Source organism: Anas platyrhynchos, chromosome 1 (assembly GCF_047663525.1).
Source record: "Anas platyrhynchos isolate ZD024472 breed Pekin duck chromosome 1, IASCAAS_PekinDuck_T2T, whole genome shotgun sequence".
Lineage (NCBI taxonomy): Eukaryota > Metazoa > Chordata > Aves > Anseriformes > Anatidae > Anas > Anas platyrhynchos.
Genome location: NC_092587.1, coordinates 195,983,138 through 196,052,453, shown reverse-complemented (window position 1 = coordinate 196,052,453; position 69,316 = coordinate 195,983,138). Strand labels below are relative to the sequence as shown.

The following is a 69,316-nucleotide window of genomic DNA, read 5'->3' as shown; positions in this document are numbered from 1 at the left end:
CCACCCTCTGGGCTGGACAGGGCTGGATCATCTGAGGCTGATGATCAGGAGAGATCACCCCAAGGTTCGCCATATACTCTTTGGTCTTGTCCGTAAAAAAAAAAAAAAAAAAGTACCTTCTCTGAACCCAAGGTATCCTCACCTGTAGCTGCATATAGCACAGATCTCAAATGAACCTTCCAAAGACCACTGGAACCAGCATTAGGTAATATTGTTCACTTCCAGCATCAAAGGAAATCTTGGTGTACAAGCTGATGTCTTTGAGAGTGGGGCCAGAGAATGCCTTCAGCTCCACCATTTTTGCCAGTGTTGCCAGTCACCCACAATCTCTTGTTGGATGAGAGCTCGATCACCACAAAACTAGAGGGAATGAGCAGAAATCTTGCTTTCTTAGATAATCGGGCTTTATTGAATCTCAGCGTCATCTCAGGTCTCTATGCTTTTCTGCAGTGTTGCCTGAAAGGAAAAACAAACAAACAAACAAAGAACAACAACAAAACACAGAAAGTTCACATCGACCTGTATGCACACATCTAGGTCTCTTAGGTGACCACCTTCTCGCTGAGCTGCCAGAGAGAGAAACTTTTCATACAAGAGAGGAACTTTTAAAGACATTTTGCCAAAGAAAAGCTCCATGTCTTCTTGAATTCAAAGAAGACAAGGTTACCTGGGTCATGCTCACGTCCCTTGAAGTTAATGTTACTGAGCTGCTGATGTACAAAAGAGGAGATGATAGCCAGATGGAGAACAATAAAGGAGGCAGGGGAGGTATTCTGGCACACTTCTACTTGAAAAGCTTAAATTATTCTCCCTATTACTTCAAAGGTGAAATTTGGTATAGATTCAGGAATGGGCTTAGTGTAACAGCTGTGTTTTTAAGTCCTTTAAAAAGATCATACTTTTCTTGTGCTCGGGGGAGTATGGGAAGAAAACCATGAAAATCTACGGGGGGAAAAAAATCCTTTGCTGGGTTTGGGCAAAGTGACTGTAATAGAGACAGAGGAATGGAGAATTGGCTTGGAATGAAAACCCTGAACTGTTGCTGGTCACACTCTCGGTTCCAGGTATCCTAAATGCAAGATGCACTTGCCCTTTTCTCCCTGTCCCAGATTCAGTGAATGAATTCCTTGGTTTGCTGTGCTTGCATGCATGGCTTTTGCTTTACCTAGTAAGCTGTCTATATCTCAACCCATGAGTGCTTTTTACCTTCCCGATTCTCTCCCCCATCCCACCTGGGGAGTGTGAGAGAGTGCTGTGTGGTAAATTAATTGCTTTTGAACACTGACCTTCTGCGAATCAGATAGAGCAGAACAGAAAAAATTACCCTGTAGTCCCACACATGAATGTTGTGTCATACTGGGAAAGCGAAAGTAAGAGCAAACAGGTAGTTTTACTTTGTTATATTACTGTTCTTTTAAAAGATCTGTGTTTGTTATAATGCTGCATAGAGTTAATTTTCTGACAGTGTGAGAGACATATTTACTCCAGGGAAACATAGTAGGAAAAAAAATATGTTCATTTTCCGGCCTTGTGTTGAAGTAATGGAGAATTGAAGTTCAGTCAAGCTACACTTGCCCAAAATGTATTTGAATTTTAAGATGAGGTGTAAATTCCTATATGAAAATTTTCCGAAGACTTTAATCCATGAGTTTTTACTTAAAACACATCAGGATTTTTATAGATTCAGCCAGCTTAGGTATGTTTCAATAATGAAACAAAACACCTTGGTTTTAAAATTCCACATATTTAAGACATTTTCAAAATTATGTAAAAACAGGAAACAGAAAGTGAAAGGTGATTTTTATTTTTTATGAGACAAATTAGCTGGTGATTAACTGATGATCTGCTGAAACAAGTCCAGAGAGCTCCAAGGCTGACTGGTCTGGAGAAGCATGACTTCTGGTTATGAGGTTCTACAAGGGGGGAGAAGCTTACTGGGAGGAAAGGCAAGGTTTGTATGCAGAGCATTCAAAAAATACTTCATGCCTTTGGATTTGCTTTCCTTCCAGCAGCTAGATGCTTCTGGTGACTGTTGGCCCTCTCCAAGAGAAAATGCTGCTTAAAGTAACATAGTACAAAATAAAACTCATCTGCCGGTGGTTTGGGATGGATGGCAGCTGAGCCTGCAGAGTCTTTACAGGCAGTGCATGCAAACACTGTGCCTTTGACTGAAAAACCCCACAGCACTACTTCAGTGGTGCAGAAGAACTGGAAGGTGATTTTTTTCTCTTAAAGGATATCAACAGTATCTTTGACTTCATAGCGTGATACAAAAGCTAAAAACTCTTCTTTGAACATCTGCACCATCATGGCTTTTATACAATGTACAATTTTTATGCAATTGTACAATTTTTATATGATCTTGACATTAATGTAGCTGTTATTTCCTAACGGGTTTCTTTGAGTGTCTCAAGGGTTGCTATCCTCCCACTCAAATGTTTTTTTTTTCTATTATTCTAACATTGCCCTGGGAAGTGACTAATTGTTACTCACTTCTCAGCAAATTATCTGGTTTGGCAAGTGTGTTGCTGGTGGAGTTACTTGATCTAGCTCGTGCAGTGATGAGACACCAAGACTAATATCTGCAAGCTCAATTGCTGGTGTTAAGGCTGTCCAAAATCCTGCCCTCCCTTTAGTCATTTCTCTCTGATTTCCTCTAGAGGGAGATGCTCTTTGGGGAAGAACTGAGCAGGTTTCTATGTGAGTCAGAATTTGGGAAGAGAAGTCTGCTTTTTAGAGGAACATAATGGCAAAGATGATGTTATATAGTTTGAGGAGGCAGATTTTCTGGACATCATTGCGTGTGTAAGGCAGTCACATCATAGCCAACTGGATGGCAGACAGAAAAGTTACCAAAGCATTAGAATGGATTTTGGCTGTTTTTTCCTCATAATGAGATACTTGATTGAATGTACTAAAATACAAGTACAGTAGGATGTAAACTCTAGCAGTAGTAACTGCTCCAATGGGCTTTCTCCAAGGTAAGTTCTGGGCAAGTTTCCTCACTTGAGGAATGACTCCCGAAAGACGGTGTGGATGAGATGACACCAACTTGGTTCCCACCGGCTCTGCACCCCTCCAACATACCCCATCAGTTTTCCATCTTCAGAGGCTCTGCTGGCAGGCTTCAAGGACATCCAGTTCCTGTCCTTAGCTTCATGTTATGGAGAACTACTCTGGCAACCTCCTCACATTATAGTATTTTGAACTGAAAAGCATACAAAAATATAAATTATGTTTTAGGGTCATGGAGATATCCTCAGAGGTCCTGAGTCAAGTGCTATGTACCATCACACATCTAGATGGAGCTAGCCCTACACACTGTGGAAAGGAGGGAGTTCACTCCTCAGAGCCAGGAGCTGTTTGTAGGCCTTCAGCTACTGAGCTGGATGGATAAACCTATGTCATCCTGAATGGCCTTGCATGCGAAATACAACCTGCAGAAAAGAGACACCTAAGAGATGATCTGGAGGAAGTAAAAATGTCAGTGTGTGTGTTTGATAGATAAAACAGAACTGGTGTGGCCAGCAGGACAGGGCGGTGATCGTCCCTCTCTACTCTGCTCTGGTGAGGCCGCACCTCGAGTCCTGTGTTCGGTTTTGGGCCCCTCACCACAAGAAGGACATCGAGGCCCTGGAGCATGTCCAGAGAAGGGCTACGAAGCTGGTGAAGGGCCTGGAGCACAAGTCCTGTGAGGAGCAGTTGTGGGAACTGGGGTTGTTCATTCTGGAGAAGAGGAGGCTGAGAAGAGACCTTATTGCTCTCTACCAACTCCCTGAAAGGAGGTCGCAGTGAGGACGGTGTTGGTTTCTTCTCTCAGGTAACAAGTGATAGAAAGTGAGGAAACAGCCTCAAGTTGCACCAGGGGAGGCTGACTGGATGTCAGGAGGAAATTCTTCATAGAAAGCGTGGTCAGGCATTGGAACAGGCTGCCCAGGAAGGTGGTGGAGTTCCCATCCCTGGAGGTATTTAGCAGACTTGTGGAGGTGGCACTAAGGGACACGGTTTAGCAGTGGACTTGATATTAGAGGTCTTTTCCAACCTTAATGATTCTATTACTCTATTCTATGATACTATAAAGACAGTTTTTCTTCTGGTCAGGACATTGTGGTGATGACCAGATTCATTCTGGCCTCTCTAAAGATCACCAAAATGCTTTGAGCCTCAGGCAGAAGCTGGGAGGTTTACTCTAGCTGTGACTCACAGAAAGACCTTCAAGCCTGCAAACCAAAAGGAAAGCTGTGGAGGAAACATTTCCCAGGAGAATAAATGTTGGACCAAGGAATCTTCCTGGTTCGGTTTCTCTAGAGACAGCCCAAAGCTGCTCTCTCTAAAACCAAAGGCTTCAGAGCAGCTGGCTCAGGCTCAAGGATCTGACAGTGAAGTGACTGGCATACATGAGTGAGCTAAACATGGGGCTGCTGCAATGCAGACTGAAATCCAAACACTACAGCCCTGTTGGTTTAGCTTAGAGACATTTTGCAGTCTTTGCATAAAAAACAGCCTAGAGGTCAGCAGGGTCTAAGTGTGGGCATCTGGAGGAGCAGAGCCAAAGTCTCACCTCCCCCTGTCATCCTATGTCCTTCATCTCAGGGACACTCTGCCTGTGCCCCTGCAAGGAGGAGGAGCTGCCCTTCTGCTGGGCAATGGGGGACAGAGAATGTGGGGCAGAACCTTGTCTTCACCCTGAATCGGTGTTAAAAGGAAGATGGGGAAATAAGAGAGCAAGCTCTGAGTTGTCTAGGACCATGTCCAGACAGCTTTTGAAGGTCTCACTCTTTGGAGGTCTTCCAAAGCCATCTGGACATGGTCCTGGACAATCTGTTCTGGGTGGCCCTGTGTGAGCAGGGGTTGGACCAGATGGACCCAGAGGTCCCTTCTGACCTCAACCATCCTGTGATGCTGTGAGTCATGATGTACCAGGCACAGGGGCTTTGGGAAGGTACCAGCTGTCCCAGGCTGTGACAAGTTCTCCCAGCCAGGCCTCTGAGAGCTGTTACAGCGTGGCTGTGCCTTGGCTGGCACAAACCACCGCAGCTTGGTGGCTTTGCTACAAGGCTGGCAGACTGCGTCAGCAGCGGAGCTGGCTGCGCTCACCGGCACTCAAGAGGTTTATGAATAAGTCAGCCCTGAATAACAGGCAGTCTCCTGGGGAACTGCTCTTCTAAGGCTTTATCTGCATGTCCAGAGACAGTTTCTAGGTTGGTCTAATTAGAGTTATCAGACATTTCTGAGGCTCTGGGAACACATTTCTTCTAGCCAACAGCTTGCAGTAGGAGCTCGTTGCTTCTTCTAAGCCCACTGCAGTCTAATGGCAGTGGGAATACCTGTCCACAGCTGTGTCGTTGCTGTGCTTGAAGCACACAAATGAGTACGGAAAGCAGAGCTGAAACTCTTCTGTAAAGTCCACGCGTGGGTTGTGTCTCAGTGCCATGCAGATGTATCTACTCACGTCTGTACAGCTTCGTTCAGCTGATGCTGAGCTCAGCGTGAGCCCCTGTCTCAATAACTTTACTGCACAAAGGCAGCCTGCAACTTGGAGTGAGCTGGGGAGTCTCTGCTTTCACAAAATGCCAGTTCTTAGCTGGCAAAGATGTCAGGCTATCAAACTGTGGTCTGTTGATGACATTTGTGCAGGACATAGCCAGACTGTTTTAATTGTGGTCTATCCAAACTACATCAAAAACATCTTGGAGTTTCAGTATGCAAATGTTGAAGACCCTTGACAATCATAGAATCATAAAAACATTAAGCTTGGAAAAGACCTCCAAGATCATCTGGTCCAACCATCATCCTACTACCAACGTCACCCACTAAACCATGCTCCTATGCACCAGGTCCAACCTTTCCTTGGCTACTAAGATGGTGAAATGCCTAGAGGGGAAGACGGATGAGGAGTTGCTCAGGTCACTGGGCGTATTCAGCCTGGAGAAGAGGAGGCTGAGCACAGACCTCATCGCAGTGAGTCTAGATTCATCAGGTGGTCTTGAACCTGCTCTTCACTTACGGCAGGTGGGACAGTGATGCCCCAGCCTCCATCTACAGGTTCAGGGAAATCAAAGACTTGGGAAGCCTGTCTACCACTGCAGATGGAGGCAAAGAAGTTGCTGAGTACCTCAGCATTCTCCATGTCTGTCGTTGCCAATTGCTCAGATACAGAAACTCACTCCTTGGATAAGAAATTAGCCACCTATAATCGCTTACACACTACTATTTTCACCCCTCAGTCTATTTTCACAGATGTTAAAGGTGTGTGGTGGCCCCTGGGGACTCCTCCTCTCACCCCAGCACAGCAGCCTGAAGGGAGCTGGGTTCTCTCTTGTGCTGTTCCTCGAGGCTTTGTGCGGAAGGACTGCCACCTCTCACACAAGGGCTGGGGGATGGGAAAGAAGCACTCACACAAACCCTGAGAATTGGCAACAGAGTTCTTTATTGCCAGGACATCTTGCAGATAAGCCTGCAGGATGTCCATGGTGTTTGGCAGCTCTAAACTAATGCTTGGGATGGAGCCTGAGTGACAAATCGGGAGCTGGCTGGGCTCCACCACACGAGTTGGCTGTCAGAGTGCCCAGAAGCTCAGCGAGTGGTGGGCCAGCTGCAGGGGGCCTGTTTCATAGGGTCCAGAACAGCGTTGGGGCAGTGGTGGCCACTGTGAGCTCAGGCAGCATCTGTGATGGAGCGGCCCACACGTGGCCAAAGGCAGCTGTGTTGGGAGCAGCCTGGAAGATTCCCTCACGTGGAAGGAGGAGGAGGGTTGGGGGGCTGAGGGCCCCTTTTCTGGGGCTGGCTCCCCCAGGCCATTTAGTTTGCCAGAGAGAAAGGCTGCTCCTTGGCCATGGGGACTGCCCTCCACCTCCCATCCTGTGCCCTGGGTTTATTTTTAACACTGGTTTTTAGGTAATTTCATTCTATTCCTTATGGAAAAGAACAGAAGCAAGGCGTATCTTCAGCCCTAATTCCCATGTGCGCTTTGTGCTCTGAGTGAAGAATTTCTTCCTCGCATCTCATCTAATCTAAATCTCCCCTCCATTTGTTCAAAGCCATTATTCCTGGTTCCATGGCTACTCTCCCTGATAGGGTCCCTCTCCAGCTTTCTTTTAGGCCACTTTTATGAGTTAGGTTAGGTGGCAAAACTGCAGGACCTTGCAAATTGCAGCCTTATCTACCCTGTTCCCCATGATCCACTTGACCTTTCCCAGCTCTAGCCTCTGATCAGTGTAACATGAATCACAGAAATATTAAGGTTGGAGGAGACCTTCAAGATCATCTGGTCCAGCCACCCAACTCCCACCAATGTCACCCACTAAACCATGTCCCCAAGCACCACGTCCAACCTCTCTTTGAACACCCCCAGGGACGGTGACTCCACCACCTCCCTGGGCAATTGGATGATGGGGGTGAGTAGCTGCGCTCCCTGTGGTACAGAAATGTGAACAGGAAGATCAACCTTTGTGAAGTGCTTGGAGATCCAGACATAAAAGTCTTGTTTTTATTAGCTAGCAGTAGCTGGCTAAATACACTCACTAAGGAAATCAGGGGGCTTCTAGTCATCAGAAACGGTGATTTTAAGGTCTCAGGAAGCTCCTGCTATTTTTTCCTGTAAGAGCAGTGGAACTGGGGATGGCACTCGATACCCTTATAAAATGCCCATGAGATAATAGCATCAATGTTCCTGAAGTTCCAGGAAATTACTATATTTTTAGCTGTCCTCTTCTCATTCCCATCAATGGAGAAGGGAACATATTCATCCCATGGTGACAGGAGAATGGGTGGGCTGCCCTGCAATCAGAGAGGATGCCAGCAGAAGCTGAGATTCATGGCATGCAGGAGAAATGTGCAATCTTTTCCTTAGCTGATGTTCTCAGGGTGCTTCAAGAAGTCTTGGTGTCCTTGTGTGTATTAGAGTGAGGTCTTTGTATGCTCTGCACTGTCAGTTTTGCCTGTACTCCCAAAATATCCCTGTCTCTGGCAGATGCAGCTACATTGCTTCAGTCACCTGTTGCTTTGCTTTGGATAAGACTTGGCTTTTGGCTATGAAGTATTAATATTACCACTTAAGCATCATGAGATGTAATACACTAGTGTTGGAAAACAGTAGACGGTAGTTTTATGTTTAGTTTCTCCTCTGTTACTGAGCCCATAGCTGATTTTTGAAATAAAAAAAGATCTGAATCTGTGTTGCAATTTCTCCAGGCCTCCAACACTCCAGCATGGTTGTACCATAGTTTCTCATCCTGTTTCATTGCTAATTATGGCCAGAATAGCAAAGCATATGTGAAGCAAACCCCTTCCATTTATATCCAGTGAGGAGCTGGTCCTTGTCATTAATTTGTCTGCAAAGAACTTTCTCTGTCACAAAGAAACCCACAGAGTGGGATAAAACAAGCTGTGAATTCTCCCTGCTGAGCACGGCAATGCCAGGTTGCAGCTTGTGCTCTGCTGCTGAAGACTTTGAAGATGAACTGGCCTGCTTCCCATGGGACTATTGTAAGTGCATGCCAAATACTGTGATGAAGAGTCTGGAGAAGGTCTGAATTCATGTATTTGATAGAAAGACACTGCAAGTGGAGCCCTGCAGGCTTCTTCTGTTCAGTACTGAAGCGGATGGCGGCGTCCTACTGAGCGCTACCCATTTGAGAAGTGACCTGAACCCAACTAGGTGAAATTAAATAAAGCTGAATTCAAAACAACGACTCTTATGAGGGAAAAATCAAACAGGGAATGATCAGCTAGGCATTAGGAGTTTAAGAAAAAAAATACTGAGATTTAAACTCACCAAATTGTCACTGTGATGCTTTTGCAGGAACAAAAACCCAACTCCCCCATCCCTCTAGAATGTTATAATAGGAACGCCAGATGTAAGGCATGGGAGATGGCCTTCCTGTCCCACTTGGAAGGGGCTGTGGAGTACCTGGAATGGTCTGTTTCAGGCATCAGTTTTCAGGAAAAATGTGTGCACAAAGTGAGAGGCTTGGAAAATGGCACCTGTGAGGGAAAGATGGAAGAAGTCTGATTTTTGTAGGAGAGGGGAAGGATTAAGAAAAACGTTCTCTAAACCTTCTCCAAATAAAACTAGTGAGACTACTCTTCTAAAAGGACATGAAAAAGAAGACATCAAATTCATGTGCAAAAGCATCAAGTTGGCTTAAGTGCCTAGAAAAAGCTTAACCACAAATCTGGAAAGCCCTGGCGTGAGGGATGTGCTACCTTCACAGTGCTGATGCTGGCTTTAGGTGGAGGCAGGGATGGAGCAGGGGAGCACTAATGGGCCACAGGCACTTCTCAGATGCCATGGTTTCAGCAGTGGCATAGCCCTTCAGTTATTTTTCTGTCTTCTGGAGTCGTGACACCCTGGTGCTGACGCACCTCTCACCTGTACCAGGATGGATGTGGAACTCCTCTCAGCAGATTTCTTTAAAATGAGGCTGGACAAGCAGCAACCCAAGACATGCTCTGTCTTTTCTCAATGCAAAAGAGTCGGGTAGATTTTGCCCCAAAGTCCCTTTCCATCCCGCAGACATTCCTCTTAATTGCCTTAAGGAAGGAAGGACAAAGAGAGAGGGACAGGGGGAGGAAGAGAATGAAAGCTGAAAGGGAAAAACCTCATCTGACATCAACAAGTGCAAGAAAGGCTTTGAGGATTTGTTCTCCCCTGAGTGCCGCTCAGAATAGCACCAGCTGCCAGACACAGCCTGGCATCATCTTTGTTCCCTTTCAAGGTCTCTGTCTAATTCTTTGTGGAGGAAATTAATAGAATGTTGTTAGAAACATAGAATTAAAATTCATGAATTCATAGAACTTGGAAGTTAATTTTCATAGGCCAGCTGTCCTACAATATTTTTCAATGAAAGCGAAAAAAGATTAAAAGAGTATTGTTAATAAAAATAATTTCATTTTTGAATACAAATATCACAGCACTCTGCTAAAACTGTGAAAACTGCAAAGCCAACCACTCAAAGTTTTGGAGATACCAGCATTAACGTGACCTTAATCGAGCTCCCTTATTGATATGCCAGACAACGCATTCTCTAATTACAAGATCGTGTTTTGTTTTTTCACAGAACTCCTGCAGTTGGGCTGGGTGGTCTTTCTGCGATCAGCTCCATGCCTTGGGTGCACCTTACCTGGTAGATGCCCCTCTGCTGTGAGCACTGTGTGTGCCAGGGGCAGAGGGGCTTCCTTGGGGACTTTTGCAAGGCTTGGTTGATGTGGTCGGCCACGCACATGGCCTGGGTGCTGGCACTGTGCAGCTTAAAGCAACTTTGGCGATGAGAGGCTGTAGAGATTTGTAATGCAAATATTGGGATGGAGATGGATGGTGTGGGAATGGAAACACACGTGTGGAAGGTCCAGAGGAAAGGACAGAGCCAGGGTTAAAAGAAAGACCTCTATCGATAACCAAGGACAGGACTGACAGCGGTCAGACTGGTGAGCTCTGGGGAGCCCATGGTTTACCTCAGGGCCAGAGGGCCGTGCTCTGATGTGGCCCCAGCTCAGATGAGCTGGCAGCAGATGATCTGATGTCTGATGGCCACAAGAGGACAGCCACAGGGTGACAGCTCATCCCATCTACCTTTCCTGTGCCTTCACCCCGGCAGCAGTGCAGCCTGCAACTATAAAGAAATGAAAATGAGGGAACAACGCCAGCAGGCAGTGACCTTGCCTAAGATTTACGGAAGCAGAAGTAGGCAGGGTACCTAGGGAAAAGGTAGCAATAATAAATGCTGATTCCTAAAGATGAAAAAACGCCTGTCTGAAGTCTACTTCATTGCCAACCAAAAGGAACCAAAGAGGTGTAATGAGGAGTGGGTGGCCAGCATCCCTGGAGCTCTGTGTCACACAGGGGTGAGCCTGGCCAGGACACACAGCTCTTGGTGCTGCTGAGCATGTGGATATGTCTGTGGGGCTGGGAAAAAGCAATCTTCAAGCCAGATAAAGTGAAATGACCTCACTCTAAGCTCTGATGTTTTACATTCCCCTGGGGAAAAGAAGAGCTTCCTGAGAGCGTGATTCTCACCGTGCTCCAGAGCAACCAGCCCTTTCTCACACCAAAATCTCCTCCCAGACTTGTCCTTGGCCATCTTGCAAAAGGCAGCAACCAAAACACCTCCGTGATGAATTCCAAGCACTGCATGCTAACAAAAATCAAAATGTAGCAGAAGTATAGCAGCAGCAGGCAAACATAAACGAAGGAGAAAACGAAAGACTCTTCACCCTGTGCATGCACACACATCTCCTCATCCCTCACACTGTCCCTTCACACTCACCCAGAGGGCACCTGAATGCTGTGTAAGCACCAGTGACTTTTGTCACCTTAGATCTGCAACACAGCTGAGGCAGGGTGAAAAAATACCCCCGAAGCCTGGATGCCCGATTTAAATTGCCCGGGACATGACATTTTTCGAATACTTTACATCCTGCTGCACTTTGCCTGCTCAGAACACAACCCATGCTGTTTTCAGCAGCACCAGTGAATGCAAAACGTTCATCCAAGATCCCAAATCAAATATGAAGGAAATGAAGAAGAGCTGATTAGGAAACGCTAGTCAGAAATTACCCCATGGCATGCAGGGCACGTTGTAGCACCAGGTATTACGGACAGTTTTGAAGGGCACCATTTCCAGTGCTTTAGCTGTGAGGTTGTTGTCCTCCTGCCTGCTTCTGTCCTGTTCTCCCAAAAACTCATTCCTCTGCTGGATGCTGAGCACCAGTTCAGGCCTAGATCAGGCTCTTCAGGTTCACTGGTGGTTGATGCTCATTGCTCCTTTTTACCAGGTCCATCCCTCCAAGCCTTTGTAACTACACCAGCTTCAGCACTTCTTACAGCCCCTCTGATCCCAAACCTGGCAGGGCATGACCAGAGCCTGGAGGAGGAAGGTTTTCCTCTCAGGACCTGAGCTGTAACTGCAGGAGCCCTGCTCAGAGCCTCCTGGAGCTAATGTTGGGCACTGGAGGATGTGGCTGCTGGAGTTACGGCAAGCTTCTACACGTGCAGTTGTTCCAAGGTGTTAACTGCACCTACAGAAGGTGAATCTTAAAATGTTGAAAGGTTACCTTCAGCTTCAGAAAGCACAGGTTACTGAGGTCAGACCCTGAGCCCTTCATCCCACACAAGGCTAAGCTGCAAGGATGTACCTGCAGAATCCGACATGTGGATGTCCTTGAAAACACCACCACCATGTTTACTGACAGGGAAGAAAAGAACTCTGCTATAAATCATAGCTCAGTCCAAACAGTTCAGGTTTGGCAAAGTTGTATTGAAGCACTGGGTTGGCAGAGCACCACTTGAGGCTCACCTCTGCTGCTGGTCTGTTCATCAGCCCTGATCATGGAATCATCGATCATTAAGGCTGGAAGAGACCTCCAAGATCATCTGGTCCAAGCATACCCCTCCTACCGATATCACCCCACTAGACCATGAAGACTATTAACCTGCAACCCCTCTCACAGCAAAAGCTCCCTCAGGAGGAGCTGCCAGCACACCCAGCAAGCCCAGCAGGAGCCAGGCCCACACACTGGGTGCTTGTCTCTCCAGGTGTAGGCTCTGCAGTGTCCCATTGTGGTCTTACACTGAAGAAACGAAGGAAACCCTGAAGAAAACAGGGAGACTGGTAGCCTCTAGCTAGCAGAAGCAAGGGAGATAACGGATGCAAGTTAGAAACAAGGAGGAGAACAGCTGGAGGGAGATTCCAGACTGACCAAGGTAACCTTTTGCTCATTAAGGGTCATTAACCTATTAAAAACACACCCATCAAAATGTAAATGTATGGAAAGGTGAGATTTGGTATCCACACTCCCACTGTCCCTCTGTAATGCACAGGGTCAATAGAGATAAACCGGGCAGCTAAAACAATCAGAAGCAGCCAGAGAGAGTTTCACAAGTTAGCTGTGTATGAAACACGGTGCTCCAAGTCAGAGGTGTGCGTGCTTTGCAAAAGGTCACCCTTGATTCTGTAGAATTTCATAATTCATTATTTAATGAAAAGACCTTTGTGTGGACGCCGTCTCTCGCAGCTGAGGCACTGCGATCAGGGAAGGGGGCAGACTTGCTGAACGTGGCTGAGGTCACACCAGTTTTGAAAATATCTCATCGCTTCTCTCTTTCAAGTGCATAATATCAGGTTTTCAGGCAGCCAGCAATCCAAAAGGTTTGTGTGCTGGGAAACAGAGGGGAGCTGCTGTGTCCGGACCGGAGCATGTGGCCGAGGGGCCCTGCATGGCTGGGACCTCACCTGGCAGGCACTGGGGGAGTGAATGGGACTTGGCTTCAGGGCTCAAAGCAGGCAGGAGAAAACTTTGATTCAGCCCAAGACAAAGTACTCTGATTCATGGAGCTTTGATAAAGAGTAGGAAAATAATGCTGGATTAAAAGGGAGAGACAGATCCCACCTTGTGAAAGCAAAAGCAGGAGGACAAGGTGTGCACGGACAGGCTGGCTGCAAGGAGGGGCAGCCACTGCAGCCTCCTTATGTGCTCAGGTGCAAAAAACCTGCACAAGACTTAAAATGATTTCAGAATAAGTTTATTACAGGACATTAGGAAAAACAGTTTTTTTTTTCTCTCTCTTTTTATTTTTCTTCCCATTTATAAAAAGAAGATTTTCCTCACTTCTCTGCTGGCTGCTGCAAGTCGAATGTGGAATGTGGCACCCTGGTGGGACATTCAAGCTAATTTCCACAGCACAGGAAAAGTTATTGCTTCCCTGTGTAATACAAGGTACATTTTGGAATGCCCCTATATGTTTTTTTCTCATTCAGAACCAGATATTTTTCTGTTAAGAACACTGAGTTCTGCAAAATACTCCAGACAGCTGCAGTCACATCAATTTCTTAACAGCCATCCCACAAAGAACACATCTCACTCATCTTCAAATGCACTAAAATTGTGCATTGACCAGGGGATATCTCGCCAAGAAATGTTCTTCTTTTATTACTTGCTATCACAGATATCATCAAAGCAGTTTATTTATGAACTGATTCCAAAGAGCTAACATCTGAGCTAAGATAAAATGTCCCAAATGTCTGATCTGAGAAGTCCCCAGGTGCTTTACAGGACAAGAGAGCAACATTCAAAGACAAATTAAAAACTCAAACTGTGGGATCCTTTAGCTACCACTTGAGAACAACACAGAGATGCTCTGATCAAAAGGTCCTAATCCCAACTCAGATTAAGCGATTCATCATCGATGCTCTGTGGATGGTAAATCCATGGCTTTCAATAGTTTTTGTTAAGGTTTTAGTTCTCTAGTTGAAGAAAAGCTTTATGCATATTCATGACTATTTTATGAAGGTAAAATTCTGGGTGATTTAGCACTGACAACAGATGCTGAGCCACCAGGTTGGTGTTTGCCATCCACTCACACAAAGAATAAGCAGCGATTTTTCTTCAGTGCTACCTTAGAAAAAGTGCCTGTGATGCGAAAGACCACTTTAATTTTCAGTAGCTGTCTAGCCCTCCACCTCTCGGAAGGTATTAACACACAAAAAAATGGATTTTTAAGATGTATTTTTTTTTTACTCATACTGAGCAGACCTTGACCCTTAACCCTGTAGGAAGAGATGTCTCCCACCCAAGTGCACGGGATTTAAGCCAGAGGCCTGTGGGTCTACATCTGCCATTTCTGCAGTGCTACCGAGAGACTAAGGGGGATGGAGGCTCGATGTGACCAGGCTGTTGCTTTAGCATTTAAATACAAAATACACGCACCACCCCAGCAGCAAAAAGACTCAGTCATGCAGATAACAGCAGTGTACATGCAGAGAATCCCTCCCTGCTGCCAGGTCCGATGTCAACGCGACCAAGACAAAAAGAGAGCTCCTTCCCGGCAAGAGTTTCCTTCCTTCCCTTCCAGGGCTGTGTATTATTACCATCAGCCTGCATCGAAGATGCAGCTCCTTCATGCTGCCTCTCACACAGCCAGGCTTGGAGCTGCCACAGCCACCATGCAGGGCCCCACATCTTCCCCCCTTCCTAGCTCCAGCCAAAATTGAGGTCCTTCTCGACACCCCAGGGCCACCGTTTAGCTCACGGCTACTATCGGCTCCACTGCAGAGATATCTGTCTTTCCTGATGGGATGTTGGAGGCCGAGGGCAGGACGTGAGAGGCCTGCAACCTTCTGAAGGTGCCGTTTTCTGGCCAAGCCAGCCGGTAGGAAGGGAGCGCGGAGGGAAGCCTCTGCTCTGCGGGGCCAGGAGGTTTTCTGCAGATGTGGAGCAAAGCCTTCAGCTCCGATCGGAAACTGTCGTTGAGCCAGCAGTAGATGAAGGGGTTGTAGCAGGTGCTGCTCATCGCAAGCCAGTGAAAGGCGAAGTAGAGGGCGTTGTTGGTGCGGATGGTCTGGCTGGAGAGGAGGACGACGTAGCAGTTTAAGGGAAACCAGCAGACGGCAAAGAGGACGACCACGAGCATCAGCATCTTGATGGTCTTCTTGTTCTTCCTGCGAAGGGCGAAGTACTGCTCGGTGGTGACATCCCCGATGGCGTTGCGCAGCCAGAGCTTCTTGGCCACCGTCACGTAGGCGGCCGAGATGATCACCAGGGGCAGGACGTAGAGCAAAATGAAGGTGGTCAGGTCGAGGTACTTCCAAAAGAGGTCGGCTGGCTCAGGGAAATCCGGGAGACACAGGCACCTGGTAACGTCCTCACTGTAAAGAGGCAAATACAGGGCAAGGGATGAGCGTGTAGAGCCAGGAACAGCAGGAGAGGCACCCCAAAAGCAAGGAGCTAGGAGGGAGAGGGCTCAAGCAGCAGAACCTGTGGGCAAACCCTTCATTCATGCACATTTGTCAGTGCTAAGCAGGGCTCTGTTGTCCGAGGATTTGAGCCATGGTGCAGCCGGTGAGCAGCGCGGTGGTAAATACTCATGGGCATCCGTGACATTATGGTAATTTAATGAACTGCATTAATTACAAGATTTCCAGCTGCACTGAAGCTCTGTCCTGCGGTGAACAGAAACACAGACTCTGCTCATATAAAGGATTTCTTAAAGCACTTTACAAATTCCTCTGCTCACAACTGCATTTTAGGAACAAGCAGCTGAGGCTGTCCCTTTCCCAAGGATCAGGAGTTGATTAAAACCTGTCAAGTTTTCCCCCATTCCTGGGCTGCCCAAACAGATTGGTACATCGTGTAAAATGCCAATGTGGAGAAATAGAATGGGCAGGCCATATCCTCTACCTTTGTACCCTATTTTGTCGGATTAGAGGGACAGAATAAAGATTAAATATATATATAGAAATGAGAAGAGGATGTTAGCCACCGCAAAAGGAAACTGATGTAAATTACAGACTAGATCTGCACCTTGGTGACTTCAACATGAGCTCAGGGCTTTTAGTAGAAGATGCCAGTGGGAACTTTGCATTTAATGAGACCTCAGAGGAAAAGCAAAGAACATCCTTACCTGTATTCAAAAGTAAAGAGTTTTTGGTAGATGGCATGTGGGAGGGAAAAACAAGCCGCCATGACCCAAATTATGGAGATGTAGATAACACCTTTTGCAGTAGATATGCGAGGCTTCAGAGGGTGCATGATAACCTGTTTGAAATACACCAATATTCAGGCTTATGCCATTCCAGGGAATAATTGTATCATTTTTCCATATTAACTTCCAGCCTTATGCCTATTACTAGACACGGAAATCTAGCATGCAAACCGTGCTGTCCTCACCCAGCTCCCACTGACTGCAAGCTGTGCGTGAAAGCCTGAAATAATTTCCACTGAAATGGGTAAAAGCAGAACCTGGTCCCATCCTTTCTGTCCGCCTGCCTCAGCGGGCTCTCACCTGGTGCCTGTCCACGGCGATGGCCGTGAGGGTCAAGGCAGAGACGTGGAGGGAGCAGTACTGGGCAAACCGGCTGACGTGGCACATCCCCTTCCCGAATACCCACGAGCTGTTCACGAAGCGAGCCTGGAACCAGAATGTCATTAGCAGTCATGCACACCCCCACACGCTTATATATCTGTGATATATATCAGATATATGCACATGTATACATCCACCGAGCCACCTCTGGCACAGATGATTTCTGCCGTGCAAAAGATGCTTTAAAGCCAGCAGGTTCTTTCTGTCTCAGGTAATTTTCAGATTATTGAAGCCACCGAAGTGATGACAATCACTCCAGCCACCTCCTGTCCCCACTGCTGCCGCATCCCTCCCCCAGAGAAGGACCGGGGGAAGCCTCTGCCCCCGCCTTACCAGCGTGAAAGGCGTGTTGAGAAGCGTGATCATGATGTCGGCCACGGCCAAGTTGACGATGAACAAGCTGGTGGCGGACCGCAGGCGCCTGCTCTTGACGCCGACGTGGCAGACGAGGACGTTGCCGAAGAGAGAGATGACGATGATGACGGAGTACGCCGCGACCAGCAGGGCTTTGGCCGCCACGTGCTGTGTGTCCACCCTGTGCCGGCTCCTGCCCACGAGGGTCTGCCAGCCCGCCAGCGTCTCGTTATCCCAGGGAAATGAATCCAAAGCGGTCGGGATACCCAAAGACTCCTCCAGGCTTCTGTTGAAGGGCAACTTCCCCGAGGTTGTGAAGGCATTAATGAAGTAGGGGAGGGAGAGAGAGACGAAAAGGGACAACATCCCCGAGGAGATGCTGCGTGCTGCCTGGGATCTGCCCCGTTTGCAGCCCGTGCTGTGGCGGGGAGGCTCGCCATGCACCAGGGCTCCTCTCCTGCTCGGCTCCTCGCCACTTTTGCTGCTCCAGCAGGCTCTGTGCTCTCGCAGAAGCTCACTGCCCGCTTGCCTGCCCACCGGGCTGCGTAGCATCGCCCCGGCTCTGACGCGCTGCTGTGCCGTGCGATTACACCCCCAGCACTCCGCGTGAAAGGCAATGCCAGCCTCTGCGGTCCTCAGCAGCCTTTTTCGCTCCCGGCAGCCCTGCTCGTGCTGCTCCGGTGCTGTTCGTGAGCAGCGGTGCAAGCAGCAGCCCTGCTGCCTTCCAGGACTGGTTTCAAAGTGAAGTTCGGCTTGAAAGGAGCGACAGGCGAGTTGCAGGCTGTGGCACAGCTCAGCAGTCACAAACCAGCACAGAACAGAGGAAATCTGTGTACGTACACTGCTTGCACTGTACTCACGGCATTTTTCCGAAGGGTTTTTTCCCCTCGGAGGGGAATATTTAAATCTGTTGGCTGGGATTTCCTCTTGGCCAAAGGAATAAGCCCTGAGCACCACAGAGAAGCACACGCATCCATGCTGGTGAAAATACACACGTGTGCAAGGTGCTGCCCCACTGATCTAAATTTTCCCTGGCTTAAGGCTTCAGGGATTACAAACCTGCCCTACCAGAGCTGGCACGCTGAAATGGGACAGCTGGGGAAAAATCTGCTGGGATGGTGCCAACTAACCCCAGCCAGAGCAGGTTTTATATGCACGATGCTTTATTTAGCCATTCATTCACAGCCCAGGATCCCACAGCAACCTAATCCAGGTGGTTTTTCTCCTCACCACCCCTCAGGAGGCCAACAGAGCTGGGCAGGTGCCACGTCCCATCCCCAGAGCTCCCCTGCAAGCTGCTGCCAGCATCAGTCACTGCCAAAAAGCTGCCCAGGAGGAGCTCTTTCTGTAATTGTCCCGCTCAGAAATACCCACCCGTAGCAGAGCGCTGAAGGTGGCAGCCAGCTGAATGCCCCTTGATGCTGCCAGGGAAACACAAATCCCCTCACAGTGCGACACGAAGGTCTTGGTCCTTCTGTCTTTTTCTGCAGCCACCTTTCCGATCCCAAAGCGTGCTGTACATGCAAAAGGCGCTGGCTTCCACCTTTGCTCAAAAAGCCTACTCTGCCTTAGATGTTTTTTTTTTCTAGTTCTCAAGCTGATTTTTATTTATTATGTTTTGAAGGCAGGAAATGCAGGTACAGCTGTTCTCTCAGAGATAAGACTCATTTAAGTAATTTGCATATTTGCCAGATGATTAGAGGTTGATAGCATCGCCTGCAATGATTTCCTTTATTAAGCAGAAGGCAGGCTGGAGGTACAGAGCAGCACTGCTCCTGCAGGCTGACAGCCGGGAGCGTTCCTGACAACCTACCTGTCAAGACCTCCTCAGGAGCTCATCTGCTTTGTCTCCAAACTTCACCAGGACAACTGGCTGTCAGTATGTCAAGGGATGTGTTAGGGGAGAACAAAACCTTCATCCCTCCAGAACTTGTGCCTCTGTCTAAAAGGAAAATCTTAACAGAAATTTGTGTTTACGTGTTTGTTTCCTTTTAACAATTTCAGGAGTTAAAAAGCCATATAAAACTTTCAAAGCAAAACATGCTACGGCATGAGCATCCTCAGAACTCTTCTAGCTCAATCCACAAGTAACAAACATTTACTGATGTAGCTACTGCTTTATTTTCTGTCTTTCTGGGAAGGTAAGGAAGGATCACAGCAGGGTGTGGTATTTCCCTTTCGAAGCATTCAGAAGTTTTGAAAGTTCTTACCTGGTCTCTGAGAAACAAACAAAAACCAAAGCTAAAAACAATGAAAACCCCAAAACAACCCACCAGCACCAGACTCATGATCAGACAGATCTAGGACAGAGTGCTGGTTGAAGCTATTAACTGTTTCGAAACAAAGACATGCTACAGAAATTGCAATAGCTTCCATTTCACACAAGATACAATTGGCTAAAAAAAAAAAAGGCAACCCTGTATTATACCACTATTGTTTCCTGATGCGATTGAAATACTTCACCTAGCAAATCAGTCTTGCAGAAAAGTTTTTATAAGCCTACAACAAAAACAAAACATTGGTTATATTTCTTTTTGTAAAAAAAGCAGGATGAAGCGGGCTCAGCCTTCACAAACTACCCGTGTATGAAGATGTGATTAGAGAAATCGGCTCAGCAACAGGCCCACCACAAGCAGCACCTGCTTGTGCAGGAACAGATGCTCCATTAGTTTTGGACATTTGCACACAAGCTGCTCATGGCCTGTGAGAGAAAAGGCTGTAGTAGCTGTGAGGGAAGCAGCAGAACACAGCTCGGCACCTGCTTCTGCTGATTTCACCATGCACTGCCATCCCCAGCTGTCATCCACTGAGGGCAAAAGGAAGTAGCTGTACAGGAACGGCATGATTTAATGATATATAAAAAGATGTATTTATTTTTTGTAGAAGACATCTGTGAAGTGAACTGAAGTACTTTGTAAAATAAAAAGTATTTGGAAAGCACTTGAAATAAAGCTATACAGTTCAAGATTTCAGATAATCCGAGTCATCCTAAGCATCTGTTTGACAGCTCTCTCCACTGAAGCTGTGATTTAGGAAAATAGGCATAGAAAAAACAGCTGTAACAGAAGTATGAAAAAAAAACACCCAAACTACAAAATGCAATTTGGAAACATTCAAGAAAAGGAATATTTAAAAAGCCAAATTGCACACTGTGCACTCTGCACCCCATTTCCAAGGAAACAACCTTTGATTGACCGTAGCTCTGCTAAACATTTGAGCTTTCCTTGGGCAGGCGGATTGGAAGTTTGCATGAGGGAGAAATGACTTCTCAAAGAGTATCCAGTGGGATCTCTGAGAATTAGCAGTATTTTCTGTGCGTCTTATGAAAGAAAATCACATGGATGATTAGGAGTAAGATATTTTTACAGTACAGAAATACTTCTGTATCTTCGAATCTCCTTAAGAATTTTAAACAGGATGATTTATTTTTTTTTCTTTCAGTAACAAAACAACTTTAATTTGGACAGCAACATGAACCAAAACATTTTTAAAAACTCAGTCCCTTAGATTAAAGTACTCCATACAATTGACATTCAGAATTTACTTAACAGAAATAGTTTTATTAAAAAAGAAACAAAACTCACAACCCCCATTCTCGAGGGCACTTACAGCAGCTTTTTTAATTGCATAGGTAATTTTATAAGAGTTTTGATACCCCTCAACGAAGGGTCAAGACACCAAGTTATTTCCAGATGCATTATGCAGCTGTACAGCTTTGGAAGTTGTTACTGAGCTCTACACTAGAAATTTGATGGTCTTGATTATTTTTATGGAAATCTTCAGGAAGCTCAAGGACCTTTTAGGTGCACTGCTATGGCATTTATGCAGACAAGTAACGACAGTCATGCTCAGCAAAAGCCAGAGCAACATAAATGCCCACTGCCATCTCTTTGATGGAGAACATAAAAATGCAGAAGTATGGCTTCAGTTACCCACTGTATTTGGTATTTCTCTGACATGCTGGGGTGTTAAGCTGATGAACACTTTAGCCTTTCCCTCAATTAGCTCTAAAGGCTGTAGCTGCAGAACACCCTTTTTAGGGGAGTGGGAAAAGGGGGAAGGAGAGGTGTGTCTAGGTCTTGGCTCCTTCAAAAGAAGGTGTGGTTCCCCCAGTGTGAGTACAGGATCTTCTCTTAAAAGCCTCATTTGGAGAAACATTTGGAAAAACAGTGATGACATTTTAGGATGGCTAAGGCAAAATACCTGAAAAACATCAGCAAAGAAAACTGTTAAGAGGCAGCAGCTTGCCTGTTACTGGTTCGTTGCTTTATTCAAGCAATATTCCTTGTGAAGCTGTAAGGTTCTAGCTCTTACATCTTATTAAGAGGGTAAACACTAACAAAGCAATTCTATCTGAATTCTTTGGCAGTTCTTGAATTATAGAGCAGAAATCATTCCTGCATGCTATGACGTTTAATAACAGTGTAACAGGAAAACCAAACCCACCATTAAGTTGGAAGCATTAGAACATTTTCCAGCTTTATTACTGGAAACTGTAACTTTGGATTAAAATATTACTCTTCAGAGTTTTCATCTGTAACTGTAGAAAACTGGAATTAAATACAACTTTTGTTTTGCTGGCTGAGTCCATGCCCATATCCGTACTTGTATACTGCTAAAGGTTCACAGCTATGAAAAAAATCAAGTCCAAGGGAGTTTTGTACAAATTATACCATTATGTTATTTACATTTTCCTCACAAAAAGAAAACAAGTTGTTAGAAGTTTTAGAAAAAATTTAGTTTCAGGCAATACTTCAGAATATTAGATGTTCTAGTCTAATGCCCTAAAAGTAACATAACACCCAAATTATACTAAATTTGGTGCCACTGAAACAAAACCAAAACATTTCATACAAGTGAAGATCGAAGGCAGACCATCATTTACAGAGAAATGTCATATGGAGTACACCCTGCATACTACTTTCCATTTTCTTCACTAACTTTCATGGTCTCTCCTCTACACTGAAGCAGCAATCATCTGTTTCTTCGTGATGTCACAGCGCTCTGGAATGGATCATCCTGCAATTTGTAAACAGATTGGCATTACTACAAGTAAGATGGATTCCAAGTCATAAAAAGCAAAGTTACCTTTAGATTAAACTAGAAAGCCAGGTCACTTGATTTTATGTTTTCTGACAAACGTGTTTTTATTGTTTTTGGTATCAAGGAGATGATATCAAGGAGATATCAATTTAAAAGTCTAAGAAACAAACGTGCAGAAAACAGAAATTGAGCTTAGGTCAGAATGGTCAGAATAGTTGCTGTGAAGTGTGAAGCAACCTATACTGCAGGTGTGACCTCGAAAAGTGTTATCATTATGAGGAGCATATACTTCAGTCAAGTTTTATCTATGTACATATAACAGACATCATGGTTCACTGACATTTGCGTGAATCAAAAATAATGTTTCTTCTTGCATGTTCAAGCAAACACAAATTCGTACTCCAGGTACAAGGACAAGAGACAGCACAGCGGGCAGAAGAATAAGAACACATCATCTCTGAAGTGGTCACTGACATCGTTAAGGGTGTGAACCTCACTGTACCTGACAGTCTGCTATGATAGCACACTGCTTGACAACATAATGTGTATTCGGTGCAAAGCTGTGAATAGACGTACTCATTTATTTATGGAAAAAAAAGCTCTTCCTAGCAGTTGAAATATGTACTGCAAGAACAGACTTTTTAAACCTTAAGACAGTAGTGACATTTTTTTATAAAGTGTATTTTCATAACATGCAACAATAAGGCAGTTAAGAGCCCTGAAAAACAGCCATTTTTAAATGCAAAAATCATAAAAGTCTTCCTTTTCAAAAGGGTAAAACAAAATAAATGAAAGGACAAGGTCATGTACTAGAAGAGATTACAACTACTTCTTCCCCAGTCAATCTAACTTACTGAAAACATTTCGGGAATGACAATTAACTGATTAAGAACTGAAGGCAAAAAAGACTAGATATTTTCCTGGGGTCCCTTTTAGCCTTATTTTTGATGATTATGTATAGATTTAATTAAAGCAATCTAGTCCTGATAGGAAAAAATAAATATAATAATTTTACTTGGAAATGTTTTGTTTAAATGGCTTCAAAAAAATAAGCTATAGAAATTCAGATATACACGCATGAAAAAAGGCTACTGTATACCATACCTCATCAGACTCAAAATCAACTCCTCTTGATGTTGTTTGGCTTTGTGAACCCCTTTTACTAAATGAAGATGTAGTTGAGAACCTTGAAACATAAAGACAAAAAAAAATATCAGCATGTTCTCAAATACCAGACATTTTAAATAAATTTCCCTTCGACTTAGATTTGGACCATCAATATGGAGTTTGATACTAAAAAAAAAAATAAAGGGGTTAACGATTCAAATTCTCAAACTACCATACAAATCCTGATACTTTTACCTAGCTTACCTCTGTCACTAGACCAACTTACTGTTATATGAAGATTACTCACAGGCAAAAAAAATTACATAAATTCTGTAAGTAATGTTAAGAATTAAAATAATATGTATCTATTTCTTTAGGCAGTATATCAGATCTCTAAATTCTGTCAATTACCAATTAGAAATAAGGCAGTTGTGATAGCACGGACCAAATAAACATACAAACCTTTGATTTACTTTGGAAGAAGGAGTGATACAAATGTCTTCCAGATCTGAGTCATCATCTATAATATCCTGAAAAACAGATACCATTTTTAAAGCTTTTTCACAGAACTTTTTCAAAAACACAGTTACATAATTCTGTAGTACTATCATGTAGCTATACAGTTCATTTTTATTTTTTTTTTAAAGTTACTACTTAATTATAATATACACTTGAGAGGGCTTCAGAATATAACTATAATGTGCAAACAAACATTTGATATTGTAAAAACCCCAAAACCACTCATGTATATTCTCTTTGTACCTTAGGCTATGGTCAGAAGTAGAGTATGGTCTTTGTATTTCTCAAATAGGCCCTGCACCAAAAGAAGGGTCTACAAATTAGCATGCAGAACTTCACTGCTGGAACCGATAGCTTGGGAACTTCTACTGGGCTGGGCTAACATTTTGTCCATGCATTTATTTTTCAAATGAGAAGAGAGCAGAAGGCAGTAGTTGTGTAGCTTCACTCCTGCCGAGACACTTCTTACCTCAGAGAAAGATTTAGATGAATTCTGGAAGGGCTCTGTTTTCAAAGGCTTAAAGGCTACAATAAAATAAATGTAGTATTTACAAAGTGCTTACATAATAAAATGCAACATGTTACATCATCATCTTCATTAAAGAAAATCTGCTTAGCATTTGTTTCCTCTGGAGGAAAAAAAAAAAAAAAAAAAGTAAAACAAGCAAACAATCCCCAAACCAAGACAAGCAAAGGTCCTTGGCAGATAAAGTGTAAGTTAGGTCCTGGCTAGAGTCTGACAACCCAGATCTAACCCTCTGTGCAGCTCCAGGTGCTTCCCAGTCTGGCTGAAAAAGTATCAGCAGCATTCATTACAACAAAGAAAATAGATTACTGTTACTGGGATTCCTCTTTGTCTAACATTTAGTTCACACATTAACACACCTGCTAAAGCTGATTTATGTGCAGGTCATTTGCTGAGAGTCTGATTAATTTAAACATAACTTTTGGGTATACCTTTAGGTATTCTGTGTGGGATTCATGTATGAATATATGAGCAGTATGTATTTTTTCCCTGTAACACTCAGATTAGGTGTTTCCTCAGAGCCTGTCCTCTGTAGCAAGGAAGGGCTGCTCTCACATACCTGGCTTAAATTGCAGATATGTTATTCTTCCCTACTACAAGCTGGTGTTTCTAAAACCTGCTACAATAGAAGACTAAATGCATTTTTCTTAAAGCTTACTAAATGTGTAAACATCAGGCAAGTTTAAGCTTTTTAACCACTGAAAATATTCTGCATAGAAAGGATGATTTAAGTCACATTCCTTCCATGTTCATTTAAAAAAAATATATGCATATAGTACACAGAAATATGTTGTCTATTCCCAAATGCAGTCAGATATTCCCAGCACATTTCATTTTACCGCCAGTGACAGCAGGACCTAACTACTCTTTTCTTTCTCTCACCACTGTTAGTTAATTTTGTTTCTAATGAAATAAGGTAATCTCTCCCAGTTGAATTGGACTAAGAGAAATAAAGACAATTACAGCACTTCACCTTTAAACACCTTCATTACAATATGAGAGCAGATTAGAGTAATGGGCAGAACACAGGCCTACCATCCAGGATCGACTTGTTCTTGGCAGGGACAGACTTGTAGGTTCTGCTGCTAGTAGCTGACTCTTGGCTAGTGTTTCCTGTAGGAACAATAAACACCATGCAAATCTACTCAGTGCTCTTTTTTTTTTTCCCCTGTAAAGTTTCTTCCCCCTTCCTGTGTGATGTAATATTTATATTAAATTTTTATATTTAATAGGCTGCCATAACCGAAGTACTGCTATCACCATAACATACACAATCACACATAGCCAAGGAGCATTTTAATTCGTTTAGCTTAAGAAACACACCCCATTTTTTCAATCACCAGCAATAATAAAGTCTCTTGTAAGCTGTATTAAGACAGAGACAATCTGTACATCACATCCCCTCTAATTGACAAGATACATTATGTTGCATATTATTAGCAGCAACAAAGATCTATCCACGCACTTCATAGCACAGACCTCCCAATAATAGATCTCTTATGAGCCTACTATGTTTCCACAGCTGTAAAGAAAGATAATTTTAGTTCAGTCACACTGTGAAAATGTCACAACTTAGGCCTTGGAAGGCAGTCAACTGTATATCATACAGTACCAAAAATATTTGAGAATTTTGTTTTTCCAAGAGGAGTTCTTAAGCAACAGACGAGTTCCCTTTTAAGGGGAAAAAAAAGTTAGCAACTACAATGCAAATAATTTCATTTTTTTCTTACCTCTTCCCCTTCGAGACGACCCTCTTACTGTTGAATTTTGTCCTCTTGCACCTCTTGCCCTACCTCTCCCCCGACCCCTCCCTCGAGTCGCTGTTGCAGGAAGGTCATCATCTGAATCACCATAGGCCTTCGCTCCTGTATCCATGAGCTCTTCATCGCTGGAGGCTGACACAAGAACTGCGTCTTCAGATCTGTGAGCTCTAGCCCTGGTCATTGCCTGAAATGCAACAATAAGTGCTGGAGAACTCTTTGCAAAGGCATATGACATCTAGATACAAATCTCAGGGATATCTACAATCTGGCTTGCTGATAAGGACGACAGCACCACCAGGTTCACCAATAGTACCAATTTCTTCCATTAACATCACTCCCATCCTGGTCATGGGCTCACAGTTTAGGCCGACAGAGCTCAGAAGGCCAGCCACCTGGTTCAAAGCAAGGGCAACTGAGCCTTCAGGTTCACAAATTTCTACGGGAAAAGAGATTTCAAAGGCCAAATCGAGCAGTAGCTTAAGCACACATTACACAAAATCATAAAAATGATTTTGAGAAAAATTCTAATCTGCCCCAATCAGACAGACAATTTTGGGCATGGATGATGTTGTCAGTCATTTCATTCATATGTAAAAGTCACTACTCTGTTCTTCAATCTATGTCCAAAACCCAAAGGAGTTACCTCACGAACTTCCTCGTCCTCCTCTTCGGCATTTTTTCTTCTACACTCCCTAAATTTTCTCACCTGAGTAAAGAAAAGTTCCCATCAAAATAACAGTTCATTTCACATAATAACCAAAACACTAAGCCTTGATCTCTGAATTAAAGTCAATCTCGTGTGAGAGAGCAAGAGTTCAAGAACAACTGAAGTTTGTTTACAGCCTTTTCACGCTAACCACCTTATGGGTGATGCTACAGTTTCAGAATCTCACATTCTGTTAGTAAGTCTCCTGTAACTACACCACTGGAAAGAAGGAAGTTGGCACATGAAATACCACGTTCAGGGGAAACAGAGTAACTAGACAGTAAGGGACAGTGAAACACGAGTAACTGTAAAGACAGGGTAGGGATGAAGAAGCAAGTTAGAAAGCAATGATATCAAGAGAAACACTGCCATGTATGTACAACTAAGACAGCTTGACTTGCCAAGTACAGAAAAGATACAATGGGTGAGATTGTATACTGTTTTTTGCTGGGGTAGAGTTAATTTTATTTAGATTATGGTGCTATGTTTTTGATTTCTGATGAAAACAGTGTTGATAACACACCTATGTTTTAGTTATTGCAGAACAGTGCTTACACACAATCAAGGTATTTTCTGCTTCTGCTGCTTTCCAGTTCTCTTCCCATCCCAGAGAAGGGAAAAGTGAGCAGCTGTGTGGTTGCCTAACTGCCTGCCGGAGATAACTCACAGCAGAGGGAAAGAAGATATTAGATCAGAAGAAAAATAAATAAATAAGTAAGTAAGTAAGTAAATAAATAAATAAATAAATAAATAAAAAACCAACACAAAAGTGGCACCAAAAACCTACAGGTGCTGACTATTGTCTCTAGACCCCTCATGAATTAGAGCAACCAGTTAGAAAACAGATGGGCAGAACATTCCTCCTCTCAGTTCCCCACCAAATTATTGGTGCAAAACCATTGCAGTTACACTGCAGACTGCCCTGTCCTACCCCACTTGAATATTAGCCTACAAGGAAATTCCACAAGTTGTCAGAGAAGTTTATTAGGGGCTACTAGCTACACAAACACCAGGCCTGGCTCTGAGAGACCACAAGCTGCAAGCAGTTATAAAGCAGCAAAGCACCTGAAGTATGTTTCCTTTATGGTTGTGCTGTTTGTGTACTTTCTCCCAGACAATATGAAAAACAGATTAAATCTTCTCTCTTTCCTCACACTAGAGATAAGTGGTCAGTGTAGTCCCAGCCCTTCAAGAAATGAAGGGATTGATTTATGTTTTCCTTTTTCATCTACCATTACTTACTGCAGCAGTGAAATAGCACATATGAGTACGTGCTTGCACACAGCCAGAGAGCAAGTTCTATGTACATTAGCAACATGTTTTTTGATTTATGCATGCACAAATAAAGCGAGACTCACTATAAGGATACCATAAAACACACTTCTAACACAAGCTTTTAAAATATGCATCTGTAATTTTACCATACTCATTCCAGAAAATGACGAGAGGCAAGTGTCACGTGCCCTTCACGCAGGCAAAGCTATTAAACCAGCTTTGTGCACCAACTTCTCTACCATCTGTCTTTTCTGAAGAGTTAAAAGTAACAGAACATTACCTCCTCATCTATTTTTTCTTCCACTGCATCGATGTGACGCTCCTTAAGATACCTTTGTGTTTTTTCTAGTTGAAATTTCACAAGCTCTTCTATAGCATCTTTCTCCTCTTTGTCCACAAACTCCTGCACTGCTTCTCCCATTCCTCTTTCCGTCAGAAGTGAAAGCTGTACTTTCTTTATAAAAGGGGAAAACAGTTTGTTAACAAGCATCTGCCATCAAAGCATGTGAGAAACATTCCTGCTTTTCTAGCTAAATAGTACATTTGGTTGGTTTCAAAACAAGTAACCTGCATTTAAGATTTCAATCAGAAAATAGCACAGCAATAAGCAAATGTTACTCCTCATAATAGAGTTACAACTCTCTTGTTACTCGTGTGCTACACCTAACTTAGCAGAGCATTTTCAGATTAGTCAAAGAAAAAACATTTCATAAACAGTAAAGAAACGATGGATGATGATGCTAGTCATACCTAAATTAATTTGTCTGAAACATATTACCGAGAGAGAAGGCAATCTATTTTTTCTTAGTCCAACCTCCTTTTATAAACTAAACTAGGACAGACTTGCAAAGACGTAACAAGCTATTAAAAACAGGCACTGAATTATTACAAATGCAAAATTATTTATTTTTACTATAACATGCTAAGAATAAAAATTGGCAGTTACAGAGCTGGACAAATTATTATGAAGCATTAAGAGCTACTAAGGAGAAAACTCTCTGTTGAAATCAAGTTCTCTAAATACCAATAGTCCTCACTCATTCATTAAGTCAGATGATATTCATCAAAATTCTCTACATCAAGACATTACCAGAGACACTAATTAGTAAAAGTACCAGAAGCTACTAGTGGTGTTTCAAAGCTGCTCTCTTCTCTACATTTACTCCCCGCTGCTCCCCGTTACAGTAAGAGACATTCTGGAAAGAAACCCCATACGGATAGTTGAAATAGCAGTTTCTTTTGTCTGTTAGATAACTTCTTGGTAATAAGCACTGTATATGCTTCTTAATGATGTTTGATCCTTCCATGTGTCCTTAAGGAACTGCATTGTCAGTTTAATCAGAAGTGTAAAACCTTCCCTGAAATGATGTATAACAGGGGAATAAATTTTAAAGCTATTATAAAATAAGTTTACAAAAGAGTAATGCAGGCATCTCAGAAGAGAGACTGACTGTAATGACGCAGACTGTTAACAGTGACTTTCAGCAAGACAAGATCAGGTGCCTACAAAGCCTGAAGCACAGGCTATCCTAACACAAAGTTTAAGACCCCTAAAATCACTCTGGGGCAACAACTACTTCACCCCCACCTTCCTTTATTACCAATGTGAACTTAGATTTTATTATCTCCCTACTGCAAGCCTTCCTGGAACACTGACGGATTCTTTCAAGTCTTCATAAGTGCTGAATGGTGTAAGAGGGACAATTTTTGTGGAGTAAAGGAGGCAAATAAATTAAAATCAAACTTATTTTTCACAGATACAAGAACAGTACCCCATGTTTGACCCTGCTTCTCCTCCCCATGGGATTAAGGAATGGCTTACATTTGAAGTAGCACCTACTTCTACACTACTCACCCTGGGTTACGTTCCCTGTCATATTCAAAAGGCAAGTAGCCCTTCCAGGGCATAATTTTTGCCATCCTAATAAAGGCCCCTAATGTGTGTTAGGGATCTTTACCTCAGGAATCCTTCCATGTTCTAATAACCTTCTATAAAGCATGTTCTGAAGTAGCTTCTGAAAGTTATGCTTGATCATCCAGATCAAGCATTTGGGTGACTGACTCACTGATAATTATTTTTTTTACCTCTGAGACTTTTCAGCCCTGCAGATAGGAATAAGGAATAAATCAGGTTTAACAAAAGAGTGGGAAGAAAGCAAACTATCAGGTACTCTCTTTGTCCTCCCTGCTCTGCTTTAACGCCGAACTGCACTATGCCTGACAATGCAAATATGATTTGCAAGGTAACAAACCATTCCAAATTGGTAAAAGTAACTGGTGTGGCCTCACATTCACCCCACAGTAAATGAAGGTAGCTTCTCAGAGCATGCTGCCTCACGCTTTCCTCCTGTGACAACAGGAGGCATCCATTGGTGCAGTGCAGGCACTGCAAGTAACATGAAGAGTTACCAAATGTTATCAAAACAGCTTATGTTCACATATCCTACATACTTTGTATACAACAATTACTTGTTAACCTAAGGCATATATTTTACCCAGGAATACACATATAATTAAGTAGGAAATTCATAAAAGGTACAAGGTACAACCTTCTCTGCTGTCTGAAAATACTGCTTTACAAGGTCTTCCACCCTCAGTGTCATCCCCTCAGAAACAGGTCTGCTGACCAGGTCTCCAAAATTAATATTGCTGTCTAAAACAGAAAAGCATAGTGACACTGTTAGCCATCATTCATGTAGGAGTTTCCAGCTTGTATTCGTGTTGTGGTTTAAGCCGGCCGGCAGCTAAACACCACACAGCCGTTCGCTCCCCCTCCCCCTCCCTCTCTGGGACGGGGGAGAGAAATGGAAAGTGAAGCCCGTGAGTTGAGATAAAGACAGTTTAATAAGACAGGAAAATAACAACAACAACAACAACAACAACAATAATAATAATACAATGGTGATAATAGTACTACTACTAATAATATGTACAAACAAGTGATGCACAATGCAATTGCTCACCACTCGCTGACCGATGCCCAGCCTAACCCCGAGCAGTCCGGCCCCCTCCCCCCAGCTAGCCACCCCTATATATTGTTTAGCATGACGTCAGATGGTATGGAATACCCCTTTGGCTAGTTTGGGTCACCTGTCCTGAGTCTGTCCCCTCCCAGCTCTTGCTGCACCCCCAGCCTGCCCGCTGGCAGGACAGAGCGAGAAGCTGAAAAGTCCTTGGCTTGGTGTGAGCACTGCTCTGCAACAATTAAAACATCAGCACCTTATCAGCACTCTTCTCATCCGAAGCCAAAACATAGCACCCTGCCAGCTACTAGGAGGAAAATTAACTCTGTCCTAACTGAAACCAGGTCAATTTATTATCCCACTGAAAATAATAGGAAAAAAGATTAATACAGGCCGCTTAACAACCATGGTCCGTTTTATATGTAAAGGCTTATTATTCAAACAATACACTATTGTATGCAAACAGGTAAACTTAGCAGATACAACAGTTGTACAAGACAACTACATCACTAGTAGATACAAAAGGATCTTCTAACTACTGAATGTCTAGAATAAGAAGCTGAATGCTACATCCTGAAGGTTATTATAAGTAAACTCTGGAAGATCACAACAGGAAGAGAACTAAAATGCATCAAAGCACAAGGGACTTTTTATGAGTAACTCTGTTACTAGGGAAGAAACTGTCTTCCAAAGCGTGCTGGCTGATTTTGAGTAGAAAAGGTTCATGGCTCAATGAGGGTGCCCTGCACTCCCAGGAAACAAGGTAGGAATAACAGAAGACTGCCACCTAACTTGTAGAAGTTATCAAAAAGTAATGCAGAGAACCATGGCATTCTTTTCAAGTTTGCTTCCTGAAGCAGAGATGGCACATTAAGCAGGGAAATGAAAATGTATAGGTAAAAGAAGGTGAGAGAGCTATTTTGCATTCTGCAAATGTTGATGAGGTTCTTTAATTCGTCAAAAAAAAAAAGCAAAATAAAACAAGAGCAATGCAGCATAATTAAAAAACCTTCACTAAAAGCAGTTTCCATTTATGAGCCATCATGTTTTGAACTTTACAAAACTGACATTTACATTTACAAAATGTAAATAAAAACTGTCAGTGGAATCGGAGTGCTTACAATGCACTAATGTGCAATATTAACAGTTCTTTAGATTAGCACAGTATGTTCTTGTGCAAGCTGTACCTTTATTAGTGACTATTACAAATCCACTAATTAGGCAACATTTACGAACCATTTATTAAAAATTCTAGGCACAGTGAGAAGAGGCACAATAGTAACAGCTATTATTTGTTTTGCAAAAATGCTTGAATAGAGACATACCTGGAACATGCTGAAAAGCTAAAAGCACCTCAAACACACGACTGATGAGGGCAAACCAAATGCTGCCGTACATTTGCACCACACATCAGATTCTATGATTTGGACTTCTTTAAATATTAAATCAACTCTGAAGCAAATCCCCCCAATTAGCATTTCAGGCGCAAATGAACAGATTATTTACTACATAATAAAATTAAGACAAAAGAACACCACCTACCTTTTTTTCCACAGAATAGGAAAAAAACAAACAAAAAAAAAACAACCAACCAACCAACCAACCAACCAACCAAACAAAGCCAACCATCTCCTTCTAAGAAGTTCCAGAAGTGAGATGTTTAATTCCTTTCATGGCAATCAGCATAGTCATAATAATTTAGCCTGATATGGGACTACAGGCAACTCAGTAAGATTTAAGGCCAAAGAGAAATGAATTATTTAACATTAACTATCATAAAGATCCCGTGATGAGTATCAAAATTTTTAGACAAACCCAGGAATCACTTGGAATAGAACAGAGATAATTGTGCAGTACATGTATTTTACCCTTAAATAGGACTATATATCTTTACTCCTCCTGTAATACATTAGGTGGTAGACACCACGGTTTAATAATGGCTAGGTAATGGAACAGCAGAAGAAAAATGAAAATCAAGGAAAGGAAATGATTCCTTCCTTTCAAATTACCATTTTTCGCTTTTTGCTCACGACGTCTGAAGAAGTGTATGATGTCTTTGGGATTAGCCACCTTATCCACGTACTTCTGGCTAAAACGAAAGATGCTGAATGGCTCAAAGCCACCTGTATAATCAACCTAAGGGAGGATTGAAAGAATTAAAACATGAAACAAACAGAAAAAAGAGAAGCCACACAAAGCAAGCAAGTTTGTTATCCTACGAAGCAAAAATTAAAGTAAAAGTCAGCCTAAAATTAATACTTTACTATAGCATGCAGAATAGCTAATAAGAGCCCAGATCCATAACTTGTTCCATTTACTATCCTTAAGGAAACTTTCCATATATTAGGTTAGGAACCAACACAGGACAATATAACTTAAAAAATATTAATCTTGGTCACCTTACTCAGACCAGCAATGAAGTACACTGATGAACAATCTCATTCTTTACCATACAATGTTGGTTATATCACAGGTTAATTAAAGCAGTTTGAATTTACCTGTATACAGTAAGAAATTTTATGTATTTATACAATAAGTATGATTTTGCTTTGAAACTTTTCACAGGGACTTTTCAAAACAAAACCCAAATGGAACAACGTCTTACTCGTAATCTTATGAGAGGCTTGTCCGGCTGGCGTGGATTTCCTAGGCGTTCTCTTTCTGCGTTATCCAGCATCATTTCAACCTACAAAGCAGAAGGAGGATTTCAGTTCCACTTTACCCTAAAGATGCCTGAACCCTTCAAATATAACTTACTTATCTTTGAAATACAGCTTAGTCCAGCAGCATCTACGTCAGTGACCATTCATACTATTTTACTCTGTAGCCACTATCCTTTGCTCAAGTTCAGTTCCAGGGAAAAGCACAGAGTCAAATACAGACCTAAGAACTGAGAGCAATCAATGAAATTGCCTTGGTTACTTGGGCCATTTCACAGTGCACAGCCCAGCTCCCAGGGTTTAGGTGCATGTATTTATGGTGGTTCCAAAGTGCACATCTAACACTGTTCCATTTTCAGGTAGGAGTTTCTACAGAAAGATGATGTGGGCCCCCATAAAGCTGCTACAGCCTGCTTTAGTTGGTCATCCTGGTCTGGAGGCCAAAGCTGCAGTGAACATCATGGAATTAGCCTCTGGTGGAAACACTGCTTAAGTCAGTCTCATATAACATTGGACAAGAAATAAGGTTTATCTTCCCCTTTCACAACCAGTCAGAGCTCACCCTCCATGCCCACAAGCTGTTACCATAAACCATAAGCGTTACAAGTTACCTTTTCCATGCAGAATGCCTGTATTGCCTGAGTTACTTTGGGATTGTCAGGATTAAAAAGATCTGGATGATCAGCGAGGACAACATCTTCCATGTAGAAAGTTCGCACTGTTTCTAAAGGAATCTTGTGCATTTTCATTTTTTTCCCTTTAACATGCAGCAGACCAATGTGCCTACAAGGAGAAAGTTCTCTTTAAGTTTGTATCTTCCAGTATAAAACCGTGTTTTAAATTAATGTTTATGTTACAGGGGCAAAAACTTAAAAGCTATAGCAAGTTCTCAGATATCTACTTCAGAGTTGGCACTGCCAAACTTCAATCCCATTATATTCAGATTGTGTTTGTTCTTTTTACAAGTAGATGTACACATTTCATGTATTTCAAATTATCTGGGTGTGACCCCTCTTGGATAAGTTACATTTGCTACAAACATTTGGTTTAGTTCTAAGTAAACCAAACTTATCCCAGGCACCTATTCAATCTGTTACACTGTAACACAAATCCCTTCATGCTTAAGAGAAGTTATTTTTCTTTTGATATTTCTGAACACAACACACTTAAAGCAAGAGATAAACAACAAAAGAATAAATAAAAACACACACACTTCTTCACAGCTTCTCCAGGGGACAGAGATGTCACCACCGAACTTCCCGGCTGAGAAACATAGAAATTTTGCTGCTCATTTGGGACTGGAGCTATTTTACACTCATGTTCATGACCCCACACAACGAGATTAATAAAGTCATCTAAAAACTGCTCTGGAATGTAGTTGGTGGCTCCATGTTTGCTCCTGTAAAAGAAAAGAAAACAATAATTAGAATGTGTACAGTCACAGGTGAGCACAGGTGGGGAGTGAAGGAGGTGAAAACCATCCACGTGATTCAAAGCAATAGAGAAGCTCTAGCAAAAATAGCTGACATACATTTCACATCAGCTACTCTTCGAGGTTTTTTCCCTATGCAATTTTTTGAAGTGTCTGGGTAAACAAAAAGGCAACTTACAGATTTAAGCCAAAAAGTTAGTTAATTTGCACAGGGAAGGTTTTCAGTAGCATTTTTTCTGTTCTGAATGAAGCTCACTCTTTTCTACCTCCCTCATTGGACCTCCCTTTTCTTTTTAACTGGCTTGCAAAGCTTTCAGTTATCTTCCATGTGAATGCTTTTATAGCATGTCATTTGTTTTGTTTTTTAAATGGTGAGGGGAAAAAAAGATATAGGACACACCACCCTCTATCCCTTTCCAGAAGATGGAGGAAATGAAGTAAGACAGAGTTCCTTTAGCCTACTGGACAGAGATCAATACACAGGGTTCCCAGCTCTATTTGTTTACTTCTGCCTCACCGTTACTTCCCACATGAGGACTTCATGAAATTTCATTGAAAATTATATTACAGAATCTGGAAGAGAACCCTGCCTGTTCCTACTGACACTGCTGGGAGAAGTGTGCAGGCAGAAAGAACACACACTACCTCTCCTCTGTCTGAGACGCTGGAAGGGATATGAATGCAAGTGAAGACACAGCACTAATGAAATTATAGTTCAATCAAGCACAGAAAATGGCATGTTAAGTTTACTGCTTTTTCAGCTGTAACATGCAGACTTAAGACTTAATTATCCACATATCACACTACCTACCCTCTTTCTTCCTCCTCAACTATGAGAGTTTGAGAAGTAACTTCCACAACATCTCCAACTCATTTATTTCAACTCTTTTCCTTGATGATTCTTCTCTAAGAACAGCTCTAAATATTGCTTTTATTGAGGAAAAATCTTTAAGTCTGCTACTCACAAGAAGCACCAGCCACCGTAGCTGTCTTTCTCTCCTATGCTTTTCAAGGCACTTTAATTAAAACAAACGACAAAACCCGAAAGTTTAAGTCACCATAATCCGTTCAATACTGGTACCTGTTCTGATGAATCACAAACAAGTTAAACCAACTGTCTTCATCTTCCTTTGGTCTCAGCATGGTTACCTGTTTATTGACAAACATACGGTACAACCTCTCGTCTGGGATGGCTCCTGTAGTGGACAAAACAATACATCATTGTTGTGTGGTATAAGTATCACACAAAAATATATCAACTATCAACTCTTGACAGATATCAAGAGGTATATAGCCACTCTTTATTTTATAGAATTTTAGTTAGCAACTCTGTTAAAAAAGAGCATAGGGAATACAACTCTGTGGCAAGAACAAATCTTCATTTTCATGACCTAAGATGTCTAAGGCATTGTTCTGTTTGAATTCATAATAAAGTATAAATTTGTTATTTTACTAGACAGCATTCTGCAAGTAAGACATTGCAACATGAAATCCACCTTTAAATAACTGCTAAAAGCAGTTTTGTTAACTACATCAAGTTTTAAACCTCATCAGTTTTCTGTGCTGAACACACTATGGGCAGAATTAAAAATGTGAGGTTTATTTTTCTTGTTGACTGAATAAGAACTATATTTTGTTATAAGGTGGACTCTAAAACCAGACACTGAGATAGGGTTCTTAAACGTCCTTAGAAATTCTCTAGAAAACAAGAAATAAACAGTGAATTCTACAAAGTCTATGCTTTCCCACAGAGCAGGAAAAAGTCTACAACACCTCTGAACAATCTGTCACTGGCTACCTCCTCCATGTTTTTAAGCCAGAGACAATCCAGCAGTGGAATAAACCTGACATTCTACAAAACATCTGAATTAAGAAAAGGTATGCTAAGTGGCAGGGGACCTACAAAGGTGGAACCACACGACCAAGAGGTTAACATGTTGAAGTCACAGACTATGGACACAGCTGGCACAGCTGCATTTCTAAGCAGCAACACTCTCACCAAACTGATACACCTTAATTTAGTGTTACTTAGACATCTGTGTTTGCTGCAGCACAGGATGTTCGTTCCAACTTATTTCACAGCTATTAAGCTTTGGTAATGCACAACAGTTGAGCCACAGTCTGGCAGAACACTTACCTAAGCCATAAAGAGCAATTTTTGTTCTACCCTTACGCAATAAAATGGGGCTAATATCTATTTTCTCCACAGAAGTTGAACGCCCGAAGTGATTCACCAATCCTGCACAGCTTAAAATATCCAATGCACACAGTGCATCTGCCTGTGGAAAATAGGAAGAAACAAATCTAAAAATCTGTGAACAGGCTATGTTCTTTTTTTGTACTTAGTTGTAGATGTTTACTTTCAAACAACCATTTCAGTTATTATTCGTTTATCTTCCTCAAAAATAAACGGTCACACAATTGAAGACGCATATCAATTGTACACGCAATCAAAGCACAAGTCCAAGTATCAAAATTTCCTTTCCTTAAGAAAAAGGCTTTCAGTCTTCATAGAAACAATTTGTTCTCAAAACTTTCTGAAGGGCTGTCACTTCTTGGTATGAGAAGCGATTCTGTTCCCAATTACCAAAGTTTAAGGAATCTGAGATTTAATATACTTTGAGCACAAATATAGTCTGTATGGATACCTTAATTTCTTTCAATTCTTTTTAATACCACATTTAAGCTGTTGTCACTAATCAAGACTTCTAAAGAAACACAAAATATTTATGCAAAGAGTGGAGCAACTGACTAAAACTAGCCTGTTTGCCAAGAACTGCATTTCTATAAAAGCCTGTATTTCTACAATACTGGTTATGTAACACAGCAGTAGAACTAGGATAATAATTACATTACCCCTGTTGGATCATCGTGATTGCCATGAATACTAAAAATTGGAATAGAAATGTTGAGATTTCCATCTTGATAGTTCACCCATGGAAACCTGAATGAAAAGAAGAAAAGTTAAATTATTCAACTTTGCAGATTTATTCTGCAAATCCATGTACAGATAATTCCCAATATTCTCTTCAAATTACTGTCATCACAAATACATGGCAGTGGCACAAATGATTGCCAAGTGGCTATGTATAAGTTTAAGCTCCACAGCATAGAAGATTCTTATTCATTGTCTGGAATGGAACTTCCTACCAGGAACATGGTAGCAAATATATTTATATTTTTAGACTGGGTTGTGCAGCCTTTATTTACACACGAAAAACTGTTTATTTTAGCACAACAGTTCCTTTAAGTTAGTTTACTTGCAGGATACAACCTATTTTTTACTTAAATATATAAATTATTACAAGAAATTCAGAAGTTTCTCAAATATACGGTGTCCAGTCATTTATAGACTTAAACAGTGAAAGATGATATATGAAGCAATCCCACCAACTGTCCCATGTAAGCAAGTCTAAAGCTTCAAAGTTTCAGTCACAGAGGAAAAGCATTAAAAACAAAATAAAATCACAACACATTCACCCCATATGAAAACAAAACACGTGGTGTCATGATTCATAGGAAGGGACTTACTTGCTGTATTGAAAATTAACTGCCTGATCACTCAAAATTTCAAAGTGAATAGGACGATCACCCATGCAGTATTTTCTCAGCGACTCTAAACAAGAATGTATTGTTTTCCTGGAAGGTTTGTTGTCATGAAAGAGGTCCCCACCTAATAAAACAAAGTCCACCTGTATATAACAAAGAGCTCTATTATTTTAATACAACATTTTGAAGTACTTTGGAAGACCTATAATCTAATCGATTAAATTAATTCTGCTAAGGAGTTCCACATATCTCATACCTGGACTTCGAGATAAAATGAGTCTGTGGCTAGAGATATTAGGATTTCATTTTCTCATGAAACAAATGTTATATATACACACGCATTTTTCAGAATAATTTAGTTAAATATATATTTTAATAGACCATTTATGAAGAGCTATAGGAGAAAATAAGATGGTGTTTAAAGAAGGCAGCAAAGTGTTTTAATAAGTGTCCCTAGATTGGCTCCTGAACCTTTCCTTTGATGGCCTGAGGAATTGCTTTATCTTCTCATTGCTACAATACCAAGGGTGATGAACGCAGTGCCTCTCTTTGCATTACTTTGAGAAGGTACTAGTTTCAACTCAGCTTTTGAAGCAGCATAGAAAATACCAAAGTCAACATTTCAAATAATTTGACTAAGGAATCCTTCCAAGCACTACATCTGTTTGTATCTGAATGAAGGAATATGCATTTCTTTTAGAAATGTAACTGGTTGCAATAATGTGTTTGATAGTAGTAAGGATTGTAGCAGAACTAAGTTTTGTGGTTTCTGGCAGGTTGGAAGGGGTTTTGCACAGTCTCTCTGCTTTACTTCCTAAAAAGCAATACTTACTTCATTTTTCTGAGCCTGCTCCAAGATTTCATTAAAAGTTACAAATGTGTCATTTCCACGCACTGGGTCCTTCTCCAAATAGCCAAGATGAATATCAGTAGCAATCAGTATTTTAAAGGTATCTTCATCATCCCTGAATTAAACAGGAGAATTTGTTAGCAGAATATTTCACAATTTCAACACACTTTATTAAGATAAGCAGTTCTGTCCGAAGTTATTAATTACACAGTAGATCTAGTACAAAATTCTGTCCAGATATCCTTCCAGTAATACTCTCAAAACATTTCACTACATTACTTGCAAATGGCACTCTACCAAACAAACTGGTTTCAAAACGAGATTATCCCGATCAGTCTGCTTTAGTGAAGGGCTGCAGGTATCTAATGAAAAACTAAATCATGGAATCAGAGAATCATTAAGGTTGGAAAAGACCTTCAAGATCTAACCAGCAATTCCAACCATCCGCCTACCACCACTGAACCATGTCCCCAAGCACTACATCCAACCTTTCCTTGAACATCCCCAGGGACGGTGACTCCACCACCTCCCTGGGCAACCCGTCCCAATGCCTGACTGCTCTTTCTGAGAAGAAAGATCTCCTCATTTCACAGAATCACAGAGTTGTCTAGGTTGGAAGAGACCTCAAGATCATCGAGTCCAACCTCTGACCTAACACTAACAAGTCCTCCACTAAACTATATCTCTAAGTTCAACATCTAAACGTCTTTTAAAGACCTCCAGGGATGGTGACTCCACCACTTCCCTGGCCAGCCCATTCCAATGCCTCAGAACCCCCTCAGTAAAGAAGTTCTTCCTAATATCCAACCTAAAACACCCCGGCGCAACTTTAGCCTGTTCCCCCTTGTCCTGTCACCAGGTACGTGGGAGAACAGACCAACCCCCACCTCGCTACAGCCTCCTTTAAGGTACTTATAGAGAGCGATAAGGTCGCTCCTGAGCCTCCTCTTCTCCAGGCTGAACAAGCCCAGCTCCCTCAGCCACTCCTTGTAAGACTTGTTCTCCAGGCCCCTCACCAGCTTCGTCGCCCTTCTCTGGACTCTCTCGAGCACCTCGATGTCCTTCTTGTAGCGAGGGGCCCAAAACTGAACACAGTACTTGAGGTGCGGCCTCACCAGAGCCGAGTACAGGGGGATGATCACTTCCCTAGCCCTGCTGGCCACACTGCTTCTTATACAAGCCAGGATGCTGTTGGCCTTGTTGGCCACCTGAGCACACTGCTGGCTCATATTCAACTGACTATTTCCAACCTGAACCTACCCTGGTGTGACTCGAGGCCATTCCCTCTAGTCCTATCACTAGTTATCTGTGAGAAGAGGCTGACCCTCAGCAGCTTTGCAGGTTTTCTGCCTTTAATTTGGAGAATAAACATTCCATTTCTCTGCTTGCACTGGTAATTATGAAAATACAAAGGGAAGTACGATGCTCAGAAGGCCCTGAAGGGAAACACAAATCCATGTCTGAGCCGTTAACTCATTCACAGTGCACAAAATCCGTGTTATCTGATGTGAAAGAAGAACCGGACAGAGACAGGAGCTTACTGCGAGCCGAGGGCGCTCATCTTGCTGCCAGCACTCCCCACCACAGGGCTCCGGGCACAGCGCAGCGAGGCAGGGCGCGGGGTCCCCTTCTGTTTCCACGGATCCCGTGCGAAGCCTGAGGGACGAGAGAACACAATCGGGTTAGGAGGAAGGGCACAGCAAGCTGAATTGGCAATCATTCAGTGTTTTAGTTAAAAAAAATAACAAACCCAAACGCTAAACACTGACGGTCGGGCTCGCCGCCCGGGGGGCTGAGGGGAACCTCACACGGCCCGGGGGGCTGAGGGGAACCGAGAAGGGCCGAAGGGAACCGAAAGGAGCCGAAGGGGAGCAGAGGGGGGCCGAAAGGAGCCGAACGGGGGCCGAAGAAAGCCGAGGGGAGCCGAAGGGAGCCGAAGGGAGCCGAAAGGAGCCGAGGGGGCCCTCACCCTAACGCGGGCCCCGGTCGCCTGGCGCCGTCTCCATGGCGCCGAGCGCCGCTCTCGCGAGACTTCGCGGCTCGCTCGGCGGCGCGATTGGCCGGCCGGGCCGGAAGGGCTCCTCGCGCAGGTAGGCGCGGAGCCCCGCCCCCCGGGGAGGCCGTGCTGGGAGGGGCAGGTGCGGGGGGAAGCTAAGCAGGGCCGGGCGGGGCGCGAGCGTGGATGGGAGACCCGCGGGGCTGGGTGTGCTGAGGGAGGCGGCGGCGCCGCGCTCGGGTAGGGACGGGGGAGCCGGGGGGCGGTTGAGGGGAGCCGGGGGGCGGTTGAGGGGAGCCGGGGGGCGGTTGAGGGGAGCTGGGGGGGTTCCTGCTGGGTTCAGCCGGGCCTCCGAGGGGTTGGGGTGGGTGTTGGGGCCCTCCCTGGGCTGTCCCCGGAGGGTTGTGGTGCCTGGAAGGCAGGGCTGGGGTGTGAGGGGCAAATGGCGGCAGCTGGGGTGGTGCTGGCTGTGGGTAAAAGCAGAAATTCTGCTTTAAAATAAAGTGTTTTGTCCAAATTATGTGTTTATAAAATGCCTATGGCTTTAGGTAATGAAATATGTGCTTAGTCCAACGCAGTCTGCAGCTGGTATAGTTTGTAGTATTGGATTATGTGGTGTTTTGAAGCATGAGTATTAATGGGGAGTTCAATTAGCGCATGAAAACTTATTACAAATATTATTATATCTCTGCTCCTTGCAGATGCTAACTAAAAATGAGTAAAAGCAAGGATACAGCTAAAAAGGATGTTGATGAAAGAGACGAGGACAGCGATGAGCTAGCTGAGTACACGGAGAGCTTCAACCAGCTGGAGCTGCTGGAAACGCACCGGCACCTGATTCCCGTGGGCACGCAGAGCTGCTGGTCGGGGCAGTCGGATGACGAAGATGAGGAGCAGGAGAGAAGTGAGGAATGGTACGAAATGCAAGAGAAAAAGATGGAAAAAAATCCAGAGAAACTGCTACTCTGGGCAGCCGAAAACAATCGGGTAAGGCATTTATTCAGTGTATCACCGACAGGAATATTAGCCTGAATAGGTGCCTATAGTTTCTTCCACGATCCCAAATTTCCCTGTGTGCTCCTTTATCTCTCTGAACTACCTTGATCCAGGTTTTGGAAGGCACTCTGAAAAGCAGCTTGCTTTTCAGTCCACACACGCTAAAATATTTCTGCGTCAATTAGCTTTCAGAAGAAACACTTTGATTGTAGTTCAAAGTTAAAATAACAGCACTGTTTTAAAGTTTGTATAAACCAAAAACATGCCAGACCCTTTCTTCAAGGCAGGTAAGCCTTTTAACTGGGGAGGAGACGGCATATCTGAAAAATTATTTTCTTCAAAGCTACTTGTACAGAGAATATGTGACTGTTTTCCCGGCTCTTTCTTGGAGAAGAAGTTTTTTATTTTTTCAGTAATAACTAACTTCTAATTAACTAAGGTAAGAATTAACTTCCAAGAATAAAGTGGAGATTCCTGATGGGTACCTTATTACACCCATGTGTGCATTTATTTTCATTGATTGCCTTTGTTATACGCAAAAGATCCACCTCTAGTTTTGTGGAGGCATGTGTTTCTTCACAGCAAATGGGGAAGTCTGAGGCACTGCAGCTAAATGCCCAAAGCTAAGTGGGATAAACAGTGGCTGTGTGTTTTTGTGCCCGTCTGAGCTGGATATCTGTTTATTTTAAGTAACCATAACTGGTTTAATTTTCAAAGTTTGTGTTATGTAGTCCTGAGAGTGAGAGAAACTGCTTTTTCCTAAAAGATCTAAAGATGGGTAGAACACCAGAAGCGATACATCTTGTTTGCTGAGTTTCTTAATAAATTACTTTCACTTCAATAGCTGAGTACAGTGAGGAGGCTCCTTTCCGAAAAGCTGGCCCCCATTAACGCTCGTGACGAAGACCAGTACACCCCTCTGCATCGAGCTGCCTACAGCGGGCACTTGGACATGGCACGGGAATTGGTCGCCCAAGGGGCGGATGTTCACGCGCAGACGGTGGATGGCTGGACGCCCCTGCACAGCGCGTGCAAGTGGAACAACACAAAAGTGGCCTCGTTCTTGCTTCAGCAGGGCGCAGACATCAATGCCCAGACAAACGGCTTGCTGACACCGCTGCATATCGCCGCGGGGAACAAAAACAGCAGAGAAACCCTGGAACTTTTGCTGATGAATCGCTACGTGAAAGCAGACCTGAAAAATAATCTGGATGAAACTGCCCTCGACATCGCCAGGAGGACTGACGTATATCACTACCTTTTTGAAATAGTAGAAGACTGCATAAATGCTGTGACCCCTTAAAAGTTGTGGTTAAACTCGTGGGTGTGGGTTTTCCTACCTCTTATCTGTCACGCAGCGTGCTGCATGCTTGTCAGTGGTGGCCTGTCCCTTCGCAACAAGGCTTTCAGTTCAGAGACTTGGGTGTTCTTCAGCCAGGTTACTTCCTGCAAATCAACTCAGTGCTTTCCCTCGTAGTTTGAAATGTTATTTCTGTTATCGACGTATTCAGCAAGTCTCAGTGATTTCAGTGAGTCTCTGTTTAATTAGTGTAAATTTGAAGGGACTTTTTGTAATTGGTCCAAAACAGTGTCAAAGCAAGAGGGAAAACTGGACTATTTCTGTGGAAGAATTCAGGCTTGGTTATACAAAATTTATTACAGCTCAAGAGAAAAATATTTTTTCAGAAATTTAATTTTTTAAGAAATTGCATGAAAGCTCAGTATGAATGTAACTTATTTGGGTGATACACAAAATGCTGTGATCTGTTGTAAGGCCTATTATAAAATAAAACAGTCAACCCTATGTATTCTATTGTCATATTTTTAATTGAAATCTCAATAACCAATGTGATTGTCTGTTCATAAATCAAAAGAATTATTCATAGGAACCTCAACTGTGTGAGGATGAACAGACACCATGTTATTGTGCCAAATTATTTAAAGCTAGTATTGCTAGTTCAAACTCAGATTTGACTGCCGTGGCTTAACCAAACTGAAATTGGTGGAGGTTGGTTGGTAAAGCATTGTATTGTGCAGGAATTAGCATACTACAGGATTTCCCATGTTAAAGGCATGCGGTGTGAGAGCTCCAACTTTCCCATTTATAGTATAGGAGTGGAGAAACTTGCTTCTATTTGTTAATCAAATTGAACTAGAAAATGAATGTAAGGCCTGGAATATGGTCTCTCAGCAAGACAACTGTAAGAAAACATCTTCTCCTGTGCAGACACCTTACTGAGTGATCCCAAGCTCCTTCCAGACACCACTAACAGGTCTGAAGCACACTTGTAGCAGCAGCAGCAAGGCTGGAATGTGTCGGCCTTTGTCCTCTGAGGCATTTATTTGGTCCTCTGATCAAGCATCTTTGGAGGGCATGTTCATCACCATGTCTTTCCTGGAGCCCTGTGTTGCGATTCTGTTAAAAAAAAAAAAAAATAGAGAACTGCCTTTGAAATGTGAATTGTACAAAGTAATTTTTAATGTTTGGTATTTTGAAAGCTTGGTTTCAGGATATTTGTGAACGACATATGCTTTGAAATGCGTTAATGAGGAACAGATTACATTGTGCATTGGTTTAACTAGACATGGCTTGTATCTTACAGATTCTCACTTCCTGTATGCCAAGTTCTGGCTTCAAGGAAGCTGTCACAAGGCAAATCTCTCTGCTGGGTGAGTGGGACAGCTTGCTGGTGTACTCATCTGCTGCTATCTGGCAGCACTCTGCTTGCTGTGGTACCTGCAAGATGCTCTTCTTCATAGCATGCACAGCAGCAAGATGAGTGGAGTCAAAATGCCACCTCAGTCCTATCAAAGTTTCAAGGTGCCTTATATTACAACAAGTGCCATTAAAATCAAGCGAATGCTCCTGTAAGTCGATCCAGTCAAGCTGGATCCTTCTGTCTTTATCAGTCTCAGTCTGAAGATTGACATAAAATGTGACATCCTTTTAAAAGTTAGGGTAGTGGCAACACTTTCTAGGGACACAAAGCAGCAGTGATGTGTGTGCATACCTGTGTGTGTAATGCTGCCTGCCCCACATGAGTGATGTTTAACGATAAACCATGGACTGTAGCCTGCCCTGTGCCCCATGGCGGCATGAGGCAACCCTAGGTCCCCACACAGCGACCCCAGGACGCCTTTGCACCGGGGGCTCATCCATGATTTTTTTGACTAAAAAGAACGGGAGGTAAAAGGTCAAAGGCCTTTTTTTTTAGGTCAAAGTGGAAGGCGCAAAACACCTCAGCGCTGACGGAAAGCAAAAGCGGCACAGCCCGCTACAGAACATCGCCCCTAGGGCAGCCACAAGATGGCGCCGGGCAGCCGCTGGCGGGGCGCGGCCCGCCCGTCCCCGCCCATCCCCGCTCCTATGGCAACGGAGCCGCGCGGCTCGCAGCTGGCCGGGCACGGTGGCCATGAGGGCGGCGAACGGCCCGCAGCCGGCGGGGGAAGCCGAGGAGACGGGCAGCGATGGCCGCGGCGCGGCGGCGAGCGGCCCGCAGCCGGCGGGGGAAGCCGAGGAGACGGGCAGCGATAGCCGCGGCGAGGCGGCGAGAGGCGGGCAGCCCTGTGAGCGCGGCGGCCCCCGGCTCGCCTCACTGCCCCTTGTCCGCCTCAGGGTCCCCTCCCCGGCTCTCTGGGCACCACGGGGGTGGGCTCCGGCTTCTTCCTCAGGGGTCCTGCCCCGTCATGGGTCCCCAGAAAGCTTTGGAGGGTGGAGATGGGGAAGGAAAGCGTCGCATCCCTCCCCAGGCCGCCTCCGTGGTGGCCTCATGCAGGGCTGCACTGCTGTGCGCTGCCTTTTTTTAGGGGTGACATGTTGTGAGGCGTCCCCTTCAGCAAGGACATCTCGGGGGCTTCCTTCATGTCCCCCTGGAAGCACTCTGCTCCAGCTGGGGCTGCTCATGGAGGGACCCCATTGTCCCTTCTCCCAGGTGCCTGGCTCGCTGCCATGGATTTCAGCTCCCTCTGAATCCTGCAGTGCTCCCCTTTAGGTACCCGCTGTGGTACTGCTGTGAGGAATCCCTTGTGGGTCCGGGCATGTCTGAACCCTATCACGTCTGTAAATTGGTCGTAAGGTGTGTGAAAGATAAAAGTAGAACGGGACAGGATAAAATTACATTCAGCAAAGCATATTGAGATTGGGGTGGGAGACGTGGGTAAAATCACAGAATCACGGAATTTCTAGGTTGGAAGAGACCTCAAGATCATTGAGTCCAACCTCTGGCCTAACACTAAATAACTGGTTCTTTTGTAATGTGTTTTGCTAACAGGGAAGAAATTTGTGTATGTTGAGCCATCTAGGAGAGTTAAAGAAATCCTTCAAGAAGAGCTTTATTTTCAGAAAGAAGAATACAGCATTAAACATCCAGCTGCAGGTCATCTTCCTTACGAGCAAATGAAAAGTGTTTGTCAGGGCAAATGGAACAAAAGATGTTTTGAGAACTGCAGCAAAATTACTGATTATAACAAAAAAAACCACCAAAAAAACAACCAACCAACCGAGCAACAACAACAAAAACAGCCTAGAACATTCATGGAATGATCTGGGGAACATTCAGAAACAGAAGAATTGCATATAGTCTCTACTATTTTTTAGCCTGAAATTATTGGGAACATAATTGTTGAGAACATGTAATTCCATATGATCTATCAGTTTAATAAAACAGAAGCAAATACCAAGTGCTAGAGAGGTTTATTACATCTTTCTTTGAAAGAGGTGCTGTAGTTATTAGAATACTTCATCCAGTTCTGAAGTTGGTGTTGAAAAGAAGTTGAGGTAAGAATGAATAAGGTTAGATCAAGGACAGGAAAACAGTGAAGGCAAGTAGAAAATCAGTCTGTTCGGGCAGTTTGAAGGTTATGGAACTACTTGACTATAGTAGGCAAATGAAGAAATGAAAGTCTAAGAGGGAACAAGGTGTTTGGTCTAGATAAGAAACTTAATTCTGAGAATTGGAGGTAAAAATTAGAAGATCAGAATAAAAACAATTAGCATTTTTTAACAAAAAGAGCCTAATGATGGAACAATCTAAGAAAGATCAATTAGATTCTTCATTTTAATATAAATTTTAAATATTTTCCATGTAAACAACCCTAGTCCGAGCTCATTTGCTAGTTGTGATGCAGAAATGAGTATAAAGCCATGTGACCCATGTGGGACATAACTTACATCGTGGTGGTTTTCTCCTGCAGCCATAGAACTATTCATCTAATTGTAGAAATTTATTTTTCAGACATTTGCAATGTTTAAGGATAGGACAGCTGATCTGTTTGACTGCCAGGCCTGACTGTCTCTACTGGTTAAGCTGCTGTACCTCAGGTTGTGCCTCTCTGCAGAGCCTGCTGAATAAAGCTGGTTCTTGCAGCTTCCCTCATTAGTTTGTTCTAGTGGCTGGCATGTTAAAAAATCATGCCTCATTCATAGCGCTACGTTTCACTGCAGGCTACACAAGTAGAAAAGGTGACTGTTAAATGAAGCCAAATTCTACTTCCTTTGAGCAGAGTTAGGATTTACATACATTGTGTATTTTCACTTCTTTGAAGAAAACATTTCTCTAGCTGTATGCTTGTAAGTATATTTTTGTCAGGACGCAGCCTCTCCTCAAGTTTTGGTAGGGCTTTTAAGAACCTTCCTGTTGAAAAAGCCCATGGCATCTGCATGCAAGGGGTATTCTGTGATTCTGTATCCTCTTAAAGCAAAACATAAAACATATGCATGAATTAAGTGGACTGCAAAACCTTGTTTTTTGGGGATACTGTAGGCTTCAGTGTGGTGGCAGTTGACTGAGGCCTAGCAGAAGGAATTTTTGTCCAAGGGTGTAGTGATAGGGCAAGGACTAATGGATTTAAACTAAAAGAAGAGAGATTTAGATTAGATGTAAGAAAGAAATTCTTCCCTCAGAGGGTGGTGAGGCCCTGGCCCAGGCTGCCCAGAGAAGCTGTGGATGCCCCATCCCTGGAGGTGCTCAAGGCCAGGCTGGATGGGGCTTTGGGCAACCTGGGCTGGTGGGAGGTGTCCCTGCCCATGACAGGGGGTTGGAATTAGATGGGCTTTAAGATCCCTTCCAACCCAAACCATTCTGTGATTATATGAATAATTGTGATTGGTACAGTTCAGCTCCTTGCCTTTGTTGGGTCCTTTGTTGATAGTCCTTTTTTTAGTATCCAGGATTTTCTTCGAGAGAAGTTATATATACACTATAATGGAAGTTGCTTGCAGTCAGTATTTGATAGCTTAAGCAGTTTAGAGTCTCAACATCTCTCCATGTGAGTGTTATGTCTAGCACTTAACTTGTTTTTAGCTCTTTAAGAACTCTGACCAATTGTTTTGCCTCCCCTTTTAAAATGTAAATACCAAATCTGATCACGTTATTTCAGTATTTGTATCACTAATATCCTGGAGAGAATCATCTACTTATTTTAATTTACTTCTCTACTAAAATCTAAAGCTAACATAAGCCAGGGATGTTGAACTATTTGCCAACTGTTACTCCTAAATCTATAACACGTGAATAATATGTATTTAATCTTTTGAATATATAATACAGAATTCATCTTTTGTGCCATAATACTTGATTCCTGTTCTGTAGCCCCACATTCTTTTCTACAGAGTAAACCTGTCCCTTGGTTATACTAAGCTGTGTTTTGTTGCAATAGGCCCGCTGTTGTCTTTCTTAATCATTACACCCTCCACAAATGTGGCAAGGGTAATTTAGCCTTTATTTCCAAATCTGGAAAATTTTGGAAAAAAAATATCTGTCTTGTCTTTTGTGGGATGAAGACCCAAGTGTAGATTTACTCAAAGTGAATTTCAAACAATTGGATTCACAGATGAAAATGTACAAAAGTTAGTTGATGTAACCGGTAGTCTGTCAAGTTTAAAGACCATCTGAACATGCAACTGCATTTCTCTGGTTAGGCTCCTTAGGCAATTACAGCACACAGGCAAATGAACTACTTATGTGAGCTCTGTTTATAGTAAATGGAGAAAAAGAAAGACATTTTGAAAATATAATTCTTGTCCTAGATACCTACCTCTGCATGAGTGATGCTCTGTAAGTGCCTGTTCTGTGCCCAGTGACTGTAAAGGGGATCTGGGCAAGTAGCTGAGCTGCAGATGTTAACATTGGTTTGCTCGATCTGCTCATGTCTGATGTTACTAAGAACTTAACACACCTATTTTGGACTGCATTCATCTGCCAGTGGGTCAAAATAGGAAGGCTTCAATTTGATCACATGAGTGGATGCTACAAAATATACTCTCATGATTTCTGGAGATTCTCTCAATATTACAGAAGTTTAAAGTACTTCAGATAAAACAGAACCACCAAAAAATATTTGTTAGGGGAATGTATAAAATCTGTGTATAAGAAGTTCTGTGTATAATGGTATGTAGAGCACGGTAGTTACAAGCTATGCTTACCGTAATAATGCTATGTATAAAAAGGTCAATTAGATGTTGGTGTGCAAATTACTCAGCAAGAGCCTAGTTCCTTTTTCATTAGTATACATCTAGAGAATTAGAGATGTTCCACAAGTGGCCAGGGCTTTGATTAAAAACCAACTGTCAGGTCGGAGGGCTACTGATTTACACAGTTCAGATGATTCATAAGCTTACTGTTTTACAAAAATTAGATGACTGGTAAATTGTAACCTTTCTACAAAATAAACTAGCTTTTTTTTTTTTTTTTTTTTTTTTTTCCCTGCTATTGCTTTTATGAGGCCGTTTGGTATTCCAGTATGACCAATAAACCGTACTGGTTGCACTTACAGTATTACTGCTGTTTCTTATACATTATAGATCAGCTACATCTTGCTTCAGTTAGCCTAGTAGTCCTAAGCTGTTCCACAGGCACTAATGAGTAACACACACCTTTAGCAATCCAAATTCCTCTCTGAAGATGTCAATCTGGTTTTCATTAGTTATGGAGGATGATTACAATGTTCTCCCTATTTGTACTGTACTGACCAAAGGGACTGTCTTCTAAATGTTACATTCATCTAGAACAAGTTGTAACAGGATTGTTTTAACAAATTATTAACAGTGTCTCTGGAAGGAATTTGGAGTCTGAAAAAGAATTTCTCCATCGGAGGCCTGAAACCAGCATCCCAGAACAGAAATGGTTTGCTCTTACAGCCTCAGTTCTACTCGAGGCATGCAGCAATGAGAAGTAAGAGTCAACAATAAGAAACTTTCGCTGTAACACCTCACTTTAAAGTTGCAGGATAATATGATTTGGTAATTCATAGATATCTCACTGGACTGCAGATCTATTTTGTTCAATGTTATTCTTCCATCAAATCACCTATATGGCCTTAGAGTAATCACAGCTGGGCAGCTTTATTAATCAGCCAGCAGACTTGAAATCTTTGCAGAAGAAACCTGTTTAGGATTGCTGTGTTGAGTCACCTTGTTTAATATTCTGAAACCTTCTGCAAATGTGGGGAATAATCACTTCTTTCCTGTGAATGGGTGGTGATGTAGGTAATGAACCTTACTTCCCCTTCGCATTCAGCCTTAATGCTTGGAAAAGCCCTCCTCCATCACGTCTCCTGAAAGGAGATTGATCTAGGAACCATTTCAGGCATTTTCACATTTGCCTGCTTTTGCATAGCAAATTGCCATTTGCAGTTGGTGCTCTGGGGCACATATTTCTATCTTTGCAGTCGCTGGAATGTGGCTTTTGTGGAATGGACCTATTCCTTACGAGCTGGTTGCTTTCAGCTATCTTCTCCATGTGCCCATCTTCTCTCTTTTTCTGGAATGTGTTAACTTTGCAGTGAGAAGTGAGAGCTTCCAACCCTGAGGAAATAGAGTTCATTAGCTTTATAAAAAGAATATTATTAGTGCCATAAGGTTGCAGAATATACGAGCTCAGCATATTGGCCATTAGATGAAGCTACTTGTCATGTTCTCAGGGGGTAGTGGTTTAAAAATACAGCTAGCTGCATGAGTTTTATATCAGCACCTCTTTCTTACTGTCTTGATCTGAGCTCTGGAGATACTGGCACCTTAAAAATTAGCCCCTTTTGCCCATAAATGATTGATTAGCACAAATTAGTCTTCCAAGTCTGTTTTGATGTGTCAAACATTAAAATGACCATGTATGGAAATGTAGATCTTTATTTATAAGATTTTGAAGATAGTCCTGGTTGGATAGGGAATTATTTTCTCTTTATAGTTATTTCTATTCATAGCTTCATGCTGATTTTTTACCTGTTGTAGTAGCCAAAACTGATCCATATTTCAGTTAGTGAAGGTGTCACAATCCAAAAATTACAGAATACTTCTGATGACAAAAATGTACTGCTGTGAAATTTGACATTTTTATGGGTTTCTCTATTGCAGAGTGATTGTAAGTTCCAGCAGAAGATCATAATATATAGTCGAAGAGATGCCTTAACATTCCTTATGCTGAATCTATTCATAAACCCAGAAGTTCTAGGGCAAGAGTTTGTGATTCAATTTCTTGCTTGATTTAATAAAATGTTAACATAAATAAGCCTGTGATGTCTCTATTTATGGAAGAGTTGTCGTAGTGTTAAAAAACGATAGAGGCAGCATGGAACCTGAAATAACTGTAACTTAACTCTCACTTGTAACTGTCATTACTGTGAGGTAATACCAAATGATCTTTAGTTTGTATTTATTGTATTATCACAGAACTTCAGAAACAGTCCTAGATCCTTCTAGGTACTGTACAAAAGCAGGACAAAAGAGAGCTTCAAAAGCTCATGGGTGAGTGGGGGAGGTATCCGAGGACTGGCAGAAGGAAATGGCACTCCAGTCTTGGGGAAGGGATGGAAGAAGGTTCAGGCACCTACTGGCTGGTTAGCTTTCCCTCACTCCCTGGGGAGATGATGAAGCAAATAACCCTAGAAGCCATTTCCAAACATACCAAAGACAGAGGGTGGCTGGGAGTAGCCAGCAAGGATTTACAAAGGGGAAACTGTGCTTGACAACCCCAATACCCTTCTGCAACGAGATGATTTGCGTGATGGACAAGGGGAGAGCAGGTGATGTGTTGTTTTCTTTGACTTTAACAAAGCTTCTTGACATTCTCTGCTCCAACATCCTCACAGTCAAACTGATGAAGTTACAGGTTATACGAACGGGTAAGGGGGTGGACCGAACACTGCCTGAACAGCCAGGCTCCCAAGGTTGGGATGAGGAGCATGAAGTCCAGCTGGAGAAGAGTCACTAACTGAGAAGCCCAGGGGTTGACTGTTTAACATCTTCATCAGTGACCTGGGCAATGGGATGGAGTTCACCCTCAGCAAGCTTATGGAGAGTACAAAATGGAGAAGAGTGTTCGATACACCAGATGGGCGTGCAGCTATTCCAAAGGAACTCAGCAGGCTGCACAACTGGGCACAGAAGAACTTCATGAACTGCAACCCAGAGAAATGCCACGTCCTGCACTTGGGGAGGAATAATCCTTTGCACCATGACAGGGGGATTCACAGGCGGAAAACAGCTTGGTGGAGTTGGCATCCTGCTGGACGAGCTGCTTTCCAGCAGCTGGGAGCGCTTAAGCTCTTTGAGGTCTAAGAACCGCTAGGAAGAGATGAGATCCATCTCAACAAGTGAGGCAAAAGCTCTGTTTGTACAGAACCTAAAAGGATCCGTGATTGTTTCTTAAGTGCTGTGATAATACAAGGACTCCACAGTAATGATTGCCGTGAGGCTGGCCAACCTGGGCAGAGCTATAATTAAGAAATAACTGGGGAGGGAGATGATGACCCACAGTCAAACGAGGCTGGTGAGCATGATATTTCCCGTCTTCACATTTAGCAATCTAAATTAATGATCAGTCTATGCCATATTTATAAAATAACTGTAGCACATTCTTTTCCAAATTAGTAATACTTTGCACGCTACAGTTTTCATTGTCAGAAATCTTTCCAGACATCCGTCCTGCAATAAGATAGCGAGTGCTACTATCTTTTTGAAGGAGGAAACTGTTTTGTACAGTGAAAAAAATGAACTGATGGGTAATTAAAGATCAGAATTGAAAAGTTCTTTCTTTCCAGTGCCAGCTCAAACTGATAATTCATGTCACTCTTAAGACATTCATGCGATCCTAAGAGGTGGAGGTGGGATTTGTTTGTGGGACTCTGAGATTCTAAGGAAGGATCTGAATGTTGTTAAGAAAATAACATTTTCTTATTCAGAAATGTTATATTCTTATTCAGATATTATTCAGTATCTGAATATTGTTAAGAAAAAAGAGTCTCAGTGACAACTTTATGAAACTACACTTTCTGTTTGTTGGCTTTTTTTATGGTTATCTGTGAATGAAAAGGGATGTTTGTTTTTTGATTGCCTGGAAGTCTTTTCAAATACTAAAAAATTGGTTTTATTTTGGTATCAGTGATAAGCGGGAAAAAACAAAAAAACAAAAAAACTTAGTTGGCTTAAAGGTAACAATTTTCAGCATTTCTATTTGACTTCTAAATAATAAAACTATTGGCACTGAAAATTGCACCTGAGGCACTAGAGGATTTTCAGCTTTTGAAAACATTATTCTTAGTTTTCACATGCAGATTTGATCATGAAGCACACAATGATGTTTCAGAAGCACTGGCTTATCAGATAGAGGCTTTGATTAACTTTGCTGCATCTCCCTGCTGCTCCTTGCTTCATTTTAATTCAAGCCTCCTCCGCCTGTTTTCTCATTCTTAGTCATTATTTTCTTTGTGATCTTATTTTAAAACTTGCCAAATGAAAACGCTTTCTGGGTTCATCACAGATTTCTGCACTAGCTCAGTTTTGCTACAACAAAAACAGATTTGTGAAATTCTTTGATGCCTTTGCTTCCTTTTCATGTAACTTTGTGCAACAGAGAAATGTCTTTTAGATCTCTTCTGCTGAATATTTTGTTATTTCTATTATGATTATAATTTATTTTAATGCCTCTCATCTTTCATTTGAACCAAACTAAGCAATACAATAATGTCATAGCAATGCTATTAATATTACTTTAATATTTATAATATAATATTTAATAAAACTGGATTTCCACTAGTCTAACTGCACTCATATTTTATCGCAGTCATTTTTTACTTTCTAGCTGTTCAGCTACACTTTTCTCTTTGTTTCTTTCTCTGTTTTTTTTTTTTTTTTTATTTCTTTTTTCAAACTAAACACTGCTGTTTTGAAAGACAACAGCTAGCATTGCTTCCACATATTGAGTCAGTTCAAGCACTGACATCTTTCAGCAGCTATGTTTGCACTATCAAGTAATGAGGCACAGTAGGAGAGGATCAACATATTAAAGCTGCTGGTGTCGAGGGCCCCAGAACTGTGAGTTTTAGGAAATTTGCTTCAAACTAGAGCGAGGCTTGTCTCCTGGACTGCAACGTTGCTTCAGTGCCTGAGGTTTAGAGATGTGTGAAGAAAAGCTGTACCACAAACCCTTGCACTTGGGCTGTGGGATGCTCTCTGGGTGAAGTGAGAGCATCAGAGCAGTCCCCTGGGAGCAGGCGTTTGCCTGCTCTGTACGGATGGCCGAGAGTCACTGCCCCTGCCCCGGGTGCTGCTTACGATGCAGCCCAGTACTTCAGAAAACAAGACAGATCGAAATCCATGATAACTGCTAGTAAATATCCACAGAGCCAAACTCCAGCCTGCTGGCACACACACACACGTGTCAAATTATCTGAGGATCATCTGGTTTGGGCAGGAAAGTTTTCTGCTCCGGTTTTGGTTCTGATCTATGCTGGTGAATGACAAAGGTGCGCGCTGCACTGGAAGGTAGAAGAGACGGGATCCTTCCTCCAGGGTGTGCACAGCACATCTGGTCATGCCCGTGCCTTGTCCTGGAAACGTCAACTTCACAGCATTTTAGTGCAGCTCTGCTCAGTCACAAATGGATCTGTATAGCCAGGCAGAATATTTTAACATCACATTTGCTGCGTGTGCAGTCATGTGGGCTCGTCTGTTCGGAAGCTGCTCATCCAACAAGGCAGGCATCAGCTTTCAACTGGATCTTTTATCTCTAGTCATATTTCAGAATTTTAAACTTCCAAGCAGAAAGATCATAATCCCCAGCATGAAACATTAGTTAATCAAACTACAGGCATTTAATTTTTATACTAAAATACAACAAGCAATTTATACAGAACTTGTATCGCTCTTTTTCACACAGGATTTAGGGCCTTACCTGGCAGAAGCTTGCATCGAAACTACAGGGACTGCTCATGATAAGAGATTTCAAAGTCATTCTTAAGTGTCATTTTGGTACCAGGTAGTTTCTGCCTCTCCTTGTAGCTGGTGACATTCTTTTAGGATAAAAAACCACCTGCATGGGGTTTCCCTGGTTGATAGCACATCTGACTTGATAGCTGTGGCTGAAGATAAAGCATCCTTTGGTACCTTTTAAACCATGTTTTCAAGACAGTTGACAAGTAACTTCAAAGAGTCTTCTAGGCCTAAATACTGCTCATGTGTGACAAAACGGTGAGTCAGAGTACAAGAGGAAGCCAGCTGGGAAGCTCTAGGCAAAAACATTAACTGCTGTTAGAAACTGCAAACATTTAGCCTTCAAATAAGCAAAATGTTTTTTATTTTGCAACAGCCTCATTACTAACAGACGGCATTTTATTTTAAATTCCTGTCTATCAGCAACAGTGGAGCTTACTGCTGTTTCCACGGAGTGGTTCAGCCATGGATCTCCCATTTGTGTACAGAGTACCAAGAAGTCTGAGTGGTCTTTGGGCCACAGAGCGACAGCCTGGGCTGGCTGACCTCCAAAAGCAGGCAAGATCGGGTCTGTTCCCTCTGGGATATCTGCAGGCATCTGGTAAAGCTACTCGGTCTTCATCACGTTGTACTTCCCATCAGCGGCAGTGGGTGCGTTTCCCAAGCCAGAGTGAAAAAAGCTACTTGAAAAAAACCCTCTCTTTATGAAAAAGAAATTTTGTAAAGAAAAGTGCTGCTCTAGTCCCCACGTTCCTAGCTCTGGTTGAGGTGCAATTTGCGAAAGAAAGGGTGCAAGGGACATAGTCATGTTTCCTTTTGCTTGTTTTTTGTTGTTTTTTTCAAAGTTGTCACTACTTGTCTTACAAGAACTTCCCTGATGAGTTGTCCTGAAACATTTCATAAACCTGAATGAAAGACAAGATTGTTGCTGACTTCACTACGTGCAGGACGGGGCCTGGCATGATCAATAGACTCTACTTGACTGGGCTGTGGAACTGGAACGGCTTACCAACAAATCTGCAAGACCAGAAATGAAAACTTGATTAGGCAAGTACGATCTGGTTCAGCTTCCTCCAAACTCATAGATCAAATTTATGTTCTTGAAGGAAAACAGCTGCCATTGCGGCTCATACAATCAAATTTATTGGGTGAATCATAATTCCACAAAAGTCAGTTGAGCTCTCCCACTGATTTTTATGGGTCCCAAATTTCTCACGTTATCTGCAGAAGCAGCTAAAGAAACAAAATTGTTTACAGTGGAGTTGTTGGCCACTTTGAATCTTTCATTAACGCAGACAAGGGATTGTGCTCATTTTAGGTAGTGTTCATTGTATTGGATGGGTTCTGGGCTGCTTTCATGAGCTGATCTCAAGTACAGCTCATGCACTCAGAGGATTTGGGTCTGTCAGCATTGTATTTCTACATGCTTACAGTTTTTTACTGTGGTAAAATAATTTTCCCAGATCCCCATTTTGTGACTAAAATCAGCATTGTTTGTCAAGGCAGGTCCTATGTTTATTGCATTATTGTTGTTTTAGTTTGCTGCTGTTGGCTAGCACACTATATTGAAGACAATACTGAATTAGAAAAGGGGATTGTCATGCTGGTTTGAACAACTTCAGAGAGGACTGGAGAAGCTTGGGCTGAGCCAGCAGAAATGTTGGGGAGTTCAGCAAGGAGAAGTACGAAGTTCTGTATGTACAACAGAAAAGCCCCGTGCACTGGTACGGGCTGGGAACTGACTGGCTGATAAACAACCACGCTGTGAGGGACCAGGTGCACAGCGAGTAAAATGTGAGCCAACAGAGCCTTGAAAGGAAAGCAAGCCATATGCTGGGCAACATCAGGTGTATGTGCAGTGGGTTGAGGAAAGTCCTTGTCCCTCTGCACTCAGCACTGGTGAGGGGACACCTGGTATATTGTGTCCACTTTCCAGACTCCCAGTTTGAGGTTAGAAGTTGAGAATATGGAGAAGGTCCAGTGGAAAGCTACTGAGATGATGAGGGGTCCTACAGCACATAACTGAGGTTGAGGGAGGTGGACTTTGTTTAGTCTTGTGGAAAGGAGGCAAAGGGATGATTTAATAGCAGCCAACAACTAGCTACCTAAAGGTGCTATGAAGATGATGGAGCTGTTCTGTCCTGGGATATAACAAGGGGCCTTAACAGCCAGAAATTACAGGTTGGGAGGTTCAGTGTTGAAGAGCAGGAAAAAATTCTTCACTGAGAGGGTGGCGCAGCACTGGGACAGGCTGCCAAAGGTGTTGTGGAGTCTCTGTTCTTGAGTATTTTCAACTTCTTGCTGCTAGTCAAGCCAGCACCTATGTAAGCAACGTAGCTGGTGCTGGCAGCGGTCCTCCTCTGAGCAGGTGGACCACTCCTGAGGTGGACTACTCCACCCTGAGGAGGTGGATCCTCCTCTGAGGTGGATCCTCTGAGGGTGGAGTAGTGACCTCCAGAAATCCCTTCCAGCCAGCACTGGGTGTTACAGCAGAGACTATAACATGCTTACTGTAACCACAGCTGTTGGTTTTTTTTTTTTCTTTGAGTGCTTAGATCATGGACAATGGAAGTCTGCAAGTGTTTTCATGTACAATTAATAAGTTTATGGACATGCACGACCTAGTTGCTACCCTAACAGCAATCTCACCTGCAACCATTCTGTATTTTGGGGCATAAATGGGCTTGAATTGCTTTCTTTTCTAACACAGAGATGAGTCGCAGAGTCTTGACCTATGTGCTATGGAAACACTGTGCTGCTACCCAAATTGTCGGCAAGACTCTATGCCCTGTGTACCTTTGCTGTCCTCAGTGGATGTATACAAGAGGTCCTTGAATCTATAGCTGTGGGTACAAAAATGCATGTACAAAAATATACAAAAATGCAGAGCCTCCAGCTCTGTACAAAGATGCTCTGAGCTGTGTGAATCAACGAAATCGTGGTTCGCTGAAACAAATGACGGGGGAAAACATCTCGGGCCTATCTGATCAAGTTTTTCACACTTTTTTGTGTGAAGCAGAGCTGGGAAAAGTGTCACCATGGAGTTTTTTTAAATAGCAGTGAGATTTAAATATTAAATGAAAACATATGTAGTCCTAAAAAGAATTAAAGTGACTACATAATATGTAAATATATATATAATATACACATACATACATATATAGATAATATATACATACATATATATGTATAATATATACATATATATATACACACACTTTCCCAATTTGCTAGACCTTTTAGAGGTGCTTGAAACCGTTTGATGACTTGGCAGGAAGTCAACCTGCTGTGGCTGCCGTCTCTTCCTTTATTTTTCCCCTTTTCACTCAGTAACCGATTTATTCACGACTTTGCTCGACCTCACCCTCGGAACCGTGACGGCTCGAAAAGGGACCCTCCTCCCCCCCCCCTCCTCTTCTTCTTCCCAAGTACTCCCCGGGAACCGGCGGGCCCGGGCCGTGGGGGAGAGCCCTTTCTGCCGACCCCAAACCCAAAAAATGATGAAGAAATAGGAACAGCGAGGTTCGGGGGGGGGGCCGCTCTCCTCACGGGGCAGGGCCGGCTGCTGTGGGCGGGAGCGGGCCGGCATGGCCGGGAGGGGCGGCGGCGGGGCAGGGGCTGGGCGCTGAGGGGAGGCAGCAGCAGCAGCAGCAATAACAGCTTTAACAGCAGCAGCAGCAGCAGTGCCAGCACTCCCAGCAGCAGCAGCAGCATGCGCTGGGCGGCCCCGCGGCTCCCCAGCGGGCGATGGAGCCGTGCCCCCGCCGCAGCTGCCCCAGGAGATGGCGGCGGCTGTGGCGGCGGCGCTGGGCGCTGGCGGCCGGGCTGCTGGGGGCCGCCCTCGCTTTGTTCGCCTGCCTCCGGCAGCCTCAACCCCGCCGGGTCCCGACGACGGGCCGGGCAGGGGACGAGGTGACCGTGCTGCTGTGGTGGGAGCCCTTCGGCCGCCCCCGGCGCCTCACGGACTGCCGGCGGCGCTACAACGTGTCGGGCTGCCGCCTCAGCGCCGACCGCGGGCGGCTGGGCGAGGCCAGGGCCGTGCTCTTCCACCACCGCGACCTGGCCCTGCACGGAGCCCAGGGGCTGCCCCGAGGGCCCCCGCCTCGCCCCCAGCGCCAGCTCTGGGTGTGGATGAACTTCGAGTCGCCCTCGCACTCGCCCGGCTTGCAGGGGCTGGGCGGCGTCTTCAACTGGACCATGTCCTACCGCAGGGACTCGGACGTCTTCGTGCCCTACGGGTACCTCCACGCGCTGCCCCAGCCCCGGCCCTTCGCGCTGCCCCGCAAGACGAGGCTGGTGGCGTGGGTGATCAGCAACTGGAACGAGGAGCACGCCCGGGTGCGCTACTACCGGCAGCTGAAGGAGCACCTGGCCATCGACGTGTACGGGGCGCAGGGGCTGGCGCTGGTGGAGGGCAGCGTGGTGAAGACGGTGTCGGCCTACAAGTTCTACCTGGCCTTCGAGAACTCGCAGCACACCGACTACATCACCGAGAAGCTCTGGAGGAACGCCTTCGCCGCCAGCGCCGTGCCCGTCGTCCTCGGCCCCCGCAGGGCCAACTACGAGCGCTTCATCCCCGCCAACTCCTTCATCCACGTCGATGACTTCCCCAGCCCCAGGCTGCTGGCCACCTACCTGAAATTCCTCGATAAAAACAAGCCTAGCTACAGGAGGTATTTCGCCTGGCGGAACAAGTACGAGGTCCACGTCACATCTTTCTGGGACGAGCATTACTGCAAGGTTTGCGAGGCTGTGAGGACAGCTGGGAATCAAGTCAAGACGGTACGAAATCTGGCCAGCTGGTTTGAAAGCTGATGATCCTGGTGGGTGAGGCTCGCTTGGCCAGTCTTTCCGAGCAGCAGCCTTCACTAAGGCATGAGGAAGGCTGCATCTCGCAGAGATCACCACCCTAGCAAAGTTAGTTTGTCATCCTTGAGAAGGACGTACAGATACAGGTAAATAAGCTGGGGGAAAAAAAAAAAAAAAAAAAAAAAAGACAAAAGGAAGATTTTTACTACAGGGCAAAATCATGAAAGTACAGAGAACCATCCGGCAAGAGGATTCTTCAAGAGCAAAGTTTAATTAAAGTTCCAGAAGCCATGCAGATCTGAAACCTTTGCAGTTGTGCACAGCTAAATGTAAATAAAACATGCCAAGTTCCTCAGCTGTACAGCTGAAACCAATTTTGTCAGCTATGACAGCTTCCTGGACTGTGAAACTTTCTTCTGCTTATAGCGGATACGTGACCAGTGCTGGCTTTCTGCATTCCAAAGACAAAAGCAAATACTTTTAACAGTGATTATTAAGAAAATCAAAGTTATTTGCCGACAAATGCTGAGCCGCAAGTGTTGAACGTAAGAATGTGATGATACAGTAGCACTTTTTAGCAATGTGTTGAATTGCAGCAGCCAAATAATAATTCCTTGAGCCAAATAAAAATTCCATTTAGGAAAAAGTGTATGGAGGGGTCTGGGTGTGAGTGGAATGAACAGCTCAGATGATATAAAGTGTTTCTTCCACTCCCTTCCCAAACCATGAGCACATCTGTCCTGTATGAAGGCAGAGAAGAGCTTCAAGTACAGGAAAAGACAGAATGTAGAAATAAAGTTGGAATGTTTCTGCCCTCCCTTTTTTTTCAGGAATTTGAAAATGTTTACAGGAGTCTGCATGTTTTTCTCTGCAAAATTACTGCCATATAGGAAAAAGCAGGGAAAGACTCAGAACCGCAGGGTTTTTTATTACTGTATTGAATATATATACAGAAAGGCTAACTTATTTCTCTAGTATCGTTCAAATGTCTTATTGTATAGCAACTGCTTTGGCATATGGCATGCATTTTTAAAAATTCTGCCAGGTGACAGACTACTCAGAGTGCCAGCTCGCTGTTTGTGAAACAATAATTACAACAAAAATCCCAAAGTCCAATTCCCAAATCACTACCTTCCAGAAAGGAAATTACTGTAGAGAATACAATGTAAACCGTTGTTAAACACAGGTTGTACGAGGGAAGTACATGAAAAGGGAGAGAAGGATTTCTTATCTTTGGCTTTGAAGGTTTCTTCCTCTCTTTTTTAATGTACAACTAGTTTTCTAGGCTAAAACTTCCTTGTGAACTGCCAACCCAGAACATTTACAGGCGGCGTTCCCTTTCAGGCTCTGCCACCCTGCTGGACTAAGATCTTTGGAGCAGTCAGTGTGTGGTTACTTTTTGGTTAATTCTAATCTTGCATCCTGAAAGCCGGAGAGGGTCTTCAGTTGCAGTTACTGATCCACAGGAACCTCAGTCCTTCCTGCCCTTTGCAGCTGTGAGATTTAGTGGCAAAAAAAAAATAGAATGATAACCCACAAGAGTGCTGTACAAATGATTGAGGGTTTCATCCTGCTCTTATTTAAGGCCATGAAATTATCCAGAGGCTTCACTTGGAGTAAAATCATGGGCACAGAACAGGTGGGGAAAGACGAGTTAGCAAACAAGAGCGAGGTCAGTTTGTTGGCATTTGTTTGTCTTATTTAGGTTAGAATAGGATTACATTTGATTTAAGCAATAAGGGATGTCAGGTTAGGTGCTTAGACTAATCAGCTGACAGCCTACTGTAATTTATGGTAAATTACATGTTCCCATGATTAGGTAAGCACGGAACTAAAGATGATTGAAAAAAAATCTGAAATAATGATCCAGTTCGTGAATAATTTGCAGAGATTTACGCCTGCAGATCTTGGTGGCTCCTGTTTTTATTCTCTCCTGCTTTTGTGGAAGGGAAGATGGGTAAAAGTACTTCATGACCATGGCTGTTCATGCCAGACTTGCTGCAGAGATTTTATCAGGAGAGCAGAGAAGACGGTCAGCGCAATGCTGAGTGCAGTAGGGATGCTCCCTACTTACTGCTGCGCTTTCATTTAAACTGTTCCAAGGGATTCTTTAAAGCAAAAGCTCTTCATTGCACAGTCATCTGCTTCCCTGCCAGTGGTTAATGCTCCCGTAAAACCGATTTTGATAATTTCTAAAGTAGAAATCTAAGTATAACATTAACACTAACAGTTAAGTGCCAGGATAACAGAATCTGTCTCTGATTTATCCTTTCTTTTTACTGTTTATTTCAGTTCATGTAAGTATGTACAAAAACCTGGTGTTAAAAGCGGTGAGCAGTCTCTGAAAACTAGTAATTAAGATTGCACTACTTTTTATCAGCCTGCCAAAAAGTGTATTAATTTTCCAGTCCTTCCAAATTTTTTAGCATGTTCTGGAGGTTTTCAGACACACGATTTTTCTGTGTTATCATTAGTGATGCCACAGGCAGGAGATGAGGCTACAGGAGCATGGGAATTTCCAATGATTGCAACCGGGACTTTATTCTCAGCTTTTCTTACGGGAATCTTGGTGGAATTGGAGTTTTGTAAAATTCAGAAAACAGCTATGCAATGATCAAAGTGTTATTTTTGAATAAGATATCACAGCTGTGCTCTGTTTGTAAGTGATTATTTTAAATGATTATTTTAAAAAATTGTATAATGAAAACTGCTGTCTTGTAATAATTATTGCAGAGTACTTGTGGGAGAAGAGAAGCCTTTTCTAGCTTCACAGGTCTTGCATAAGCATTGCATACTTTTCCCATTATCAGGAGGAAACTCAGACCTGGTCTACAGCTGCTGCAGTCAACAATACAGCATCTCTACAGATCCAGTTGGATTTTTAGTTCAGCCACTTCATGGGCTTATAAGAAATAAGCTAATAACTGGAGTACTGCTATGAGCTGAGGGCTGTCTTGTGTAATTCCCAAGTGAACTGAGCCCAAGTTTGATGGTAAAGAAGAATTTTGTCTTAGCAAAATGGGTTGTAGATCAGGTACCAGACTCCACAAGACATTGCAGGTGGTGTATGTGATGGGTCTACGAAAATCAAGCAAATTACCTTCTATTCTGAGCAGACAAATCTTTTGGAATACGTTTTGAAAAAAAACCTGTTTTATTCCATGTATTAAACTGTTGGGGAGGAGAGAGGGAAAGGAAGATGATTCTGCTCCGTTTCTCAGAAGGAGACGAATCGACATCACCCTCTGGTTATAAGTGGAGCAGAGAAGTGTGTGATCCTGTCAGTTACATAACGTGTCTCAGGGAAATTTCTACTGTAAAGTCTCTTCATAGAGTGGAGTAACTTTGTATTAATCATGTAGATTAACATTCAATAAAATTACAGAAAGGAAGTAGCACAAAATGACCCTATTTTTGTATTTCTTTATGCGTTATGAAGGGCAGCTGTAGAAAACTGATTTTTAAAGAAAAAATTCTTTTCATGTTTTTCACCTTTTAATGAAGAGAAGTGGCTCATTGTTCTCAAATTTGTCAGACTGTCTGAGGTTAGGAATGAGACCAGGTTGTGCCAGGGGAAAAATATTTTCGCAGGAGAGGCTGCACTGGGTTATTTTCACTATGAAAAGGAGCATTTATTGAAGTTGGATGTCTGCTGGAAAAAATGTCATTTAAAACAACAACCCAAAACCATCCAACAAACTCTCTCTTCACCTACGGAGAATTTGAAAGTCCTCGGAGTTTTTTTTTTTTCTTAAATGTCAAAGTGTCACAGAGATTGGGGTTGGTGTTCAGCACGTAGTGCAACTCTTAGCTGCAGCTTTTTTCACACTTGTTCGCTGATGTCTTCAACCAAGCAACAGAAAACAAAGGGCCCCAACCCTTTCTCCCCTAAATTTCTCAACGTTTTTTGCAGCAAACGTGATGGATGACCTCTCTCTTCATTCATCTTCTGTACCACATAGTGGGGAGTTCTGAGTAAGTTTCACCATTTCTCTTGAAACTTCACCCCCCTTCCCCAGGATGTGGTGAGTGCTGCAGCGCTCGCTTTTTTCCCCTTCAGGTGGTTTGTGCTGTGTCACCGCCACATTTAACTTTTGCAAACCAACTGCTTGCTTACCTGTGCCCAAGACGGAAAATGTTTTTTTTTTTTTGCTGGTTTTCCAACCGCGATTGGACTCTGGGTGGTGGAAACGGGTGGAAATATTTATCTGCCAAACATTGGGTACCATTTGCTCAAGTTTGTTTGTTGACTTTTAAGTAAGATGTGAGTTATGCTTGATTAGTTTTAAACTCCCTCTTTATCCAGCAATCATATAAAATGGTATTTGCTTTCAGAGCGTGAACAGTCCTTTGTAGGAAGCACAGAGCTGGCTCAATCTGCAATCTGTTGAAGAGAACATGGTGACTTAACGTGGGTTTAAGTGGTATTTAATTAAAGATAAACCAGGATCCAAGTATAAACACCTATTTCTAATCAGGAAAAAAAAAAAAAAGTTATTTGAATAATTCAGATATATCTTGTAACTGACTGTTTATCAGCTATGCTTCATATATTCCCGTGCTTTTTTTCTGAGGCCAGTTTGGAAGCGATACCTGAGGCCACCATATCTGTGCCTCTGCTAAGTTCTGTGGACGTTTTGCCTTACAGTGGCTGCTGTTCCTGAGGGCCTCGCTGCAAAGACTCTGAGCTGAGTAAGAGAAAACCTGGTCCTCGGGAGGCTTTGGAAGCTGCAGGGATTCTGCAGAGGTGCTCAGAGCGCTCAGGAAGCATTCAGAAGCCAGGAGCCCTGTAGAGTGGGCAGTTTTCTTGTAAGAAGTCAATAAAGTCAGCAAAGTTCTTCAGGGATTTCAGGTCCTTGGAATTATATAAATGTATGGGTTAAAAATCTGTGAAGAGAGTTCAAATTGGATGTTTTTAGTGATGATTAGGATTTTAATAATATCCTTTTAATAACTATCAAAAGACAGTGCAAAATTTGAAACCCGGAGCATCTTGTATTTCCCCTTTGTTTATTACAACATCTTTTGAAGTTAATCAGCCTGTGGCTTGGCTGTATGTGTTATAGAAGACAGCTCAGCATTTATGTCCTCAGATTTGCCACCAGAGTAAAAAACATTCTGGGTGTTTTGGATGATGGGATGTTAAGTCCAGAAAGAAACTGAGCATTAGCAATTTATTTGTGAAGATGATATTACCAGGTAGCCCTGAAGACTTCCAGTCCTTTATTCCTCAGAGATGGACCAAGAACGCAAAGACCTCACTCGGTATGGCTGTGCTGTGAAAAAATGAGCTAGGTTAAGCAGAGCAGAATTTGTGCTGGGTTCAGGCTCTCATTGAGCACCATCAGGCACATTCATTAAAAAAGCCACAGGTTCACTGTTCACTGCCCTGCCTGTTCACTGTGCTGAGGAATATTTTCTGCATTGAATCTTTGGAAGAAGACGAGAGCCTGAGTGGTGCTGAGTTACTCTTCCTTGTCATTCACAGTGGCTTCTCACTGCAAATATGAAAATTGCTGCCATTATGTTGAGTCTATTCCTAAGCACAGACATTAAGTGTATTCTCCCGCTCTTCAAAACTACGTTAAGTAATAACAAGAATTTTAAAAAATATATTTCACTGATGTAACTGGAAAAGGAAAGTTGCTCTTGGATTTGAATCCCAGAGAATACTCCAGGTGTGCAAAGCTGTGACCTGCAGCTTGCAGCCTGGGCTTTATCTGCTCGTTCCTACCTCTGCCCCTGCACGACAAGAAGAGCCAAAGCTGCCACCACCTCCTCTGCCTCTTCTGCTGCAGCCTTCCATCCTGTTCCCATCCTTGTTCTGGCTGATGCTTTTAGTGCAAGCTCAAGAGAGAGCTCAAGTGTGCATTAGGGAAATTAAGAGAAAGAGAGAGCTTCCTGATCACACTTCCCAACTCACAGTCATCTTAAACTTCTTGACAGAAGGTGGCTGGAGGCAAGGGGAGGCACAAGGTTGTTTCAGACCTTTTTTGCATCTGGAGAACTGCTAGCTGTCCGGAACCATTGTAGGAGAGGAGAGAAAACACATCCCTTCTCCTGTCCTCATCACTCCCACAGCCTGAGGTCTCCTCTGCTGGACCACAACCGCCCTGTGGAATAAAAACCTTTCAAAATGCCACGGAAGGCAGTAATCCAACTAAAATTATGACTGTTTGTCTGAAGGCCAGGTGCTTATGAGTCCATTACACGTCAGTAAGAGTTTGGACAGTGCTCTCACTGGAAACAGGATTTCATTCATTTTGGTAACGGATAAAATTCGTCATTAAAACCCTGCTTTATCCTCAGCACAAAAAGTGAGCATTCTGCCAAGCTGCGTGGAGTTACTGAGGTAACCTCACCCTACGAGTTATGGCTGTTTACTTAATTCTTCTCCTCAGTGGCAAATGTTCAATTTTCAATAAAACTCCCATTGTATCCCATAACCAAAGCCTGAGGGAGAGGACCGGGAGGGCAGGGGGCAGTGCAGGAAGATGCAGGGCAGAGATGGCAACTGAAATCCTCACTTGGACAGCCCCAATTAATGTGGAAAAAAAAATATTAAAAAAAAAAAAATGTGTGGGTGTCTGTTTTGCTTAGTTTATTTTTGCATTAGCCCTGGAGGGAAAGACATTTCCTGCAACCTGACAGATTCTGGCAGCCTGTTTGTGAGTCTCGCGCAGTCACCCCTCCTGCAGGAGGTGTCTTTCTGCTTCGGACTTTACAAGGAGCTAGGAAAATGAAATCGAGCCCTTAAAGCTGGAAACCAGCTTGTCCACCTGTACTTCCTAAGGTGCTTCATTTCATTCTTGGAATATTAGGAATTGCTAATTAATCAGTATTAATAGTACTAATAGTAATACTAATTGTGCTAATAGTGGTACTAATGCCTTCAGAAAGCCACCTTAAATATATTTTGGGGTTCACAGAAGATGCCATTCCTTTAGTTTGGGTGTATAGTTTTCACTTCGGGTTCTCTGCCTGAAGCTGTGTTATAGCTTAGCTGTTCAGTCATTCCCATATCTATTAATTAGAAAGTTACTGAAGTGAGGAACAGTTTACAGCAGCTGCTGAGTTAGTAAGAAACATTTATTTGTTTTGTTTTGTTGTGATACGTGTATGGAAGGGAGGAAATCTGGCCTGCTCCAAGCCAAGGAGTCCAGGCAGCCTGTCTGCTAACCACAGCTTGGCCTTGTCACGGGCTGCAAACCACCGACAGCGAGATACCACCCACAGCTGGTTTGCCAGGGGCAGTTCAAAGCCCAGTGCATGCCCCAAAACTTTCTCTTCTCACCTCATTAAGGTTGCTGATGATTCCTGCCCAGCAGCAGCACGTGGGGCTCGGGGAGGCACCCACCGGGTGACACCACTGGAGGGACAGATGCCAGACCTGGCCATGCGTGAGGCAGAGAAAGGAATGGCACCAGAGGATTTTTTCCCCCAGGGCTGTGGGGGATCCCTTCTGGATCTCCCAGCTGGGAGCAGTTACACCCTGAGCACCAGCGGGGTGTACGATCCGCTCTGCCCCTAGGCTGAGCATCAGTAGGACCAGCAGGGCACCGAGCATCAAGCTGAGGTTAATTAGCTGGCTAAGCTAATGACCATCAGTGTCCGCTAGCTGTGGGACAGCTAGATATGGGTAGATGTTTTATGGGCTTAAATGTTTTTTAAAAAAATGCATTATGTATTTCTTTGCCTTAAGCACAGCTTAATCATACCTGAAGGATGGAAGAGCTTCCATAAGGCAAGTGTCTCCAAATGGCAAACTGACCAAACTGCCCTTATCTGTACCGTAATGTTCTCCACAACAGTAGCAGAAATGGAGATGGGGAAGATCTCCATTTCTTTTTTATGAATTCCTGTTATTCTGCAAATTTTTATTCAGTCCCTGACTGCCTCAATCCCTGACACCCACATCTTGTGCCTCTTCACATAACGTGTTCACCTGCTTCAGCTTGCTTATCTGCAGGGGGATCCAGGCTGGTTATAATCTTCCCTCAAGGTTACCCACTTGCTGTTGATCGTTTCCTCTGGCAGATGCAGGGGGCCAGGAGCTGGCAGCGAGCCCTGTGCTGGGAGCACCGATGGCTCAGATCCCATGCTCACATCTGCCAACAGGACAAGGAACCAGAGCTGATGGCACAGGTCAGCCCCGTGAGTTGCCTGGTGCTCCGAGGCACCCTTCTGTCCCCCGCCTTGCAATTTGTCTAGGTACTTGAATGGCATTATTTGTGGTGCACTGCCTCTGCTATGGCAGATCATATCTTAGACCCACATCCTTAAAAAACCCACAAGCTAAACTCACGAATAAATTAGCTCAGTGATCTCTGGATACATCCCTTACGAGGTCTTGGGTACTGCAGAAAGACTGCACCACTGCAAGCCATCTCCTCTGTGTTTTCTCATGAATAACCTCATTTATTTTACAAAAGCTGCAGTGTCATCTTGTCCGAAGAGAAAGCAGCTTGCTTTTTTCCTGATGCTACCTGCTGGTGTACCTACAGGCTGCCCGAAAAAATCTGTCTGCTTGGGACACTGGTGCTGCTTACACTGCCTGCCAACATGCATGTGTCCTCTGGATTTCAAAAGCGTGCAAGCTTTTTGGACACGTTATGTGCTAGGAAGCCAGAAATTCAAGCAAAACTGGTAAATTTTTCTGTCATGTCCATTTTTCTAAGTCCAGATTGGGACCAGTGTTTTAAA

General features: G+C 43.3%; 5 protein-coding genes across 11 annotated transcripts; 3 read left to right on the top strand and 2 right to left on the bottom strand.

The window, feature by feature from the left end:
- Positions 1-14,317: 14,317 nt before the first annotated feature.
- Positions 14,318-20,458, bottom strand: GPR83 (G protein-coupled receptor 83). The gene is made up of 4 exons (XM_005012839.6): positions 17,195-20,458; positions 16,781-16,906; positions 16,400-16,533; positions 14,318-15,644 (listed from the first exon to the last, which is right to left on the bottom strand). Exons 1-4 carry the CDS (start codon positions 17,765-17,767, stop codon positions 15,020-15,022), a joined length of 1,458 nt encoding a protein of 485 aa, XP_005012896.3. The 5' UTR covers positions 17,768-20,458; the 3' UTR covers positions 14,318-15,019.
- A 151-nt stretch (positions 20,459-20,609) lies between these two features.
- MRE11 (MRE11 homolog, double strand break repair nuclease) lies at positions 20,610-41,715 on the bottom strand. 4 transcript variants are annotated; one of them, XM_038176534.2, is made up of 21 exons: positions 41,578-41,715; positions 41,150-41,264; positions 39,591-39,723; positions 38,741-38,901; positions 38,066-38,153; positions 37,347-37,488; positions 36,291-36,405; positions 34,991-35,176; positions 34,389-34,560; positions 33,723-33,803; positions 33,127-33,253; positions 30,704-30,807; positions 28,435-28,608; positions 26,817-26,879; positions 26,141-26,357; positions 25,446-25,523; positions 24,354-24,409; positions 23,828-23,895; positions 23,363-23,444; positions 22,157-22,234; positions 20,610-21,418 (listed from the first exon to the last, which is right to left on the bottom strand). In XM_038176534.2, exons 2-20 carry the CDS (start codon positions 41,167-41,169, stop codon positions 22,190-22,192), a joined length of 2,112 nt encoding a protein of 703 aa, XP_038032462.1. In that variant the 5' UTR covers positions 41,170-41,264; positions 41,578-41,715; the 3' UTR covers positions 20,610-21,418; positions 22,157-22,189. The 4 variants fall into 4 exon arrangements, with proteins under 4 accessions (XP_038032462.1, XP_027323320.1, XP_005012899.2 ...); XM_027467519.3 differs by having other exon boundaries at positions 20,610-22,234; XM_005012842.6 differs by having other exon boundaries at positions 20,610-22,234; positions 38,741-38,882; positions 41,578-41,627.
- Positions 41,575-44,404, top strand: ANKRD49 (ankyrin repeat domain 49). 3 transcript variants are annotated; one of them, XM_072032775.1, is made up of 3 exons: positions 41,575-41,698; positions 42,306-42,591; positions 43,445-44,404. In XM_072032775.1, the coding sequence occupies exons 2-3, from the start codon at positions 42,319-42,321 to the stop codon at positions 43,901-43,903; spliced, it is 732 nt and encodes a 243-aa protein (XP_071888876.1). In that variant the 5' UTR covers positions 41,575-41,698; positions 42,306-42,318; the 3' UTR covers positions 43,904-44,404. The 3 variants fall into 3 exon arrangements, with proteins under 3 accessions (XP_071888876.1, XP_071888875.1, XP_038032486.1); XM_072032774.1 differs by having other exon boundaries at positions 41,661-41,746; XM_038176558.2 differs by lacking the exon at positions 41,575-41,698 and adding an exon at positions 41,711-41,844.
- Positions 44,405-45,890: 1,486 nt separating this feature from the next.
- On the top strand, positions 45,891-52,250 carry C1H11orf97 (chromosome 1 C11orf97 homolog). 2 transcript variants are annotated; one of them, XM_072032777.1, is made up of 4 exons: positions 45,891-46,167; positions 46,872-46,976; positions 50,646-50,771; positions 51,950-52,108. In XM_072032777.1, the coding sequence occupies exons 1-4, from the start codon at positions 46,014-46,016 to the stop codon at positions 51,952-51,954; spliced, it is 390 nt and encodes a 129-aa protein (XP_071888878.1). In that variant the 5' UTR covers positions 45,891-46,013; the 3' UTR covers positions 51,955-52,108. The 2 variants fall into 2 exon arrangements, with proteins under 2 accessions (XP_071888878.1, XP_071888877.1); XM_072032776.1 differs by having other exon boundaries at positions 45,919-46,249; positions 51,950-52,250.
- A 7,116-nt stretch (positions 52,251-59,366) lies between these two features.
- Positions 59,367-64,019, top strand: FUT4 (fucosyltransferase 4). Its single transcript, XM_013093285.5, has one exon. It carries the CDS (start codon positions 59,552-59,554, stop codon positions 60,617-60,619), a length of 1,068 nt encoding a protein of 355 aa, XP_012948739.4. The 5' UTR covers positions 59,367-59,551; the 3' UTR covers positions 60,620-64,019.
- Positions 64,020-69,316: the final 5,297 nt, after the last annotated feature.

Excerpts from the sequence above, each read along its gene's own strand:
- GPR83 (XM_005012839.6), bottom strand. The coding sequence starts at position 17,767 with ATGCTACGCAGCCCGGTGGGCAGGCAAGCGGGCAGTGAGCTTCTGCGA. Across the intron at positions 16,534-16,780 it reads TCGCCGTGGACAGGCACCAG|GTTATCATGCACCCTCTGAA; the intron begins GTGAGAGCCCGC and ends TATTTCAAACAG. Across the intron at positions 15,645-16,399 it reads CTCTTTACTTTTGAATACAG|TGAGGACGTTACCAGGTGCC; the intron begins GTAAGGATGTTC and ends GCCTCTTTACAG.
- MRE11 (XM_027467519.3), bottom strand. The coding sequence starts at position 41,169 with ATGAGCGCCCTCGGCTCGCA. Across the intron at positions 39,724-41,149 it reads ATGAGCGCCCTCGGCTCGCA|GGATGATGAAGATACCTTTA; the intron begins GTAAGCTCCTGT and ends TGTTTAATTCAG. Across the intron at positions 38,154-38,740 it reads GTTAATTTTCAATACAGCAA|GTTTCCATGGGTGAACTATC; the intron begins GTAAGTCCCTTC and ends CTTTTCATTCAG.
- ANKRD49 (XM_072032775.1), top strand. The coding sequence starts at position 42,319 with ATGAGTAAAAGCAAGGATACAGCTAAAAAGGATGTTGATGAAAGAGAC. Across the intron at positions 42,592-43,444 it reads GGGCAGCCGAAAACAATCGG|CTGAGTACAGTGAGGAGGCT; the intron begins GTAAGGCATTTA and ends TCACTTCAATAG.
- C1H11orf97 (XM_072032776.1), top strand. The coding sequence starts at position 46,069 with ATGGCCGCGGCGCGGCGGCGAGCGGCCCGCAGCCGGCGGGGGAAGCCG. Across the intron at positions 46,250-46,871 it reads GCTCTCTGGGCACCACGGGG|GGAAGAAATTTGTGTATGTT; the intron begins GTGGGCTCCGGC and ends TTTTGCTAACAG. Across the intron at positions 46,977-50,645 it reads CATTAAACATCCAGCTGCAG|TGTCTCTGGAAGGAATTTGG; the intron begins GTCATCTTCCTT and ends AATTATTAACAG.
- FUT4 (XM_013093285.5), top strand. The coding sequence starts at position 59,552 with ATGGAGCCGTGCCCCCGCCGCAGCTGCCCCAGGAGATGGCGGCGGCTG.